Raw genomic sequence first — 72,089 nt, 5'->3', positions numbered from 1 at the left:
TGCACTTTGCTACTCTGCTGCTGAATACGCATGCACCAGTATGGAATACATCTCACAACGTTAAAACAGTGGCTGTGGCTCTTAATGAAACATACATACATAGAAAGTAAAACTCTATATTCAGAGTTTGTGAGTCCAATGCCCACCAGAGATCATGTTCCACATGGAGGACTGTATAAGTCACTAATTGTGAGTCCAAATTTAAACGTCCAAGTAAGTGAATCCTTTTATGAAATCCAATGTTTTAAACAAGTCCAAGGTTAGTCACCATCCACGACCGGTTTTGACTGTGTAGTCTTCCTCAGGTGGTGGTTATGCAGGTATGGAGAACCTAAAGTAGTCAATTCCGTTCTTCAAGTATTTAATTTCAATGTGTCATTATCAATGACGGAGCGGACCTACAGGGAATACATACGAGTGGGTAGAAACACTTGTACAGGATAAAAATACAAATTACAAAGTATAGTAAAATTGACTACTTTAGATTCTCCATACCTGCTTAACCACCACCTGAGGAAGACTACACAGTCGAAACCGGTCGTGGATGGTGGCTAACCTTGGACTTGTTTAAAACATTGGATTTCATAAAAGGATTCACTTACTTGGACGTTTAAATCTGGACTCACAATTAGTGACTTATACAGTCCTCCATGTGGAACATGAACTCTGGTGGGCATTGGACTCACAAACTCTGAATATAGAGTTTTACTTTCTTAATGAAACATGCCACATTATCACAGGATGTCTACACCCAATATCACTGGATAAATTATACAGAGATACTCACAAGAACACCTCAGCAAGCGAGAGTCCAAAAGTGGCAGGTTAAAATCCGGTCAATCAATGGCTGATGAGAAACTCCCTCCTGGGCACACAGAAGACTGGGCGACTTAGAAGGCACTGAACAGACTGCGCTGTGGCACCACGAGATGCAGAGCCAACCTTAAGAGATGGGGCTACAAAGTGGAGTCCTCGACAGGTGAGTGTGGAGAAGAGCAAACCACAAACCATTTACTACAATGCAGCCTGAGCCCTGGCATATTCACAATGGAGGACTTTCTTCCAGCGACACCAGAGACACTCCAAGTGGCCAGCTTCTGGCCAAAGGAAAGCTGGGCTCGGGCTGTGGCTCAGGCTGGAGAGCAGCTGCAATGAATCACTGCAATGAATCACTCTGACCAGGAGGTCATGAGTTCGAGGCCCGCTCGGAGCCTATGTTTGTTTGTCTTTGTTCTATGTTAAAAGGCATTGAATGTTTGCCTATATGTGTGATGTGATCCGCCCTGAGTCCCCTTCGGGGTGAGAAGGGCGAAATATAAATGCTGTAAATAAATAAATAAATAAATAGTATAATGTCAACTTTGTTTGTGGTTTTCTAAATATATTATAACTGTATTCTCAATTTGATTCTGATGCAATAAATAAATACATTACAATTACAATGTTATTTAGTCACACTTTAGTTATTGAAACAAAATATCATTCTTTTTTGATGATGCCTTACTACCAAGTTCTGCTTTTTTTCTCCCTTTTTGCTACTTTTTAAAACAACTAATCCAGTTACTATTGAATCGTGAATATTCCAAATAAGGTTACTTTAAAAATGTGGCTGGGATAGTAACCACTTACTTTGTCACTGCTGTAAAGAATACAGTACTTGTAAAACTAATTTTTGAGAAGCAAGGTGCCAAGCTTTAAAAAGTACATTTTGGACAAAATACCCAGAGTTCTACTTTGAAAGCTAACAAAAATAAAAGCAAAGTAGTTGAATACCAGAGGAGTAAAATGTTTTGTTTCTGTGTGTTTTCTTCCCACCCCCATATACAAGTTCACCTTCAGTGGGCTAGGAGTTTGTTCAGCTGTTTTAAATCAGGCACTTTTCAGTTTTTTCTCTCCTACCAAGGGCTTTTACCTTCCTGAGCATTTCCAGATGGAGGCTTCTGTGAGTGACAAACATCCCCTGCCCCCTTCACCCCCAGCACTCTTTCCTTGCGTTCCTTCTCTTTCAAACAACTAGAATTGGTCTGCCACAGACCACTTTGAACATTACAGCATTACCAACTTCCCTTTGTATTAATTTTTCCAGTGTGAGGTAGGTCATGGTTAATATCATACTACAAATGCAAAGCTGGGGCTGGAAATCTTTGTTGTGGTTGTTGTTATTATGAGCCTTCAGGTCAACTCCAACTTATTGCAATTCCATCATAAGGTATTCTATTAGACAACATTGCTTCAGAGGGGGAGGTTTGCATCCAAGAGTATTAAAAGAACTGGCAGAAGTAATTTCAGAACCACTGGCAATAATCTTTTAAGAATTCCTGGAGAGTAGAAGTCCCAGAAGAGACTATGAAAACGCAAATGCCGCAGCTCAAAAAGCTGCATCAAAAGGGCTGCATCAAGAGGAATCTTTATTTATTTTTCAAACTTATATGCCGCCACTCCCCTAGGGCTCAGGGCGGCTTACAAAAACTGGCTAAAATCAACAATTTAAAAACATCTTAAAAACATCTTTAAATATGTTTAAATATAGTGTCCAGATTAGGGAAGTCATAGTGCCCCTCTCTCACAGCCGGCTCTAGGTATTTTTCAAGTGTAGGCAAACAGAATTTTGGCACACACACCCCCCCAAACCAATCACTAAAAAATAAAAGCATTGGATAAGCAAAAATGTTGGATAATAAGGAGGGATTAAGAAAAAGCCTATTAAACATCAAATTACATTAAGATTTTACAAATTAAGCACCAAAACATCATGTTTTACAACAAATCAACAGAAAAAGTAGTCTCGACTGCGCCCCTGTATGTTTTGCGCCCGAAGCGACTGCTTAATTCGCCTCATTGTTGGACCGGCTCTGCCCTTTCTTCTGCTTTGGTCAGACCTCTTTACCTGAAATACTGTGTCCAATTCTGGGCATCACAACCAGGGTTGGCCCAAGATAATTTTCAAGTGTAGGCAAACAGAATTTTGGCGCCCGCCCCCGCCCCCCCAAACCAATCACTGAAAAATAAAAGTGTTGGATAAGCGAAAATGTTGGATAATAAGGAGGGATTAAGGAAAAGCCTAAATAAAGAACAACACTAAAAATCAGGGGAATTTCAGACAGGAAACAATCAGGGCCAGCTAACACCTCCTAACAGAGGATTCCCTCAGGCAGGAAGCAGCCAGGCTTTGAAACTGCAGGACTTTTCAAAGCACCCACCCTGGCTTCCTTCAAAAAGCTGCTTAAAACCTGGCTCTTCCGCTGTGCCTTTGGATAACCGAGCCCATAGCTATAGTAGTTGCACAGGCCATCTCTTTGACTTGAAACACTGCACTTTATTCCTCTGCCCCAAAGCATCTTAGAATATAACATTGTATTTTAGTTCTAGTGGCCCCTCCAGGCCATCCTCTCCTCCATCCCAGTGGTCTTTTCTTCTTCTTCTTCTTCTTCTTCTTCTTCTTCTTCTTCTTCTTCTTCTTCTTCTTCTTCTTCTTCTTCTTCTTCTTCTTCTTCTCTGATTCATATGTTATTTGAGTGATTATATTGCTTCTGTTTATGTAATTGTTTTAGTCAATTGTTATGTTTTTTAAAAAAATTCTTATAGCGTTTTATAGTGTTTTCAGTGTTTTATTGTACAATGTTTTATGCTGATTTTATATTGGAAACCGCCCTGAGTCCCTTTCGGGAGAGAGGGCGGTATACAAATAAACTTTTACTTACTTACTTACTTACTTACTAATCAAGGTGACCAATTGCAACATTCACACTAGCCTCAAACAGCTCTTTCTCCCACCCTGGACTTTCCACAGTTATATAAACCCCATTTACATAGTTTCCAACAGACCTCAGAACCTCTGAGGATGCCAGCCATAGATGTGAGTGAAATGTCAGGAGAGAATGCTTCTGGAACATGGCCAGGCAGCCCGGAGACCTGGCCTCAAGGAAGGGGCGAAAAAGAAGGGCTTTGCCACTTTGGGGAGCAGAGAAGCAGTGTTTCTCTACTCCCCAAAGTGGCAACCTCCTTCCTTGCGGAGGCAGGCGCAGCGGCAGAGGCAGGACACAGACAACTGCCTAATTTGCCTCACGGTTGAACCGCCCCTTGACCACAACATAAGATGGATATTGAATCCAAAATGGAATGTGTCCGGAAGAGGGCAACTAAAGTGAACAAAGGCCTGGAGACCATCAATCCCTCTGAGGAGTGGCTAATATATATATTGTATGTATATATACTTGTAAACTGCCCTGAGTCCCCTTCAGGGTGAGAAGGGTGGGATATAAATGTCGCAAATAAATAAATAATAAATAAGGCTGGATCTACACTGCCCTATATTCCAAGATCTGATCCTAAATCTGCTTTGAACTGGGTTCTAATAGTTTATACTGGCAGGTAATCTGGGATCAGATCTTGGGAAATAAGACAGTGAAGGTCCAGTCGTAAAGAATTGGGTCTGTTTAGTCCAGGGGTCCCCAAACTAAGGCCCGGGGGCCGGATGCGGCCCATCGAAGCCATTTATCCAGCCCCCATGGCACAAGGGCAGAAGGGGGTTGGCCTAAATGGCCCAAGGGGTCTCTTCTTCTCTTACAACCCTTATTATTATTATTATTATTATTATTATTATTATTATTATTATTATTAACATTGAGGCTGGGTGGCCATCTGTCAGGGATGCTTTGCTTGTGCTTTTGGTGCACAATGGCAGAAGGAGTTGGATTCAATGGCCCAAGGGGTCTCTTCCAGCCCTCTTTTTTATTATTATTATTATTATTATTATTAAAATTGAGGCTGGGAGGCCATCTGTCAGGGTTGCTTTGTTTGTGCTTTGGGTGCACAAAGGCAGAAGGGGGTTGGACTCAATGGCCCAAGGGGTCTCTTCCAACCCTCATTATTATTATTATTATTATTATTATTATTATTATTATTATTATTAACATTGAGGCTGGGAGGCCATCGGTCAGGGTTGCTTTGCTTGTGCTTTGGGTGCACAAAGGCAGAAGGGGCTGGACTCAGTGGCCCAGGGGCTCTCTTCCAACCCTCTTTGTTGTTGTTGTTGTTGTTGTTGTTGTTGTTGTTATCATCAAGGCTCTATTTGTTCCCTTTTTTTGTTTTGTTTTTTACTTCAAAATGAGGCATGTGCAGAGTGCATAGGAATTTGTTCATAGTTTTTTTTAAAACTCTAGTCCGGCCCTCCAACGGTCTGAGGGACCGTGGACTGGCCCCCTGTTTAAAAAATTTGGGGACCCCTGGTTTAGTCTGCAGAAGAGAATGTTGAGAGAAGACCAGATTGCCATGTTTAAATATTTGAAAGCTATCATAAGGAAGAGGGAGCAGAACACTACTACTTTGCACTTTATGGACTACTTTGGCTGAGAAACTACCTCTCCCATTTTGATATATTCTGCACCTTGGCCCAGATCCTTGTTTTAGTCTCCTGTTTTTAACATTTCATGCTGTATGTTGCTTTTTATGATGGTTTTATTGATATTGATGTTTTACTGTTGGAATAATTGTTTTATCGTTTTATTGCTGTATGTTTCGGGCTCGGTCCCCATGTAAGCCGCTCCGAGTCCCCTTCGGGGAGACGGGGCGGGGTATAAAAATAAAGTTGTTGTTGTTGTTGTTGTTATTATTATTATTATTATTAAATTTATATTATTATTATTATTATTATTATTATTATTATTATTATTATTATTATTTGTTTTCTGATACCCTGGAAACTAGGACTTGGAGCCAGTTCAAATGACAGGGAAGGAGATTCTACCTGAACATCAGGAAGAACTTTCTTGGAGGCTTTTAAACAGAGGCTGAATGGCCATCTGTCGGGGGTGTTTTGATTGTGCTTTTCCTGCATGGTAGGGGGTTGGACCAGATGGCCCATGTGGTCTCTTCCATCTCTATTATCCTATCATTCTAGGAGGGAGAGGACCCAAATAATCACAGCGTCATGAGCTGACTATCAATTCCAGGAAAGATTCTAGCTTGGAGAAGAGAAGATTGAACAGGTACATGTTTAAATATTTGAAAAAATGACATACTGAGGAGTGGGCAAGCTCATTTTCTGTTGATCCAGAGACTAGGATATGAAACAATGGTTTCAAATTATGGGAAAAGAGATTAAACCTAAACTATAGGAAGAATTTCCTGATGGTAGAGAATGGAGTCTCCTTCTTTAGAGCTTTTTAAGTGGTGGCTGGATGACCATCTGCCAGGGGTGCTTTGATTGTGTTTTACTGCACGACAAGTTGTTGAAGTGGATGGCCAACTCCATGATTCTATGCTCAAGACAGCTATCCTTGAATGTTCTCAACCAAAAGCAGCCTCTTTCTTTAAAGAAAACACCGAGCACATGTTGTCCATACAGCTTCATTTTTTCCTCTCCTGTTTTTATAATTCAGCCCAGCAAGAAAACCTTGTGACACCCTCCAGACACTTCAGGGCTTGGTTATAAAAATCGACATTCTTCAACAGAGAACAACTCTGTTTCCAACCACACCCTCTTTGCGCCATGGCAGCACTGATGGATTTCCCTTTTTTTCACGTAGGCTCAGATTCAACAGCACATAGTTGGCAAATTCTGGGAGGTATTTATAGAAACAGAGCATTTCTATTCCAGTTACTAAAGAGGTGGAGGTGGGCAACGTGTGCAAATTCGTATTTGCACAGTCAGTCTTTCCACCTGGAATGTAAAGCCATCAGCATAAGACTTTTCCTGAAACTTAATAATGCCAGACCTTTATTCTTTGGTACTTCAAAATCAGACCTTTTAATCAGTTCCAACAATCAACAATTCCCAATATTGTTGCAAGATACAATAAAACAAGGACTTTCGTGTAAATAGGGTATTGATTAAGAATATGTGGAATGAACCATGGCCACTTCTATGAAAAATGAACACGTTCTTCTTTTACACATCATTGCTCACTATATTTGGGCAACCACAACGGAAGAAGGATATTGACATGCGAGAATGCATGTCCATCCAGACACGGATGATCCAAATGATCAAAGTATTGGAAACCAAGCCCTATGAGGAGCAGCTTAAGGAATTGGGTATGTTCACCTTGGCGAAAAGTATTGGAGTTCAGTTCCACATTCCCACTGATTTTGATGTCTTATTGATGTGTAAAATTGTTTTTACTGTTTTATCGCTGTTATTGTATTTTTATGTCGGACATGGCCCCATGTAAGCCGCTCCGAGTCCCTCCGGGGTATAAAAATAAAGTTGTTGTTGTTGTTGTTGTTGTTGTTGTTGTTGTTGTTGTTGTTATTATTATTATTATTATTATTATTTTATTATGACACAGCAAACAAGATAGATATGCTGGATTTCATATCACAAAATCACAAGTCGAACACTTCCCAAGTGTTTAGGAGTGTGTGATGTATTTTCGGATGATGCGCTCAGATCCCAGTCGGGTGGCCTTTTGCAGTTGGCAGATCGTAATTTTGTCAATGTCTATTGTTTCCAAATGCCAGCTGAGATCTTTTGGCACAGCACCCAATGTGCCGATCACCACTGGGACCACCTGCACTGGTTTCTGCCAGAGTCTTTGAAGTTCAATCTTGAGGTCCTGATAGCGGCTGAGTTTTTCCTGTCGTTTTTCGTCAATGCGTCTGTCACCTGGGATGGCAACATCAATGATCCAAACCTTTTTCTTTTCCACAACTGTGATGTCTGGTGTGTTGTGTTCCAGAACTTTGTCAGTCTGGATTCAAAGTCCCACAGTATCTTTGCGTGCTCATTTTCCAATACTTTTGCAGGTTTGTGATCCCACTAGTTCTTTACTGCTGGAAGGTGGTACTTGAGGCATAAGTTCCAATGAATCATTTGGGCCACATGGTTGTGCCTCTATTTGTAGTCTGTCTGTGCAATTTTCTTACAGCAGCTGAGGATATGATCCATGGTTTCGTCGGTTTCCTTGCACAGTCTGCATTTTGGGTCACTGGCTGATTTTTCGATCTTGGCCTTAATTGCCTTTGTTCTGATGGCTTGCTCCTGGGCTGCAAGGATCAGGTCTTCTGTCTCCTTCTTCAGGGTCCCATTCGTGAGCCAGAACCAGGTCTTCTCCTTATCAGCTTTTCCTTCAATTTTGTCAAGGAACTTTCCATTATTATTATTATTATTATTATTATTATTATTATTATTATTATTATTATCGTGTTGGCAACGCTACCACGCCAGTTCACCCACTGAGCCGCACTGGAAGCCAGCCTACATCATGTGATGAGTGGCATGGGGCTACTTGAGTGAACTGGGGGAGAAGCACCCTAGGACGCTTATGTTTTCACATGTGATGAAGTCATAGGAGATAATGGAGCAATGGCTTCAAATTGTAGGAAGAAATATTCAATGTAAACACTAGGAAGAACTTCCTGTCCATAAGAGCTGCCTTAGAGTGTGGTAGAGACTCCTTCTTTGGAGATTTTTAAGCAGAGACTGGATGGCCATCTGTTGGAAGTGCTTTGATTCTGCTTTTCCCACATGGCAGGGTGTTGGACATAAAACCTCTTCCAACTCTATGATTCTATGATTTCTAGCAATCACTCCAGTAACTGTGGAAACTAGACACACTCATGTATCCTCAATAACATAGATATGCATGAATTGTAGTTTTCTGCATAATACACAACAGGCTTGGAACCCCGGTGACAAAGTGTGTTAAAGCACTGAGCTGCAGACCAAAAGGTCCCAGGTTCAAGCCCCGGGAGCGGAGTGAGCGGCCGCTGTTAGCTCCAGCTCCTGCCAACCTAGCAGTTCGAAAACATGCCAATGTGAGTAGATCAATAGGTACCGTTCTGGCGGGAAGGTAACGGCACTCCATGCAGTCATGCCGGCCACATGACCTTGGAGGTGTCTACGGACAGTGCTGGCTCTTCAGCTTAGAAATGGAGATGAGCACCACACCGCAGAGTCAGACATGACTGGACTTAACATCAGGGAAAAACCTTTACCTTTACACAACAGGCTGGTTGTAACAGAGGAGATCTCTCAACCAAGCAATAGTTCCAGGAGTTTGCAGGAGGAGCTATTGCCATAAAATGAGTGTGACTGTGCTGTTGACCCTTTGCTTTCCATAACATAAACCTTTCAAAGCCCAAATTGAATAAGGACACATCTCTTCTTGTATGTAAACAACATTGGCTTGGTTTACTGTTATGATACTTTCAGAGTCTGCAAAACGTACGGCATTTGGAGGATCTGGATTTGATGTTGCAGATGTGAATGGATTTGAAATACAGAGCAAAAGAGCTAAAGGTGCAACAGAAGAGATAACGGTACAACCACGTTGGTTTTCCTGTGATAAATGTTATTCTTTACAGTGTCATACAACTGTTAAGAATTTTAATGGGAGGGGGAAAGAAGGGTAAGCTATTCGGGCTATTTTGGCGTTACCTTCTGCGATTGAGTTACCCAATTGCCTACACACCGTAAACAAAAAAAGCTTTCAGTCCAATTCAGATCTTTACATAATGTGTAGTGTTTCTGAAACTAAACAGCTCACACTGTAGTGTTGTGTAAGAAGCGTAATGTTTGGCATACATCAATTTTGCCTGCTGGAGTTGGACTTTGGGGTGGGAAGGGGAGGGAGAACTCTGTCTGTGTGTGTGTGATGAATGAATGCTTTGTTCGGGGAAAAAATAATTGCTTGCAGGGGACGGTGAAGCACATTGTGAACATGCTGCTATACAGTGCGAATGGCCATTCCTCATGCCCTCGCTATTGCCTTTTTACAGAAAGTGAGCTCTTTTTTTGTATTCTGTCGACTTTTCTTGCAATAGATTTATGCAAAATGTGTGCCGGAGGCTTCCACTTTCACAAATACATACATGGAGATGGAATTCTGTCATCTTGGAATATAAAATAAAGCAGAGAACAAGGAGGCTTCTTCTCATAATTCACAACAGTTTGGGAGAAGGTGTTTGATAAAAGAGCTTTTTGAAAAAAGAAAATGGTACGCAGATAAGTGTCATTGCTCTTCTGGAAAGCTGAAATCTGATAAATACAATTTTTGACTTTTGCAGGGATTCTAGGCCACAGTTAAGCAGACTTCAGACAAAATTCAAAGAGATGACCTTTTGCCTCTTTTATACTCAAGATAAAGGCATATATATATATATATATATAAGTGATGGAATCCTGGCGATCGCCAAAACAACAAAACTAAACACCCCACAACCTCGAAAATTGACAACACAACCCACCATCCACGCCTCTAGGTTGATACAACAAAAAGAAAAGAAAAATAAAGTCCTAATTAGAGGACAGGAATAATTGTTTTTATCCAATTGCTGCCAGTTAGAAGGCTAAGCTCCGCCCACTTGGTCTCCTAGCAACCCACTCACCCAGGGGACAGGCAGAGTTAGGCCTCACTTAGGCCTCTTCCACACTGCCTATAAAATACAAATTATCAGATTTTAACTGGATTAGATGGCAGTGTAGACTCAAGGCCCTTCCACACAGCTATATAACCCATTTATAATCTTATATTATCTGCTTTGCACTGGATTATCTGGACTCCACACCTTTACCCTTTACCTTAACTACCACCCATTCCTCAATACTTTATTTCCCTTACCACCATACTTCACCACAGCAACGTGTGGCCGGGCACAGCTAGTATGTGTGTGTGTGTGTGTGTGTGTGTGTGTGTGTGTGTGTGTATCTTTGCTGATGTTACTGCTAATCACCCAGAGTCAGACTAGTTTATTTCAATCTACATTATGTCCATTCTTGTTCTGGAACCGTGTGGGTGTTTTGTGGGGATGTTTATCAGAAAGTTTAGCCCTAATTCTTGATAATTATCTTCAATTTCACTGGAATGACAGCGATCCAATGAATGTGATATCTCCATGGCCATCAGCATGGGCCATGGCTTCTTTGGCCCCTTTTACATTGCTAGATAATATCCAGATTTTCTGTTATATGGCACTATGTAGACTCATATAATCCAGTTCAAAGCAGATACTGAGGATTATCTGCTTTGATAATCTGGATTATATGGGAGTGTAGTTAACAGTAAAGGTTTCCCCTGATGTTGAGTCTAGTTGTGTCCGACTCTTGGGGTTGGTGGTCATCTCCATTTCTAAGCCAAAGAGCCAGCGTTGTCCGTAGATGCCTCCAAGGTCATGTGGCTGGCATGACCGCATAGAACATCGTTACCTTCCCGCCGGAGTGGTATCTATTGATCTACTCACATTTGAACTGCTAGGTTGGCAGAAGCTGGAGCTAACAGTGGGAGCTCACCCTGCTCCCCAGATTCAAACCTCCTACCTTTCAGTCAGGAGGTTCAGCAGTTCAGTAGTTTAACCCGCTGTGGCAGTGTAGAAGGGGCCTTTGATTGAGGCTAGTTCTACACTTCCCTATATCCCAGGATCGGATCCCAGATTATCTTCTTATCCTAGATCATCTGATAGTGTAGACTCTGGCTCCTTGTACACTGCCATATAAAATCCAGATTATCCACTTTGGACTGGATTATTTTAACAGTGTAGACTCATATAATCCAGCTCAAAGCAAATAATGTGGATTATCTGATTTGATAACCTGTATTATATGGCAGTGTACAAGGGGCTAACTGACAAGTACCCACTAATGGAATAATAACAATATATTAGATATCATTAAACATCGCATTATGTACAATAAATGAATATACATGTCAGGTAAGTGATTACAAAGGGCCCCCCCGGTGGCGCAGTGTGTTAAACCGCTGAGCTGCTGAACTTGCTGACCAAAAGGTCAGCAGTTCGAATCCGGGGAGTGGGGTGAGCTCCCACTGCCAGCTCCAGCTTCTGCTAAAATAGCAGTTCGAAAAGATGCAAATGTGAGTAGATCAATAGGTACTGCTCCGGCGGGAAGGTAACAGCACACCATGCAGTCATGCCAGCCACATGACCTTGGAGGTGTCTATGGACAATGCCGGCTCTTTGGCTTAGAAATGGAGATGACACAACTGGACTTAACGTCAGGTGAAACCTTTACCTTTACCTTAAGTGATTACAAATCACAATCAAACCGTTGCATTCACAATGTAGTAAGCTTCATATAATCAAGTTCAAAGCAGATAATCTGGGATCAGATCCTGGGATTATAGGGCAGTGTAGATCCATCCTGAAGTCCCTTCTACACTGTCCTTATATCCCAGGATCTGATCCTAGGTTAGTTAGCTACAAAGAATCATGAAGCCACTTTCATGTTCTGACTCCTGCTCTCTGGTTCTAGTTGTTTATTTTTTACTATTATAACAAAATAATTTGTTTTAAACCAAAGTTATGTTGCTTCCTGGAATTCAGCATTTTGTATTCTTGTCTCCTCCGATGGCGGTTTCGGTCGGTCAAACATGGTGGTTGCATTACTGCTAGGATTTCCAGTCACGATTACCCAGTGATTCATGTCTTTTTCGGCTTTGTGGGTGTCCAGATAGGTGTGACAGTTGACTTCATACTCCTTTCCAAAGTTTGTCCTTTAAATGGAAGGAACAAAAAGGCTTACAAGCATTCCACACTCTTTTCACCTCCTAAATGGGAGTTATCCAGGGAAATAAAAGTATGCCATAGGCTGGATTTACACTGCCATATAATCTAGTTTCTGAATTCAGATTATTTGATTTATATGAGTCTAAACTGCCGTATAATACAGTTCAACACTGATAATTTGGATTCAGAAACTGGATTATATGGCAGTGTAGATGGGGCCCCCAATTGCGCACTGGGTTAAACCGCTAAGCAACTGAATTTGCTGCGACAGGTTGGCGGTTCAAATCCAGGGAGCGAGGTGAGCTCCTGCTGTTAGCCCCAGCTTCTGTCAACCTATTAGATTGAAAACATCTAAATGTGGGTAGATCTATAGGTACTGCTCCAGTGGGAACGGAACGGCTCTATTCAGTCATGCCAGCCACGTTACGTTGGAGGTGTCTACGGACAATGCTTGCTCTTCGACTTAGAAATGGAGATGAGCACCAAACCCCCCAGAGTTTTCCAATACTGTGTAGTACCCTCTCACAATGTACAACACATTAGATCATTTTTGAGACTGTAATATATTGGTCTACATTGACCATATAATGCAACTTAAACTGCATTGTTTGGCAGTGTAGATCCATTCTATATTTTTTGGAGAGAGGTTTTAATCAGTCTATGCTGGCAATGTCAATATTCCATAGGCACAAACGTTACTTACCTTATATAAAAGTCTCTATGAATCGCCAAACCTTGGTTTGTATAGCTGTGGACAATGAGCATCTTGGTGTTTGCCTAGGAAAAGAAAGAAAAAACAGGAAATATTTGCAGGTTTTTATTTGAACGTGCCCCCGGTAGCACAGAGGGCTAAACCACTAAGCTGCTGAACTTGTTGACAGAAAGATTGGCAGTTTGAATCTGGGGAGCGGAGTGAGCTCCTGCTGTTAGCCCCAGCTTCTGCCAACCTAGCAGTTCGAAAACATGCAAATGTGAGTAGATCAATAGGTACTGCTCCGGTGGTGGCGTTCCATGCAGTCATGCAGGCTACATGACCTTGGAGGCATCTACGGACAACGCCAGTTCTTTGGCTTAGAAATGGAGATGAGCTCCAACTGAAATGGCAGACAAAGGTTTTGAGGTAATGAGACAAAGAGAGTTCCGGTGGCTGTAGAAAAAGAGATGTTTATTCTCAGTGGCCAGATAGAATATAGACCCTCCTGTCTCCAGAAAAAAAGGGTACAGAACAAAGAAACACACATCCTTATATACTATTTTTGCCTTCATCTATTTATGTCATCTAGGCATTATCCATCACCAATTAGTGTCAAAAAAGTCTTACTTTGCACTTTCCTAAAAGCTACTTTTGCATTTTCCTAAAATATAGACTACTTTCAAGACCTCTGTCCCTCCATTAGGCCTTATCTAAGGAATTCCTATCTAGGCTCTCAGGGATCCATTAATTAAGGAATTCCCCCTATCTTAGCTTGTCAGGGAGTCATTAGCACTCCTACATGGCACCAGGTCTTATCTTGACATCCCAAAAGCCTTAATTTGTCTTTTGTCCATTAGCTTATCTATTCTTGTTGACACTTGGCATATGTCTCTGGCACTTAGGGTGAACTTTGGTCTCTACTTATGGGGAGACGGTTATTTGCTAGGCAGAGTGTATTTTGGGGCTATATGCACACAATCTGCTTGTGATTACATTTTTCCTATTCCTATTTCTAATATGATTACATTCAATATATAGTTTCCAATACAAGTACTATATTTTCCCAATACACCTTCATCACAACGTCTCGATGATGCTCAACTTCGGCCATGGGAATGTGCTCTTGTTCCAAGCCAAGGAGCCTGATGTCAATAGACTTTCTCCAATAGTTGCCGGCATGTCTGCATGTCTGTATGGGGCGCCCTTTTACCTCACCGCCTAAGTGGTACCTATAGATCTATTTGCATTACAGTATTTCTCAACCTGGGGGTCAGGACCAGGAGGGGGTCGTGAAGGAGATGTTGGGGGTCACCAAAGACCAATTTTTCTGTTGGCCATAGAGGCTCTCTGTGCCAAGTTTGGTTCAGTTCAATGTGTTGTCAAAGGCTTTCATGGCCGGGATCACAGGGTTGTTGTATGTCTTTCTGGCTGTGTGGCCATGTTCCAGAAGCATTCTCTCCTGATGTTTCGCCCACATCTATGGCAGGCATCCTCAGAGGTTGTGAGGTATGGATAAACTAAGTAAGGAAAGGAAAGAATATATATCTGTGGAGAGTCCAGGGTGTGGCAAGAGGGTGTGGCAAGAGTTCCCAGTAACAAAGGACTCTTGCCACACCCTGGACTCTACACAGATATATATTCTTTCCTTTCCTTACTTAGTTTATCCATACCTCACAACCTCTGAGGATGCCTGCCATAGATGTGGGCGAAACGTCAGGAGAGAATGCTTCTGGAACATAGCCACACAGCCCGAAAGACATATAACAACCCTTGGTTCAGTTCCATCATTGGTGGAGTTCAGAATGCTCTTTGATTGTAGGTGAACTATAAATCCCACCCAAATGCCAAGGTCTATTTTCCTCAAATTTCACCAGTGTTCAAATTTGAGCATATTGAGTTTTTGTGCCAAGTTTGGTTCAGATCCATCACTGTTTGAGTCCATAGTGCACTCTGGATGTAAGTGAACTACAACTCCAAAACTCAAGGTCAGTGGTCACCAAACCCTTCCAGTGTTTTCTGTTGCGGGTTGCCACTGGGAACTGGTATTAAGGGGTCATGGCATTAGGAAGGTTGAGAACCACTATTTGAGATGGAAAGGAGGAGAAGAAAAGAGAAGGGAAGAGGAGTAAACCTTGTAAGAATGAGTCTGTTTACAAGATGCTGGATTCAGCCCAAGGGCTGGCAGGGACGACATAAGAAATTGTATGAGCCAAGTCTTGGAGAAACAAAGAAATTCCGGAAACGAAATGCTGGATTAATAAGATCCTAGAAATAATGAATATGGACAAATTGGCGTATCTGCTAGCGAACAATCAAGGTCACCCAAGAAAACAAACGGACTGGGAAATGATTAAAAAATACTTAAAAGAGGAAAAAATGAAGATTTTAATTTGAGATCTAAGAAAATCAGAATATGTACAAAACCTCATAATAGGAGAAAAGGAATGATCTGGGTTATCAGGAAGAATTCAAGAACTCAGGAAAGGGGAGAAAGATGAGACCCAAAGACACCATGCAATAGTTGGAAGTTTATTTTATATTATACATGGGGTTTTTTTTGGGTTTTTTTGGTTTACAGTAGAGTCTCACTTATCCAATCTAAACGGGCCAGCGGAAGCTCTTGGACAGGGGTCCCCAAACTTTTTAAGTGGAGGGCCAATTCACAGTCCCTCAGACTGTTAGGGGGCCGGACTAGGATGAAATAGTTCAAAATTAAGATTGTTGTTGTTGTGTGCCTTCAAGTCATTTCAGACTTAGGTCAACCCTAAGTCTAAAGTTTAGGACAGAGGCCAGGTCAATCACCTTGGAAGCCCATGGGCCTTAGTTTGGGGACCCCTGATCTAGATGATCATAAGACCATAGGTAAGTAAAGGGGCCCCCAAAGGCCATCTAGATAATCTCATAAAACCATAGGTAAGGAAAAGGACCCTCAAAGGCCATCTAGATGGTCTCATAGGACCATAGGTAAGGAAAGTGGCCTCTAAAAGCCATCTAGATGGTTTCATAAGGCCATAGCTAAGCAAAGAGACCTCCAAAAACCATCTAGACCATCTCATAAGACCATAGGTAAGCAAAAAGACCTCCAAAGACCAGGTAGACTTAGGTCAACCCTAAGTCTAAGGTTTAGGGCAGGGGCCAGGTCAATGACCTTGGAGGGCCGCATCCGGCCCCCGGGCCTTAGTTTGGGGACCCCTGCTCTTGGATAATAAGGAGAGATTAAGGAAAGGCCTATTAAACATCAAATTAGATTATGATTTTACAAATTAAGCACCAAAACTTCATGTTATACAACAAATTTGACAGAAAAAGTAGTTCAATAAGCAGTAATGCTATATTGTAATTACTGTATTTACGAATTTAGCACCAAAATATCATGATATATTGAAAACATTGACTACAAAAATGGCTTGGATTATCCAGAGGCTTGGATAAGCGAGGCTTGGATAAGTGAGACTCTACTGTATTCAATTTTTACTCCCCTCTCCTTCTTTTTTATTTTCTTCCCTTTCTAATTCTTTTCTCTTCCCTTTTTTCTTTTCTCTCAATTCTGTAATTTATTTTATTGCATGTTTTTGTCTGTGTTTATGTTGAAAAGAACACTAATAAAAAATTATTTATGAAAAAAAGAGAAATTGTATGGGACAAACACAGCAAAAGGGGAAAACAGCATGCAAAGGAGCTTGAAACTTACAGGAACTGGGAACCCTTCGTATTCCAGGCGAAACTGTGGATCCAAAAAGATAGCTTGCCAAGAAGCCAGGTACGTTAGTTCATCTGTCATGAACGCAGACTGGGTGTGGGATTTCTTCGTCATATTCATAAACGTCTTGTGGTCGCTCATTAGATATAGCTGGAAATGGGAACGCAAGGGAGAAATTTGTCCGGAAATTAGACAAGAAGCAATTAAGATTATATATTATATTTTACATGTAATATTACTAATAATATTACAATATATTGATAAAGTACAATATAGTAATTTTATTACCATTATTGTACTATGCTAATATAAAATTGTATGTACAGTAGAGTCTCACTTATCCAACATAAACGGGCCGGCAGAACGTTGGATAAGCGAATATGTTGGATAATAAGGAGGCATTAAGGAAAAGCCTATTAAACATCAAATTAGGTTATGATTTTACAAATACATCATGTTATACATGAAACTGGACAGAAAAAGTAGTTCAATATGCAGTAATGCTATGTAGTAATTAATGAATTTACGAATTTAGCACCAAAATATCACGATATATTGAAAACATTGACTACAAAAATGCATTGGATAATCCAGAACGTTGGATAAGCGAGTGTTGGATAAGTGAGACTCTACTGTACTAGTAGAATTAGAGACTAGAGCAGGGGTCCCCAAAACTTTTTAAACAGGGGGCCAGTTCACAATCCTTTGGACTGTTGGAGGGCTGGACTATAGTTGGCCACCGAGCAATAATTAATAATTAATAATAATAATAATAATTAATAATAATAACAGCAATAATAATAAAAAAGGGTTGGAAGAGACCCTTTGGGCCATTGAGTCCAATCCCCTTCTGCCTTTGTGCACCGAAAGCACAAGCAAAGCACCCCTGACAGATGGCCACCCAGCCTCAATGTTAATAATAATAATAATAATAATAATAATAATAATAATAATAATAGCAATAATAAAAAAAGGGTTGGAAGAGACCCTTTGGGCCATTGAGTCCAATCTCCTTCTGCCTTTGTGCACTGAAAACACAAGCAAAGCACCCCTGACAGATGGCCACCCAGCCTCAATGTTAATAATAATAATAATAATAATAATAATAATAATAATAATAATAATAATGAGGGTTGGAAGAGATCCCTTGGGCCATTAAGTCCAACCCCCGTCTGCCTCTGTGCACCAAAAGCACAAGCAAAGCACCCCTGACAGATGGCCACCCAGCCTCAATGTTAATAATAATAATAATAATAATAATAATAATAATAATAATAATAATAATAAGGGTTGTAAGAGAAAAAGAGACCCCTTGGGTCATTTAGTCCAACCCCCTTATGCGCTTGTGCCATGGGGGCCGGATAAATGGCTTCGATGGGCCGCATCCAGCCCCCTAGCCTTAGTTTGGGGACCCCTGGACTAGAGTCTGGATTTGGGGGGGGGGGATATTGCATTGATCTGGACGCTCGACATCTACATAAGACATCAAAATTTAAGGCATTCAAAATTTGGTTTATAAGAATGTGTCAGAAATAGGTAGCTTGGATGGACAGAAGAACTGTAAATGACGAGTTTTGAACCCTGGAGAGACGGATGGGAAGTCAAACCACCTTTTTTTTTTTTCCACCCTCCCCGTCCCCCGCTCTTTCTTTCTCCTTTCTGCTATGTTTTATTCTTTTCTTTTGCAACATATTATGTTCCCCCACTTTCACTGTATTTAACGTTGAAAACTCAATAAAATAATAATAATTTAAAAAAATTAAGGCACAAGTAGAAACCTCTCTCCTTTAGCAGGTCGACTCAATCAACTTTAAACTACAGTAGAGTCTCACTTATCCAAGGCTCGCTTATCCAAACTTCTGGATTATCCAAGCCATTTTTGTAGTCAATGTTTTCAATATATCGTGATATTTTGGTGCTAAATTCGTAAATACAGTAATTACTACATAGCATTACAGCGTATTGAACTACTTTTTCTCTCAAATTTGTTGTATAACATGATGTTTTGGTGCTTAATTTGTAAAATCATAACCTAATTTGATGTTGAATAGGCTTTTCCTTAATCCCTCCTTATTATCCAAGATACTCACTTATCCAAGCTTCTGCCGGCCCGTTTAGCTTGGATAAGTGAGACTCTGCTGTATGTATTTTTAATTTACATTTTGTTACTGATGTTTTAATCTTTGTTCTATGCTTTTTTAATACCATATATGTATTTTGTCCATGTATTTTAACTGTGTTGTACCCCACCTCGAAATGTGAGGAAAGGCAAGTAAAAAATATTTATCCAACATACTCACTTATCCAACGTTCTGCCAGCCCGTTTATGTTGGATAAGTGAGACTCTACTGTATTGTTAGTAGAAGTAGTGGAGCTGCGGTGGCGCAATGGGTTAAACCTTTGTGCCGACAGGACTGTTGATCTGAAGGTTGAGTTGTTAACTTGAAGGTTGCTGGTTCAAATCTGCGAGATGGGGTGAGCTCCCATCTGTCAGCACTAGCTTGTGGGAACATGAGAGAAGCCTCCCAGGAGGGTGATAGCACATTGGGCGTCCCCTGAGCAACGTCTCTGTAGATGGCCAATTCTCTTACACCAGAAGCGACTTGCAGTATGTTCTCAAGTCGCTTCTGACACAATAAAGTACAGTAGAGTCTCACTTATCCAACATAAACGGGCCGGCAGAACATTGGATAAGCAAATATGTTGGATAATAAGGAGGGATTAAGGAAATGCCTATTAAACATCAAATTAGGTTATGATTTTACAAATTAAGCACCCAAACATCATGTTATACAACAAATTTGACAGAAAAAGTAGTTCAATACAAAATAATGCTATGTAGTAATTACTATATTTACGAATTTAGCACCAAAATATCATGATTTATTGAAAATATCGACTACAAAAATGTGTTGGATAATCTAGAATGTTGGATAAGCGAGTGTTGGATAAGTGAGACTCTACTGTAGTAGTAGTAATGGTAGTATTCATAGTTGCAGCAATAGTAGGATAAAAGACTTTTAAAAATTCTCTTGCATGTTTTCTCTCTAATAGCCATATCTCCCTATGTTGCAGCTTTCATGCAAACGCCAAAAGGCATAGAGTCAGGGCTAACTTCCGTGGCGCCTGATAATCATGGAAACCTAAAACTATAGTCATTTTGATATTTTTATGATATTAATATGATTCTTATTCGTATTTACTTACCATTTGATCTGGAAACCCTCCCATTGCTCCAAGGCCAAAGTTCTGCCCAAATCGAACAGGATCTCCCATTTCTTCTCCTTCGATGCTTTAATAATGAGACAAAATCAAAACCATTTATGTGTGGGTAAAATTGAATTGAGTAGTTTTGCAAAATCCATATTAACTGACCGTGCTTTATAACATACTAGCTTGGGTACCCACTGATGCCCGGGTTGTTTGTTTTTGGATGTTAGGTAATATGAGTTTCACTATATGTTACGCTATGTCTTAGAAAAAAAACTTCTGTCTTTGCTTTGGATTTTCATGAATGCTCCCCTTAGAAAATGCATAAGGATGTGGGTGAACTACAATTCCCAAAAATCTTGGGTCAACCCTCCCAAAACTCCCAGTATTCACAGTTGGCCATGTTGGGTCTGTCTGTGTACCAAATTTGGTCCAGATTCGCCACCTGCTGGGTTCAGTGTTCTCTGAATACGGGTGAACTATAATTCTCTGATGCCAAGGTCGATCACTCCAAAGTTGGCCATGTTGAATTTGTGTGCCGAGTTTGAACTATAACTCTCTGATGCCAAGGTCGATCACTCCAAAGTTGGCCATGTTGAATTTGTGTGCCGAGTTTGAACTATAACTCTCTGATGCCAAGGTCGATCACTCCAAAGTTGGCCATGTTGAATTTGTGTGCCGAGTTTGAACTATAACTCTCTGATGCCAAGGTCGATCACTCCAACTTGACCATGTTGAATTTGTGTGCCGAGTTTGAACTATAACTCTCTGATGCCAAGGTCGATCACTCCAAAGTTGGCCATGTTGAATTTGTGTGCCGAGTTTGAACTATAACTCTCTGATGCCAAGGTCGATCACTCCAACTTGACCATGTTGAATTTGTGTGCCGAGTTTGAACTATAACTCTCTGATGCCAAGGTCGATCACTCCAAAGTTGGCCATGTTGAATTTGTGTGCCGAGTTTGAACTATAACTCTCTGATGCCAAGGTCGATCACTCCAACTTGACCATGTTGAATTTGTGTGCCGAGTTTGAACTATAACTCTCTGATGCCAAGGTCGATCACTCCAAAGTTGGCCATGTTGAATTTGTGTGCCGAGTTTGAACTATAACTCTCTGATGCCAAGGTCGATCACTCCAAGTTGACCATGTTGAATTTGTGTGCCGAGTTTGAACTATAACTCTCTGATGCCAAGGTCGATCACTCCAAGTTGACCATGTTGAATTTGTGTGCCGAGTTTGAACTATAACTCTCTGATGCCAAGGTCGATCACCCCAAGTTGGCCATGTTGAATTTGTGTGCCGAGTTTGGTCCAGATCCCTCACCAGATGGGTTCAGTATTCTCTGAATATGGGTGAACTATAACTCCAGGGTGTCAAGGTCAATCACCCACAAACCCTGCCAATATGCAAATGTGGCCATGTTGGGTGTGAGTGCCAAGTTAGTTCCAGGTTCATCATTGGTGGGGTTCAGGTGAACTATACATCCCAGTCCCTACAACTCAGTCCGTACAATTCTCCCCAAACATCTCTAGTATGTTTACAAGTTTCACTCAGTGCACTTTGCCCAGTCCATTGTATGATTTTATTGCTATGTTTATCATGTGTTTTATAATGACTGTGATTTTATTTTATGCCTTTTAATCTTATTTGTGTGTTTTTTGTATTTGATACTTTGTATGCTGGTTTTATATTTGTGAACAGCCCCGAGTCCCTCTGGGGAGATGGTGGCGGGGTATGAAATAAAATTATTATTATTATTATTGTTATTATTATTATTATTATTATTATTTTATTATGACACAGCAAACAAGATAGATATGCTGGATTTCATATCACAAAATCACAAGTCGAACACTTCCCAAGTGTCTAGGACTGTGTGATGTATTATTATTATTATTATTATTATTATTATTATTATTATTATTATTATTATTATTATGTTCAGTTGCTGATCAATTCCTCTGTTTGCTGTGTGCCATAGAAAAGAATAGAGAAGGATTATGGGAGAGGCAGTGGGCGGGATCATGCAAATGGAGAGAGAAAGGAATATTGGGATGTGCTCACTGTAATCTGCAATGTCCTGGAAGGGAGTGACTTGTTGGCTCCTCAGCACTGGGAACTATAGCCTGTTTGCGGAGGCTGCCTGTGTGAGTAGACACCCATGCCACGTACACACACACAGATTTTCACTTTTATTATGTGTATAGATAAGATAAATTCTTTTTCAAACAACCCTTTGAGATGGAAAGCTACATTTCCAAGAATCGACTAGATCTTTCAGTTTCTCTTACCTTAAAATCTTAAACGTATTGCGCCCAATTGGCATCACGCTTCTGATCGCACTCACTCCACAGGGAGCCACCAGTTTTTGAGATCTATGTACTTCTTCCTCTTCGGGATTCACGGCTAAGGAGAGATCCCCACGTGCCGTAGGGTCTTTCTCCGTTGATGATATGCTGTTGTCATCCGGATTCACAAGGAGAACGGTGTCTCCAAAGTGAACAAATCCATCTTTTGAAATGGAGAGCTGCTCCTGTTTTAAAGAGGAAGACTGGATTATAACAAACTTTGCCCAAACTGATGTTCTTTAGCTGTTTTGGGAGCTGGAATCCAACAACATCAAAAGGGTTACATTTTGAAGACTGATTATAGCATAGAATCAGAGTTGGAAGAGACCTCATGGGCCATCCAATCCGACCATCTACCAAGAAGCAGGAAAATCGGATTCAAAGCACCCCAACAGATGGCCATTAAGCCTCTGTTTAAAAGCCTCCAAAAAAGGAGCCCCCACAACACTCTGGGGCAGAGAGTCCCACAGCTGAACAGCTCTCGTGATTAGGAAGTTCTTCCTAATGTTCAGGTGGAATCTTCTCTTCAGACTAAACCTGCCCAGCTCTTTAAGCCACTCATCATAGGGCTTTCTACAACTGTTTCCTTCTATCTATCTATCTATCTATCTATCTATCTATCTATCTATCTATCTATCTATCTATCTATCTTTCCTTCCATCCATCCATCCATCCATCCATCCATCCTTCTATCTATCATCTATCTATCTATCTATCTATCTATCTATCTATCTATCTATCTATCTATCTATCTATCTATCCATCCATCCATCTATCTATTTATCTATCTTTCTATCCATCAATCCATCTATCTATCTATCTATCTATCTATCTATCTATCTATCTATCTATCCATCCATCTATCTATTTATCTATCTTTCTATCTATCTATCTATCTATCTATCTATCTATCTATCTATCTATCTATCTATCTATCTATCTATAGCTATCTATCTATCTTTCTATCCATCCATCCATCCATCCATCCATCCATCTATTTATCTATCTTTCTATCCATCCATCCATTCATCTATCTATCTTTCTATCCATCCATCCATCCATCTATTTATCTTTCTATCCATCCATCCATCCATTCATCTATCTATCTTTCTATCCATCTATCTATCTATCTATCTATCTATCTATCTATCTATCTATCCATCCATCCATCCATCCATCTATTTATCTATCTTTCTATCCATCCATCCATCCATCCATCTATCTATCTTTCTATCCATCCATCCATCTATTTATCTATCTTTCTATCCATCCATCCATCCATTTATCTATCTATCTATCTATCTATCTATCTATCTATCTATCTCTCTCTCTCTCTCTCTCTCTCTCTCTCTCTATCTATCTATCTATCTATCTATCTATCTTTCTATCCATCCATCTATCTTTCTATCTGTCTATCTATCTATCTATCTATCTATCTATCTATCTATCTATCTATCATCTATCTTTTTATTTATCTTTCTATCCATCTATCTATTTATCTTTCTATCCATCCATCCATCCATCCATCCATCTATTTATCTATCTTTCTATCCATCCATTCATCTATCTATCTTTCTATCCATCCATCCATCTACCATCTGTCTGTCTATCTATCTATCTATCTATCTATCTATCTATCTATCTATCATCTATCTATCTATTAAAGCACACAAGTGGGTTACATTCCCACCCATCATGTAAATATAGCTTGGATGATGGAACTCTTAGGAAGTTCAGAAGCAGTCACATCAATTTATGGAAGGGCTATCACTCAAGGACAGCATATGTTTGTTTACAAATCTTTATTTACTGTTCACATCCAATGTTTTAAAGTGGTGTTTATCAATAAATAAGTGGCTGAGGGGAAAAAGGAAAAGGTCTGAGGCTGTTAGGAATTGTGGGAGTTGAAGTCCAAAACACCTGGAGGGCCCAAGTTTGCCCATGCCTGAGCTAACTGATAGGGAGCCATTGCAATTCTTTATTTTGTGCCTTACTCAGAAACCGAACTCAGGTCCAGTTGTAAACTAGACTCAGTTGCCAGACCAAATACCCAGGAGGTCTTTCCAAGGGACATATTTGAGATCCATTGGGAACACTATGTACATCATACAAAGCTCTGTCTTAGAAGTCAGGCAGACTATAAATATGGAAAGCTGTAGTAACGATGATACCTTCTTGTAAAGATTTTCTTTAAGTCTTTGTGATTTCTGGATGAGAAGTTCCCCCCTTTCTCTTTTATGTAAGAAGTCTTTCAGTAGTTCCTGTTTAAAAGGAGGAAAAACACATGGTATTTAACATGCATCCCACATACTATTGCTGCTTAGATCCAAGTGGTACAATCTTCACACTGTCAAAGGCTTTCATGGCCAGAATCACTGGGTTGCTGTGAGTAAACAATGTGAAGATTAGGTTGCTGTGAGTCTTTAGGGCTGTATGACCATGTTCCAGAAGCTTTTTCTCCTGACGTTTCACCCACATCTGTGGCAGGCATCCTCAGAACACCTGAGGTTCTATGACAGGCATCCCCACAACTTCTTTTTTTTATTGAATAGTTTTTATTGATTTTCCAGAAATTTAGGGAATTACATTACAAAAATTGTGGGGAGGGGAAAGGAGAAAGAAAGGGAAAAAAATAAAAAAAATAAAAAAATTACTACACACAGCCAGCAGACAGCAAAAAAAGAAAAAAAAGGGGGGGGGAGCCAAAAAAACAAAAAGCACACTAATAACTTCCCGTCGATTCCACAGGGTTAGTAATTCATTTACATTATGCTATGAATTTTCTCTGAAACTTCTGAGGATGCCTGCCACAGATGTGGGCAAAACAACAGGAGAGATAACTTCTGAAACATGGCCAATAAAAAATAGGGCCATCCATAAAATATGTTGAATATAAAACATGCATGCTGTTGTGTTGTCGAAGGCTGTCATGGCTGGACTCACTGGGTTGTTGTGAGTTTTCCAGGCTGTATGGCCATATTCCAGAAGCATTCTCTCCTGATGTTTTGCCCACATCTATCACAGGCATGGAGCCCCGGTGGCAAAGTGCGTTAAAGCACTGAGCTGCAGACCGAAAGGTCCCAGGTTCAAGCCCTGGGAGCGGTGTGAGCGGCCGCTGTTAGCTCCAGCTCTTGCCAACCTAGCAGTTCGAAAACATGTCAATGTGAGTAAATCAATAAGTACCGCTCCGGCGGGAAGGTAATGGCGCTCCATGCAGTCATGCCGGCCACATGACCTTGGAGGTGTCTACGGACAACTCCGGCTCTTCGGCTTAGAAATGGAGATGAGCACCAACCCCCAGAGTCAGACATGACTGGACTTAACGTCAGGGGAAACCTTTACCTATCACAGGCATTGAGAGGTTTGTTGGATACCGCTGAGGATGCCGGCCATATTTATTTATTTATTTCCAACATTTATATCCCGCCCTTCTCGCCCAAAGGGACTCAGGGCGGCGTACAAAATTGGCAACAATTCGATGCCTACACATAATTAAAACAGCAATGAAAATCCAATAAAACAATTAAAACAATATAAAAATATAAAACATATGATTAAAAATCCATTCCTCCAAAATCCTCGCGCTGTAGCCGTAAATCAGTCCAGGTCGTCTTTGTCATTTATTCGTTAAAAGCCTGGGCACATAGCCATGTTTTCAGGCTATAGATGTGGGTGAAACATCAGGAGAGAATGCTTCTGGAACATGGCCATACAGCCCGGAAAATTCACAACAACCTATGCATGTTGTTAATTGACATAACAATTGAGACAACTCCTGTATCCCAGACTGTGCAAAGTAGTACCCTCCTATTAACAGATTTTATTTTGCCAGTTGAGAATTCTGGTTGCTTGAGTTTCAGTTAACGGTGAGTCTACTGTGCAATGGGCATCAGCTGCTGCTATTAAGATAATAGCATACAGTAGAGTCTCACTTATCCAACATAAACGGGCCGGCAGAATGTTGGATAAGCGAATATGTTGGATAATAAGGAGGGATTAAGGAAAAGCCTATTAAACATCAAATTGGGTTATGATTTTACAAATGAAGCATCAAAACACCATGTTAGACAACAAATTTGGCAGAAAAAGTAGTTCAATACGCAGTAATGCTATGTAGTAATTATTGTATTTACGAATTTAGCACCAAAATATCACGATATATTGAAAACATTGACCACAAAAATGCGTTGGATAATCCAGAACGTTGGATAAGTGAGTGTTGGATAAGTGAGACTCTACTGTAATAGTAGCAACAATAATAGAGAAAAATAATACAGTAGAGTCTCACTTATCCAAGCCTTGCTTATCCAAGCTTCTGGATAATCCAAGCCATTTTTGTAGTCAATGTTTTCAATATATCATGATATTTTGGTGCTAAATTCATAAATACAGTAATTACTACTTAGCATTACTACCTATTGAACTACTTTTTCTGTCAAATTTGTTGTATAACATGATGTTTTGGTGCTTCATTTGTAAAATCATAACCTAATTTGATGTTGAATAGGCTTTTCCTTAATCTCTCCTTATTATCCAAGATATTCGCTTATCCAACATTCTGCCGGCCCGTTTATGTTGGATAAGTGAGACTCTACTGTAGTAGCAACAATAATAGAGAAAAATAATAAATTTAATAATACTAATAATAATAGAGAAAAATAATAAATGTACCATATATTCTCGAGTATAAGCTGACCCAAATATAAGCCAACCAGGACCCTCACCCGAGTATAAGCCAATGGGGGCTTTTTCAGTCTTAAAAAAAGGGCTGAAAATCTAGGCTTATACTTGAGGATATACAGTATTTTGCCAGTTGAGAATTCTGGTTGCTTGAGTTTCAGTTAACGGTGAGTCTACTGTGCAATGGGTATCAGCTGCTGCTATGAAGATACAAAATCGATTTATTTATTTTTTTGAAATTCATGATTTAATAAGTATAAGCCAATGGGGGCTTTTTCAGTCTTAAAAAAAGGGCTGAAAAACTAGGCTTATACTTGAGGATATACAGTATTTTGCCAGTTGAGAATTCTGGTTGCTTGAGTTTCAGTTAACGGTGAGTCTACTGTGCAATGGGTATCAGCTGCTGCTATGAAGATACAAAATCGATTTATTTATTTTTTTGAAATTCATGATTTAATAAGTATAAGCCAATGGGGGCTTTTTCAGTCTTAAAAAAAGGGCTGAAAAACTAGGCTTATACTTGAGGATATACAGTATTTTGCCAGTTGAGAATTCTGGTTGCTTGAGTTTCAGTTAACGGTGAGTCTACTGTGCAATGGGTATCAGCTGCTGCTATGAAGATACAAAATCGATTTATTTATTTTTTTGAAATTCATGATTTAATAAGTATAAGCCAATGGGGGCTTTTTCAGTCTTAAAAAAAGGGCTGAAAAACTAGGCTTATACTTGAGGATATACAGTATTTTGCCAGTTGAGAATTCTGGTTGCTTGAGTTTCAATTAACAGTGAATCTACTGTGCAATGGGTATCAGCTGCTGCTATGAAGATACAAAATTGATTTATTTATTTTTTTGAAATTCATGATTTAATAAGTATAAGCCAGTGGGGGCTTTTTCAGTCTTAAAAAAGGGCTGAAAAACTAGGCTTATACTTGAGGATATACAGTATTTTGCCAGTTGAGAATTCTGGTTGCTTGAGTTTCAGTTAACGGTGAGTCTACTGTGCAATGGGTATCAGCTGCTGCTATGAAGATACAAAATTGATTTATTTATTTTTTTGAAATTCATGATTTAATAAGTATAAGCCAGTGGGGGCTTTTTCAGTCTTAAAAAAAGGGCTGAAAAACTAGGCTTATACTTGAGGATATACAGTATTTTGCCAGTTGAGAATTCTGGTTGCTTGAGTTTCAATTAACAGTGAATCTACTGTGCAATGGGTATCAGCTGCTGCTATGAAGATACAAAATCGATTTATTTATTTTTTTGAAATTCATGATTTAATAAGTATAAGCCAGTGGGGGCTTTTTCAGTCTTAAAAAAAGGGCTGAAAAACTAGGCTTATACTTGAGGATATACAGTATTTTGCCAGTTGAGAATTCTGGTTGCTTGAGTTTCAGTTAACGGTGAGTCTACTGTGCAATGGGTATCAGCTGCTGCTATGAAGATACAAAATCGATTTATTTATTTTTTTGAAATTCATGATTTAATAAGTATAAGCCAGTGGGGGCTTTTTCAGTCTTAAAAAAAGGGCTGAAAAACTAGGCTTATACTTGAGGATATACAGTATTTTGCCAGTTGAGAATTCTGGTTGCTTGAGTTTCAATTAACAGTGAATCTACTGTGCAATGGGTATCAGCTGCTGCTATGAAGATACAAAATCGATTTATTTATTTTTTTGAAATTCATGATTTAATAAGTATAAGCCAGTGGGGGCTTTTTCAGTCTTAAAAAAAGGGCTGAAAAACTAGGCTTATACTTGAGGATATACAGTATTTTGCCAGTTGAGAATTCTGGTTGCTTGAGTTTCAGTTAACGGTGAGTCTACTGTGCAATGGGTATCAGCTGCTGCTATGAAGATACAAAATCGATTTATTTATTTTTTTGAAATTCATGATTTAATGCTGCACAGTTGTGATGACAAAATTGGTACGGATTACCTCTTCAAGGTAGACATCCTCGTTCCAGTTTCCGATCAGCACCCCAGGGCTGTAGTTCCGGCCGCTCATGCTCTTTCTGACATTGAACATATTGCCGTGCTCAAACAAACAACTTGGTTTTGTGTTCCCGTCTGTAAGCAAGATGGGTGATCTGTGTTGAGTTTACAGGTTGTCAGGGGAACCCTCCTGGCCAGGGATTGGATCCGTTGGAAGAGAACAGGGAGCCAATCAGAACGGATCAGAATGCATAAGATGGGAAGGTGCTCTTTTGCATCACTGTCACTCTACAGAAGGCATGGGCAAACTTGGGCCCTCCGGGAGTTTTGGACTTCAACTCCCACTATTCCTAACAGCCTCAGGCCCTTTCCTTTCCCCCTCCCAGAGCTTAGGACCTATCTCCATGGCCATGTAATGCAGGTTTTTAAAGGTTTTTTTTCAGCCTTTTTAAATAATGTTTTTATTTATTTATTTATTTATTTCCAACATTTATATCCCGCCCTTCTCACCCGAAGGGACTCAGGGCGGCGTACAAAATTGGCAACAATTCGATGCCTACACATAATTAAAACAGCAATGAAAATCCAATAAAACAATTAAAACAATATGAAAATATAAAACATATGAGTTAAAATCCATTCCTCCAAAATCCTCGTGCTGCAGCCGTAAATCAGTCCGGGTCGTCTTTATCATTTAATCTTCGAAAGCCCGGGCACATAGCCATGTTTTCAGGGCTTTTCTAAGTGTTTCTGTACATAGAAAGAGTGAGAACAATGGTGGGTATAGGAAAGATAGAATGAGGAAAAAAAAAGGAGAAAGGGGGAAAAAAATAAAAAAATTAAGGAGAGGCAAAAAAAATATTTTTTAAGAAAGTATTTGCCTTCCAATTCATTCCAATAATAATAATAACAATAATAAAGATCGGAAAAACAGTAGCTAAATAAAACAAATAAATAACAATAATAATAATAATAACAACAACAACAACAACATATAGAGATAGGTTCATATAAGGTAATAGAATAAATAACCAAAAGTAGGGAAAGAGAAGGGAAATTATCACCAGAACAGGAAAAAGAGAAAGAAGACCATGTAAGAGTGCATGCCTCATAGTACAGTCTCATATTTGGCCATATAATGCAGTTTGAACTGCATTATACAAGGGTTGAATGAAAAGTAATGCCTCCACCTTCGTAACTCCTCAACAATGGCAGTCCTGTTTTGCAGCAGGTCCTGGCTTGTTCAGTAGACTCTCCTCTACAGTTCCATTTGGTGGAAATCCTTAGCATTGAACAATTGTGTTGTTAAAGTGCAAAGTATGGAACCCTGCGCAGACGGTCAGTCAATGCGACTTAAGCAACGTGCAGTCATTGAATTCTTGACCGCAGAAGGTGTCACCCCAAAGGAGATTGATCAGAGAATGCTAGCTTTTTATTGTGATTGTGTTGTTGTGAGTATTTATTTATTTTTTTATTTACAGTACAGTAGAGTCTCACTTATCCAACACTCGCTTATCCAACGTTCTGGATTATCCAACGCATTTTTGTAGTCAATGTTTTCAATACATCATGATATTTTGGTGCTAAATTCATAAATACAGTAATTACTACATAGCATTACTATTATCTATCTGATGAGGCTCTGGCAACAGTAATCCGTGCCACGGTCACGTCTAGGCTGGACTATTGCAACGCCCTGTATGTTGGGCTTCCGATGTCCACGACCCGAAAGCTCCGTATTGTTCAGAATGCGGCAGCCAGGCTACTCACAAGGACACCCATGAAATGCCATATAACACCAGTCCTGCAGCATCTGCATTGGCTTCCAACTGATTACCGTGGTCTATATAAGATGCTAGTCCTGACTTTTAAAACTCTTTACGGCCAGGGCCCATCGTATCTTAGGGACCGTCTCTCCTTCTCCCATCATCAGAGGTCGCAACGACCATCCCAACGAGACTTACTCTATGTACCGGGTCCTAGAGAAGTGCACTTGGAAAGGACCAGGCGCAGAGCTTTTTCTGTTTCTGCCCCTGCCTTATGGAATGCCTTGCCGCCCTATATGAGAGCCATGCGTGAGTTGGGGCCTTTTACCCTAGCACTCAAGACATGGCTCTTTACTAGAGCTTTTAATCTATTTTAATATTTTTAATCAATATTTGTATGTATGTATTTTTATCCTTTACAATTTTATCTTGTAAATCGCCTAGAGCATCGTGGATGGAGGGCGATTAATAAGTAATTAAATGATGATGATGATGATGATGATTACTGTGTACTGAACTACTTTTTCTACCAAATTTGTTGTTTAACATGATGTTTTGGTGCTTCATTTGTAAAATCATAACCTAATTTGATGTTTAATAGGCTTTTCCTTAATGCCTCCTTATTATCCAACATATTCGCTTATCCAACGTCCTGCCGGCCCGTTTATGTTGGATAAGTGAGACTCTACTGTATTTATATTCCGCCCTTCTCACCCCGAAGGGGACTCAGGGCAGATCACATTACACATATAGGCAAACATTCAATGCCTTTTAACATAGAACAAAGACAAACAAACATAGGCTCCGAGCGGGCCTCGAACTCATGACCTCCTGGTCAGAGTGATTCATTGCAGTGATTGATTGCAGCTGCTTTCCAGCCTGCGCCACAGCCCGAGCCCGAGTACTGTGTCATTGGGCAAGTAAGTTTAAAGATGTTGAGGTGGGAACCCCTGACTTGCGTGACAAACAGAGTTCTTCTGTGACGGCTTCAGTAAACTTGTTCATCATTGGCAAAAATTGATCCAATTGTCTGGTGATAATGTGGAAAAGTGAATAGTGGTAGTTAAAGAGCACATTCAAAGGATTATTTCTGCATTTAATTTATTAAAATACAGTAGAGTCTCACTTATCCAACACTCGCTTATCCAACGTTCTGGATTATCCAACGCATTTTTTAGTCAATGTTTCCAATACATCGTGATATTTTGGTGCTAAATTCATAAATACAGTAATTACTACATAGCATTACAGCATATTGAACTACTTTTTCTGTCAAATTTGTTGTATAACATGATGTTTTGGTGCTTCATTTATAAAATCATGTTTAATAGGCTTTTCCTTAATGCCTCCTTATTATTCAACATATTTGCTTATCCAACATTCTGCCGGCCCGTTTATGTTGGATAAGTGAGACTCTACTGTATTCCCATCCAAACCCAAGAAACGAAGGTGGAGGCATTACTTTTCATCCAACCCTCATATGGTCAGTATAGATCACCAGTATAGATCACCACTATGCAGCATCAATGACAATGGGGAAAAGGCAGGGTCAAACCAGCCTTTTTTTTTGTCAATGTAGACAAGTCCTCATAATAATAATAATAATTTATTTGTTTGACCAGTCATATGACCATTTCAAAGTGCAACATAAATAAAAACAAGGCAAAAAGGATGGGAGGACAGGCAGCTGACCATCTGTTTGCCGACAAAATCTTATTTTCCTGATTCTTCTTTCAGGAAATGTGCCCTTTTCTTGATAGCTTTCAGGATAAAAAGGCTTACTCTGATTATGGTGGATCTTTCTTGTCCTTGCAAGAGGACTGTCAGAAGATCATTTCTGTTGGGGGACCTAAAATTAGATAGTCATGGATGTAAATAACTGTGTCGAAGTTCGGCATATGCTGGGCAGTCAATCAAAAAATGTTCGATATCTTCCACTATTTGATCTCCCCAGACACAAAATCTCTCATTTCTTGGGATGTTACAGTAGCGACCAGTTTGCATCATAATATCGAGTTGTTCAAACCTGGCCCTGGTATATATTCTTCTTAAGGGTAACGGAACTGGAATAGTCAAATAGTGTTCTAAATGAGTATTTATTTTGTGGGAGGCTAAAAACTTTGTGGCAGAAGACCTACCTATACTTGCTAGGTCCAATTGAGACAAGTCCTCATCACATCTTGCTGGACATTTGGAATCATTTAAATGTGGAAAGCCCACTTTGAATATTGCGTCTCAACACAGCTTTCAAGTCCACCGGATCTGGCTTACCGGCCCCATTGCCTGCTTTTCATATGAAGAGTTTTTAGAGAATTTGGAAGCTTGTACATGCCAATGTGAGTAGATCAATAGGTACCGCTCCGGCGGGAAGGTAATAGCGCTCCATGCAGTCATGCCGGCCACATGACCTTGGAGGTGTCTACGGACAACGCTGGCTCTTCATCTTAGAAATGGAGATGAGCACCAACCCCCAGAGTTGGACAACTGGACGTATTGTCAGGGGAAAACCTTTACCTTTACCTTTTACTTTTTTCTGAAATTTTTGTTTATTGCACATTGGGGGTTTGGGAATTTAATACAATAGCTCCATCTTGTGGTATATTTGGTTTGATCCGTTGCCTGCCTTTGCACACTATGTTCATCTGAAAGTTGGTTCAGAAACTCATAAGCATTTGTTTTGAATCAAGTGATTGGAGTTGCCAAATTAGGGCCCATTCCGCACAGCTGAATGAAATCCCACGTTTTCTGGTTTGAACTGGAATATATGGCAGTGTGGACTCCAATAACCAAGTAAATATTGTGGGATTTTCTGCCATGATATTCTGGGTTATACGGCTGTGTGGAAGGGCCCTTGAATGGATGTGTTTACACTGTGAAATGAATGCAGTTTGACATCACTTAAACTGCTGTGAATCATTGCTATGGAATCCTGGGAGTTGCAGTTTGACAATTTCTTTAGCCTTGTGATCACGTTGACTTTCAAAGCAATACATTTTGACTGAGGCTCAAGATAGATCCCTGGCTGAATCTGAAATGCAAAATGCAGTAGAGTCTCACTTATCCAACACTCACTTATCCAACGTTTTGGATTATCCAACACATTTTTGTAGTCAATATTTTCAATATAACGTGATATTTCGGTGCTAATTTTGTAAATACAGTAATTACAACATAAAATTACTGCGTATTGAACTACTTTTTTCTGTCAAATTTGTTGTATAACATGATGTTTTGGTGCTTAATTTGCAAAATCATAACCTATTTTGATGTTTAATAGGCTTTTTCTTAATCTCTCATTATCCAACATATTTGCTTATCCAACGTTCTGCCGGCCCGTTTATGTTGGATAAGTGAGACTCTACTTTAATGATGATACGAATGAAGGCACATCCTGTTCAAAGCATACTGAACCTGTGTTGTCGAAGGTTTCAAGGCCGGAATCACTGAGTTGCTGTGAGTTTTCCCGGCTGTGTGGCCAAGTTCCAGAAGCATTCTCTCCTGACGTTTCACCCATATATCTGGTGGGCATCTTCAGGGGTTGTGAGGTCTGTTGGAAACTAGGCAAGTGAGGTGTATATATCAGGGTGGGAAAAAGAACTCTTGTTTGCTTGAGGCTAGTGTAAATATTGCAATTGGGCACCTTGGTTAGTATTGAATGGCCTTGCAGCTTCAAAGTCTCGCTGCTTCCTGCCTGGGGGGAACTTTATTTATTTATTTATTTTTCAAACGTATATGCCGCCACTCCCCTAGGGCTCGGGGCGGCTTACAAGAACCGGCTAAAAACAACAATTTAAAAACATCTTAAAAACATCTTTTAAAAAATCTTAAAAACATCCTAACATGGCCATACAGTCCGGAAAACTCACAGCAACAAGCTTGGCTGCTTCTTGCCTGGGGGTATCCTTTGTTGGGAGCTGTTAGCTGACCCTGATATATAAACCCTACTTGCCTAGTTTCCAACAGAGCTCACAACCTCTGAGGATGCCTGCCATCGATGTAGGTAAAACGTCAGGAGAGAATGCTTCCAGAACATGGCCATACATCCCAGAAACTCATAGCCATCCATAATGAAGCTTCTTCCAGTCATTTTAGGGTGCATCTAAACTGCAGAATTAATGTACAGTAGAGTCTCACTTATCCAACATAAACGGGCCAGCAGAATGTTGGATAAGCGAATATGTTGAATAATAAGGAGGCATTAAGGAAAAGCCTATTAAACATCAAATTAGGTTATGATTTTATAAATGAAGCACCAAAACATCATGTTATACAACAAATTTAACAGAAAAAGTAGTTCAATACGCAGTGATGCTATGTAGTAATTACGAATTTAGCACCAAAATATCACGATGTATTGGAAACATTGACTACAAAAATGTGTTGGATAATCCAGAACATTGGATAAGCGAGTGTTGGATAAGTGAGACTGTACTATAGTTTGACACCAGTTTAATTGCCATTATGTGAAGCTCTTTTGCACACCCTGCTGGTGTTTGCTGGGTTCTGTTTTGAATCTTTGTGACCGGCAAAGCCAATGCTGGTTGCCTTTCATCCAAACAGAGTCAGCTAAATCTGTCTTTACTCGCCCACTTTGGCTGTCAGTTTCCTCTTTTGCAGGAAGCCTCCCATCAGAGGGGATTTTAAAGAAGTTTTCCATCTATTCATAGCAGGAGGAAAGGACACACCAAGCCTGCCCAAACCTCTTAGATACGAGCCATTTTTTTTACTCCCCAGGGAAGATCATTTTGCAAAAACACAATGGGAACCAGGAATGACTTTCTACCATTTCCATTGCTGATTCCTGTTTTGCCCATTTCCATCCCTTCCAAATTGCCAAGCGTTGAACAAGGGCAATAACTACAGATTGGGATGGCAAATAAATATTCCCAATATATCTACATTGTAGAATTAGTGCACTTTGACACCACATCAAGTGCCATGGCTCGTTAATATGGAATCATGGGAGTTGTAATTTTACAAAGCCTTTTGCCTTCTCTGCCAAAGTGTCTCGACAAATTATAAATCAGAGCTTTTCAAACTGTGTCAGGACATACTAGTATGTCTCCTGTAGCCCCTTGGTGTGTCATCTGAAAAATTATATATATGGGTTGTTGTGAGTTTTCCGGTTGTATAGCCATGTTCCAGAAGCATTCTCTCTTGACATTTCACCCACATCTATGGCAGGCATCCTCAGAGGTTGTGAGGTCTGTTGGAAACTGAGTTTTATATATCTGTAAAATGTCCAGGGTGGGAGAAAGAACATGGCCATACAGCCCGGAAAACTCAAAGCAACCCAGTGATATATATGTACAGTAGAGTCTCACTTATCCAACATAAACGGGGCGGCAGAATGTTGGATAAGCGAATGTGTTGGATAATAAGGAGGCATTAAGGAAAAGCCTATTAAACATCAAATTAGGTTATGATTTTACAAATTAAGCACCAAAACATCATGTTAGACAACAAATTTGGCAGAAAAAGTAGTTCAATATGCAGTAATGCTATGTAGTAATTACTGTATTTATGAATTTAGCACCAAAATATCACGATATATTGAAAACATTGACTACAAAAATGCGTTGGATAATCCAGAATGTTGGATAAGCGAGGCTTGGATAAGTGAGACTCTACTGTATATATATTGTACTAGCTGTGCCCGGTCACATGTTGCTGTAGCGTTGTCTGGTGGTGTTGGTGAGAAATTGTTGAGGTAGTGGTGGTATTGGATGTCTGTTGTATGGTTGTCTTTATGTTTAGTATGCATTTGGTTGTTTGTGTACTGTGAAAGTGGTGAGGGTAGAGGGGGGTCTATGTCCCTGTGTGGTATTGTATAGTATTTATACGTCGTCCATGTGTTGTGAATGCTTGGATTGTGTCCTGCTGCATAGTAGAAAGGGTTGGGCTGGATGGCCCTTAGGGGTCTCTCCAAACTCTTGTGCCTGTCCCCTGGGCTGAGTAGGTTGCTAGAAGACCAAGTGGGTGGAACTTAGTCTTGTAACTGGCAGCAATTGGATAAAACAATTACTCCTCTCCCTCTAATTAGGACTTTATTTTACTTTTCTTTTTGTTGTATCAACCTAGAGCCGTGGATGATGGGTTGTGTTGTCAAATTTTGAGGTTGGGGGGCCTGTAGTTTTGTTGTTTTGTCCGCTGCCCTGATGCCATCACTCTTTTATATATATACAGTAGAGTCTCACTTATCCAACACTCGCTTATCCAACGTTCTGGATTATCCAACGCATTTTTGTAGTCAATGTTTTCAATATATCGTGATATTTTGGTGCTAAATTCATAAATACAGTAATTACTACATAGCAGTACTGCATATTGAACTAGTTTTTCTGCAAAATTTGTTGTCTAACGTGATGTTTTGGTGCTTCATTTATAAAATCATAACCTAATTTGATGTTTAATAGGCTTTTTCTTAATGCCTCCTTATTATCCAACATATTCGCTTATCCAACATTCTGCCGGCCCGTTTATGTTGGTTAAGTGTGACTCTACTGTACTAGCTTTGCCCGGCCACGCGTTGCTGTGGCTTATGGGAATCCTTTGTTGGCCAGATGGAATAGCAGTGAATAGCCTTGCAGTCTCAAAGCCTGGCCGTTTTCTGGAGTAGCTGGAGCTTTTTGTTGTATGAACGTAGAGGCATGGATGAGGAGTTGTGCTGCCAAGTTTGGTGTTTCTGGGATGTGTAGTTTTGTTGTTTTGTCCTAGGCCGAAATTTCATTATTCTTTTATATACAGTAGAGTCTCACTTATCCAACACTCGCTTATCCAACGTTCTGGATTATCCAACGCATTTTTGTAGTCAATGTTTTCAATATATTGTGATATTTTGGTGCTAAATTCATACAGTAATGACTACATAGTATTGAACTACTTTTTCTGCCAAATTTGTTGTATAACATGATGTTTTGGTGTTTCATTTGTAAAATCATAACCTAATTTGATATTTAATAAGCTTTTCCTCAATGCCTCCTTATTATCCAACATATTCGCTTATCCAACATTCTGCCGGCCCATTTATGTTGGATAAGTGAGACTCTACTGTATATAGATAGAAGAAGATGAAATTCTTATAAGGTGTTGCTTTAACCTCTGGCTTGCTAGTAAAACTGAATTACCGTGTCGCGAAAGGCTGCTTGTCTAAAAAGTGTGGCCGCAACATGACAAGTTTGGAAAGCTCTGCTATAAATCCTATGACTATTGGAAAAGTCAAATTGGGAGGAAAGCCTTTGTGTAAGAGAGCATCTTTACTGAAAGCAGGATACAGAGCAGACGGCAGCCCTGGTCTCCATCTGTTGAGGAAGTGAGCTCCACCCCGGATAAAAGGAGCAAAGAGATCCTAGCCGGTAAACAGCCTGCGCAGCGGCATTTTTGCATGCCCTCAAAACTGTCCTGGTTTGTCGGGGACGCTTCCCATTCATTCCCTTAGCTTACTTCCATGGTTCAAACTGAGTTCGACATTCAAAAATGGGGAAAGAGAGGAGGGAGTGGAATCGTGCCCTTTTGGGTAGGCTCCCGCAAAAGCAAACCTTTGCAACCTCTCCTCCCTTTGGTACTTTCCCTCATTCATAACTTTTGCCATTTTGACTACACTCTGATATAGCTTGACCATAAAGTAATTAAGTTATTAATTCCTGAATTCAGAGCTAGGTCATTCACTAGCTCAGGAATGGGCAGTCTTCGGCCCTTCAGATGCTTTGGACTTCAACTCTGGGTGACTTGTTTTTATCCAATTGCTGCCAGTTATTTATTTATTTTTATTTATTTACAGCATTTATATTCCGCCCTTCTTTCTCACCCCAAAGGGGACTCAGGGCAGATCACATTACACATATAGGCAAACATTCAATGCCTTTTAACATAGAACAAAGACAAACAAACATAAGCTCCGAGCGGGGCTCGAACTCATGACCTCCTGGTCAGAGTGATTCATTGCAGTTAATTGCACTGGCTTGCTCTCCCGCCTGCGCCACAGCCCACAGCCCAGTTAGAAGGCTAAGCTCCGCCCACTTGGTCTCCTAGCAACCCACTCAGCCCAGGGAACAGGCAGAGTTAGGCCTCACTTAGGCCTCTTCCACACTGCCTATAAAATACAGATTATCAGATTTTAACTGGATTATATGGCAGTGTAGACTCAAGGCCCTTCCACACAGCTATATAACCCATTTATAATCTTATATTATCTGCTTTGAACTGGATTATCTTGACTCCACACTGCCAGTGTGCATTTTATGCAGCTGTGTAGAAGAGGCCTCATATAATCCAGTTCTAAGCAGATAATATAAGATTATAAATATACAATACAGTCTCACTTATCCAACATAAACACCCCGGCAGAACATTGGATAAATGAATATGTTGGATAATAAGAAGGGATTCAGGAAAAGCCGATTAAACATCAAATTAGGTAATCATTATACAAATTAAGCACCAAAACATCATGTTATACAACAGATTTGACAGAAAAGGGGGCCGGGCTGTGGCGCAGGCTGGTGAGCAGCTGCTGCAATAAATCACTCTGACCATGAGGTCATGAATTCGAGGCCAGCCCGTGGCAGGGTGAGCACCCATCAATTAAAAATAAAATATAGCCCCTGCTCGTTGCTGACCTAGCAACCCAAAAGATAGTTGCATCTATCAAGTAGGAAATAAGGTACCACTAATAAAAGTGGGGAGGCAAGTTTAACTAATTTACAACGTTGGAATGAGGAAGTGTCATCAGAATGGATGATGAAGCGGCTGCTCCCCCCTGTGGCCAGAATCGAACATCCCCTCAGGAGAAGGTTAAATTGCCTCTGCGTCTGTCTGTCTGTCTGTCTCTGTCTCGGTTCGATGTGTTTATGGGCATTGAATGTTTGCCCTGTATGTGTATAATGTGATCCACCCTGAGTCGCCTTCGGGGTGAGAAGGGCGGAATATAAATACTGTAAATAAATAATAAAAGTAGTTCCATGCACAGTAATGCTATGTAGTAATTACTGTATTTACAAATTTACCACCAAAATATCACAATGAATTTAAAACACTGACTACAAAAACATTGACTACTAAAAGGCAGACTGCGTTGGATAATCCAGAACATTGGATAAGCGAATGTTGGATAAGTGAAATTCTACTGTAATATATACCACCATACTTCGCCACAGCAATGCGTGGCTGGGCACAGCTAATATCATAATGTTTCAAGTCAGTTTACAATTACCTCTATGTGTTGGCCGCATTCATAGGCATCTGACCAGCAGGCCACAGGTTGGATGCGCCTAATTTATGGGATTTCAGTCTTAAGGGACTTTGCGCCATCCTTCTGCTTATATGTTCTGCCTTCCTCGCTGCCTGTTTATTTCCCGCTCTTGACTACGTGAATGAGTGCTTTGAATGAGATTTCCTGCTTAAATGCACCCATTTAAGGTGGAATCAGGTGTCACGCAGGGATGTGTTATTGCCCCTACCTTATTTTCCATCTTCATCGCTATGATACTTCACCTTGTTGATGGGAAGCTTCCCACCGGAGTGGAAATCATCTATCGGACAGATGGCAAGCTATTTAACCTCAGCAGACTGAGAGCCAAAACCAAGGTCACCACAACATCTGTTATAGAACTCCAATATGCTGATGACAACGTAGTCTGTGCGCATTCAGAAGAAGACCTACAAGCCACTCTAAACACCTTCGCAGAAGCAGACGAGAAGCTCAGCCTCTCACTGAACATCGAGAAAACCAAAGTGCTCTTCCAACAGGCACCAGCTAATCCCTCTGCAAAGCCAGGAATACAACTTAACGGTGTCACATTAGAAAACGTTGACCATTTCCGCTACCTTGGCAGCCACCTCTCCACAAAAGTCAACATCGACACTGAAATACCGCTTGAGCTCTGCGAGTGCAGCATTTTTCCATATGAAGCAGAGAGTGTTTGATGTCTGGGACATCCGCAGAGGTACCAAGGTGCTTGTTTACAAAGCCATTGTCCTCACAACCTTGCTCTACGCCTGCGAAACGTGGACTGTGTACAAACGTCACACCAAACTCCTGGAGCATTTCCATCAGAGTTGCCTCAGGAAAATCCTGCAAATCTCTTGGGAAGACAGTCAGACAAATGTCAGTGTGCTGGAAGAAGCAAAGACCACCAGCATTGAAGCGATGCTCCTATGCTCCAACTCCGCTGGACTGGCCACATTGTCCGAATGCCTGATCACCGTCTCCCAAAGCAGTTACTCTACTCCGAATTTAAGAACGGGAAACGGAATGTTGGTGGGCAAGAAAAGAGATTTAAAGATGGGCTCAAAGCCAACCTTAAAAACTGTGGCATAGACACTGAGAACTGGGAAGCCCTGGCCCTTGAGCACTCTAATTGGAGGTCAGCTGTGACCAGCAGTGCTGCGGAGTTCGAAGAGGCACGAACGGAGGGCTTAAGGGAGAAATGTGCCAAGAGGAAGGAGCGTCAAGCCAACCCTGACCGGGACCGCCTTCCACCTGGAAACCGATGTCCTCACTGTGGGAGAAGAGCCCCCCAGATGGCGTAGTGGACTGACTTGAAGGTTGGGTTGCTGACCTGAAAGCTGCCAGGTTCGAATCCCACCTGGGGAGAGTGTGGATGAGCTCCCTCTATCAGCTCCAGCTCCATGCGGGGACATGAAAGAAGCCTCCCATAAGGATGGTAAAAACATCAAAACATCCGGGCGTCCCCTGGGCAACGTCCTTGCAGACGGCCAGTTCTCTCACTCCAGAAGCAACTCCGGTTGCTCCTGACACGAAAAAAAAACAAAACTGTGGGAGAATATGCGGGTCAAGAATAGGTCTCTTCAGCCACCTAAGAACCCACATCCAAGATGGAAGACAATCGTCCTCGAGCTACGAGGGATCGCCTAATAGATAAATATCCTGCTTCTTAGTGTGGGGTTGGACTAGATGGCCCATGAGGTCTCTTCCAACTCTACTATTCTATGATTCTATGATTCTAAGTGTCTGTACAAGGAACCTAATGCAAACCAGCAGGATGCTTTGCTGCACTGTGTGCACTCCCTCCCAATGATGTCATCCTCATTGCTGACCTGCGACAGATACTATGCGATGGTTGTTCTGGATACCCTCTGCTTGCAATCCACTTTGGTGGTAAGTCGGTCCTCTGAATGTCCTCCGTCATGTATGACAGGCAACAGACACGCCCTCAAGTTGAATCCAGCCGGCCACGTCACCTTTCCATCAACACCAAGAAAGAATAGGCTTGTAATAAAACTGACGATGCACTGTAAATGAGAGCAAAATATGGACAGTAGCCAAAGTTTTGAAAAATGCAGCTATACTTGGTCTGTAGTTTTCGGGGCTCATCTCCAGGCAGGAAGGAAGGGTGCAAATTCTTCAGGGCAAGAGGAAACAGCTGTGTGCACCTCTCCACCTCTGATAGCAGAACACCCGGCAGCTTGCAAACTCTCTCCAAGGGATCTACATAGTTTCCCTTTGGGGCACCAGGGCTCACCCTCTGCTCTGCATTGACCTTCTGGCTAGAACCAAGTAAGATGGATTGGGTAAAGGTTTTTCCCCTGACATTAAGTCTAGTCGTGTCCGACTCTGGGGGTTGGTGCTCATCTCCTTCTAAGCCAAAGAGCCGGCATTGTCCGTAGACACCTCCAAGGTCACGTGGCCGGCATGACTGCATGGAACGCTGTTACCTTCCCTATTGATCTACTCACATTTGCATGTTTTCTTTTTTTTTGTAATATATTTTTTATTGAAAGTTTTGTATTTAAAATTAGAAAAAGAGAGGGAAAAAATGACAACTAATAAAGTTTTCACAACAAAAGTGGGAGAACATTTATTGTTTATAGAAAAGTAGGAAAATTAGAGATACAAAAAACAAGAAAAAAGAAAAAGAAAAAAATATAAAAGTTTGTTGACTTCCATCTAACTTTAACTGGTTCGTCATTTTATATATATATATATATATATATATATATATATATATATATATATATATATAATACATATATATATATTTTTAAAATACTGGTAGCCAGATTATGTTCATTTTTGTGATTTCCTCCTTTCTGTTGAAATTATCCACACGCCTGTGGATTTCTAGTAAAATATTAGGTGGACTTGCATTTGCTCGACTGACTGAATCCAAAAGCTGCTCTTCCTGTCTCCAGGAAGAAGTGACAAATGTAGGGAGATATGACACTACCAAGTTCCCACGTTTCCTGAAATGTGCAAACTGGGTCTTGTGGTGTTCTGTATGCATTATGTATAAGCAGACTTTCTTTACTGTTTGGATTTTTAATTTAAAAAAAACCCATAAAATTTGGAGTAAAGTCCTGCAGTTCGAAAAAGGCCTTCTTGATTGAACTGACAGAACTGCACAGCTCCAATTAATCAGCTTCCTGTTGTTTTCCCATTCCCATTGTCCAGTATGCGTTTGTGGTTCATATGCCGGAAGAGATGCTGAATATGACGGACTGCTCCCCATTCTGCAATAATGCATGCTTTTTTGAATCGGCTTTCTCTTGATTTGAACAATGCGATTCTGAGATTGTGCCCTCTCCAGACGTAGCCATCATGCTTGGAAAACTTACAGTTCCTATTATCCCATCCCGTGTGATAAAACACAGCCAGGATGTCTTTGGTGAGATTTATAGTTGTCATTCACCTACATCCAGAGCGCACTATGAACCCAAACAATGATGGATCTGGGCCAAACTCGGCATGCATACCCGGTATGCCCAGATTTGAATACTGGTTGGTTTTGAGGGTAATCGGCTCTGGCATTTTGGAATTGTAGATACTGGGATTTTATTTATTTATTTATTTATTTATTTATTTACAGTATTTATATTCGGCCCTTCTCACCCTGAAGGGGACTCAGGGCGGATTACAATGAACACATATATGGCAAACATTCAGTGCCAACAGACAAACAACATATATAGACAGACACAGAGGCATTTACCATTTCTTTCCAGCTTCATGATTCCGGCCACAGGGGGAGCTGTTGCTTCACTGTCCACTAGTGGCTGTACTTCCTCATTCCTTTCCTCGTGTTTTGCTGGCAGTTTTTATGATGTTGTAAATTAGTTAAATTAGCCTCCCGCATAAAGCGTACCTAAATTTCCCTAATTTCCCTAATAAGCGTACCTAAATTTATAGTTCAGTGCAATCAGTAAGCACTCTGAACTCCACCAAAGATGGAATTGAACCAAACTTGGCACACAGAGCCCCCCTCCCCATGACCAAGAAAAAATACTGGAGGTATTTGGGAGAAATTCACCTTGTTTTGGAGGAGTTGTAGTTCACCTATATCCAGAGAGTACTGTGAACCCAAACACCGGACCAAACTTGGCATACAGAACCCCCCATGACTAACTCAACCAGAGGCGGTTCTACCACCAGGCAAACTAGGCATTTGCCTGTGGCGCCATGTTTTTGGAGGCACCATCGAGGCACCTCCTTTGTCCTGTGGCAGAAAGGAAGACAATATGGTTTTTGGGAAGCCTGTGAAGTAAGTATTGCTTATCTTACCTAACTTGGGTGAATTAATTTGATGCATACACACTTATTTAATTGAATGTTCAATTTCTACTGTTACTTTTTAATTTATGGAGCTTGTTTTAATTCATAGGTGAGCCACTTTTGGCCCCATTTATGAGAAAGAAGGATAATTGTTAAATAAGTCCTAGTACCTTCATTTATAAGTAGATTTTCCCGAGGATTAAAGTTTTAACACCTGTATGCAACTATTTAGTTTAGCAGAGATATAGAATCTACACTTTCTAATGGATGTGCAAGGCAGAGATGGGAGTGATGGATGTCCATCACTCTGGAAAATGTCAGTTTGAGAAAATTAAGGGCTTTTCCTTAATCCCTCCTTATTATCAAACATTTTTGCTTATCCAACACTTTTATTTTTCAGTGATTGGGTTTTTTTTTTTTTTGAGGGGGTGGGGGCGCCAAAATTTCTGTTCGCTTACACTTGAAAATTACCTTGGACCGGCTCTGAACTCAACCTACTGGAGGGGTTTGAGGAGATTGACTCACCATAGTGGGAGTTGTAGTTTACCCTACAGCCAAAGAGCACACTGAACCCCACCGATGATGCATCCAGAGCAAACTTGCCCAACATAACAAACTTTAAGTATTGATGGAGTTTCTTAGGGTTAACCTGGCATGATATCAGTTGTAGTTTACCCACAACCTTATGCATATTGTACAATTAAAAATGACTTTTCAGATAACCCAAGAGTACCCAAGGTAGTATAATAATATATAATAACTAGCTGTGCCCGGCCACGCGTTGCTGTGGTATTGTCTGGTGGTGTCTGTATTTTATAGGCAGTGTGGAAGAGGCCTAAGTGAGGCCTAACTTTGCCTGTCCCCTGGGCTGAGTGGGTTGCTAGGAGACCAAGTGGGCGGAGCAGTTATCCAGGCAGCAATTGGATAAAAACAATTATTCCTCTCCCTCTAATTAGGACTTTATTTTTCTTTTCTTTTTGTTGTATCAACCTAGAGGCGTGGATGAGGGGTTGTGCTGTCAATTTTTGAGGTTGTGGGGTGTTTAGTTTTGTTGTTTTGTCGGTCGCCAGGATTCCATCACTCTTTTATATATATAGACTACTGTGCCCAGCCACACGTTGCTGTGGCTTGTCTGGTGGTGTTGGTGAGAACCTATTGAGGTAGTGATGGTATTGAATGTCTGTTGTATGGTTGTCTTTATGTTTAGTATGCATTTGGTTGTTTGTGTATTGTGAAAGTGGTGAGGGTAGAGGGGGTTTATGCCCCTGTGTAGTATTGTATAGTATTTATACATTGTGTGGAAGGGCCTTGAGTCTACACTGCCATATAATTCAGTTAAAATCTGATAATCTGTATCTAATAGGCAGTGTGGAAGAGGCCTAAGTGAGACCTAACTCTGCCTGTTCCCTGGGCTGAGTAGGAGACCAAGTGGGCAGAGCTTAGCCTTCTAACTGGCAGCAATTGGATAAAAAACAATTATTCCTCTCCCTCTAATTAGGACTTTATTTTTCTTTTCTTTTTGTTGTATGAACGTAGAGGCATGGATGAGGGGTTGTGTTGCCAAGTTTAGTGTTTCTGGGATGTGTAGTTTTGTTGGGTTGTTGTATGTCTTTCGGGCTGTGTGGCCATGTTCCAGAAGTATTCTCTCATGATGTTTCGCCCACATCTATGGCAGGCATCCTCAGAGGTTGTGAGGTATGGAACTCTGAGGATGCCTACCATAGATGTGGGCAAAACGTCAGGAGAGAATACTTCTGGAACATGGCCACACAGCCCGAAAGACATACAACAACCCTGTGATCCCGGCCATGAAAGCCTTCGACAACACATTGTAGTTTTGTTGTTTTGTCCTAGGCTGAAATTTGCCCTTTTATATATATAGATATGATAACTGTATATTATATATTGCATATAATATTAGTCATACCCAGTCTCCAACATTCTGTATTATCCAACGCAATCTGCCTTTTAGTAGTCAGTGTTTTTGTAGTCAATGTTTTCAATATATTACAATGTTTTGGTGCTAAATTTGTAAATACAGTAATTACTACATAACGTTGCCGTGTATTAAACTGCTTTCTCTGTCGATTTGTTGTAAAACATGATGTTTTGGTGCTTAATTTGTAAAATCGTAACGTAATTTAACATTTAATAGGCTTTTCCTTAATCCCTCCTTATTATCCAACATTTTTGCTTATCCAACATTCTGCCAGCCTGTTTATGTTGAATAAGTGAGACTTTACTGTAGATAGATAGATAGCTTATTATGGATTTAAAGTAATAAAAGTGAAGTACATTAGAGACTCACTTATCCAATCCTCGCTTATCCAAGTTTCTGGATTATCCAAGCCATTTTTTGCAGTCAATGTTTTCAATATATCATGATATTTTGATGCTAAATTCGTAAATACGGTAATTACAAAATAACATTACTGCACATTGAGCTACTTTTTGTGTCAAATTTGTTGTATAACATGATGTTTTGGTGCTTCGTTTGTAAAATCATAACCTAATTTGATGTTTAATAGGCTTTTCCTTAATCTCTCCTTATTATCCAACATATTCGCTTATCCAAGCTTCTGCCGGCCCTTTTAGCTTGAATAAGTGAGACTCTACTGTATTACACAATGCCATGAGTAGCAATTTGCAAACTACACGTTAACAGTGATTAAAATGAAAGGAAATGGAGTAAATAAAAAATAAATAAAAGAAAAACAAGACATCAACATCCCTGGACCTGTGTATATAAACTGTTTGCTGTTGGGTGCTTTGAAATGGTCTCTTCATATATAATATTTGGGGTTACCTGATGATACAGATGACCCAGTGCCTGCTGAATTCTCCAGTCTGGGTTAACAGCAACTGTTTTCTCTTTGCTCCACACCCACTCTCTGTTTTCATTTAATAGTGAAGTTATTTATAGAATGCTTCTTCATGGCCTTGTCACGTGAATGGGCTGTCATGACATCAGAGCGAAAGGCTAAGGGAAAATATAGAAATCGGCCACCTTTTAAACATTTGAACTTGACAACAACAAGCTGGGTGTGGATCCTCTCTAAAATTACAACTTGTCCAAAGGGAAGAAGGGAAGGGTGGGAAAATATTTTTTATCCCTTTAGTCCCATAATCTGCTTGATTAATGGCAAATCTGATATTGTTTTGGCTTGCAACCAAATAAAGATATCTGATGTTGTGAAATATATGTTTAATAATAATAATAATAATAATAATAATAATAATAATAATAATAATAATACAGTAGAGTCTCACTTATCCAACACTCGCTTATCCAATGTTCTGGATTATCTAACGCATTTTTGTAGTCAATGTTTTCAATATATCGTGATATTTTGGTGCTAAATTCATAAATATAGTAATTACTACATAGCAGTACTGCAAATTGAACTAGTTTTTCTGCAAAATTTGTTGTCTAACATGATGTTTTGGTGCTTCATTTATAAAATCATAACCTAATTTGATGTTTAATAGGCTTTTTCTTAATGCCTCCTTATTATCCAACATATTCGCTTATCCAACATTCTGCCGGCTCGTTTATGTTGGATAAGTGAGACTCTAATGTAATAATAAAAACAACAGGAAAAACTCAGCCGCTATCAGGACTTCAAGATTGAACTTCAAAGACTCTGGCAGAAACCAGTGCAGGTGGTCCCGGTGGTGATCGGCACACTGGGTGCCGTGCCAAAAGATCTCAGCCAGTATTTGGAAACAATAGACATTGACAAAATTACAATCTGCCAACTGCAAAAGGCCACCCTACTGGGATCTGCACGCATCATCCAAAAATACATCACACAATCCTAGACACTTGGGAAGTGTTCGACTTGTGATTTTGTGATATGAAATCCAGCATGTCTATCTTGTTTGCTGTGTCATAATAAAAAAATAAAAAATAATAGTAATAATAATAATGAGCCCCCGGTGGCGCAGTGGATTAAATCACTGAACTGCTGAATTTGCTGACCAAAAGGTCAGCAGTTCGAATCCGGGGAGCGGGGTGAGCTCCCGCTGTTAGCCCCAGCTTCTGCCAACCTAGCAGTTTGAAAACAGGCAAATGTGAGTAGACCAATAGGTACTGCTCCAGCGGGAAGGTAACGGTGATCCACACAGTCATGCCGGCCACATATCCTTGGAGATGTCTACGGACAACGCGGGCTCTTTGGCTTAGAAATGGAGATGAGCACCAATCCCAGAGTTGGAAACAACTAGACCTTGATGTCAGGGGAAAACCTTAACCTTAAGAATAATAATAAACATTTTCTTATCCCTGGCTTAGATTTATTCAATTCTTGAGGGACTGTAAGTGAATTCTGCAGAATGTGTAAAAATATAAGGCTTTTTGATTATTATTTTTTTATCGTGTCAGAAGCGACTTGAGAACATACTGCAAGTCACTTCTGATGTGAGAGAATTGGCTGTTTACAGAGACGTTGCCCAGGGGATGCCCGGATGTGTTGCCATCCTGCTGGGAGGCTTCTCTCATGTCCCCGCAAGTTAGAGCTGACAGATGGGAGCTCACCCCATATTGTGGATTTGAACCGCCAACCTTCAGGTTCGCAACCCAACCTTTAGGTCAGCAGTCCAGCTGGCACAAGGATTTTAACCCTAGGGCATACTTTCTGATATCTTAAAGAAACGTTACTGAGAAACGTTATCATATGGTCTAAAGATGATCCTGATATTAATATGCTTTGTATTCATGTTTATTGTTGTGAAGTGCAATGTTAGATCAGTCTTTATGAATGCATCATGCAGACTGTTGATTACTGTTCCTCTGATCCTATATAGCAGGGTTTGGTGAATGAAATTCTCTGACATTCGGACATAGAAGAAATAAAAAAATAAATAAACACTAAATCAAAACCCAGAAAAGGTTTTTTCGAGTCTCCCTACTGTCCAATTTCAGGAAGTCATACCTGTATTTCCAATGTTTTAGAAACTAGATTATATTATTGCATAGAATCATAGAGTTTTAAGAGACCCCCAAAGGCAATCCAGTCCAACCTCATTCTGCCATGCAGGAAAAGTACAATCAATCTAAAACAGGCATGGGCAAATTTCGGCCCTCCAGGTGTTTTGGACTACAAGGTTGAGTCCAGTTGTTGGTGCTCATCTCCATTTCTAAGCCGAAGAGCCGGCGTTGTCCATAGACACCTCCAAGATCATGTAGCCAGCATGACTGCATGGACTGCTGTTACCTTCCCACCGGAGCGGTACCTATTGATCTACTCACGCTTGCATGTTTTCGAACTGCTAGGTTGGCAGGAGCTGGGGCTAACAGAAGGAGCTCACTCCATTCCCCGGATTCAAACCACCGACCTTTTGGTCAGCAAGCTCAGCAGCTCAGCGGTTTAACCTGCGGCACCACCGGGCGTTCCTGCTGGATCTACACTTGTATAATCCATTTCCAGAATGCATTGAAGTGCATTATATAGCAGTGTAGGCTCCTATAATTCATTTCAGTTCAGCCAATTTGCATTCTGAAACTGTTTTACATGGCAATGTAGATCTAGCCTATGTTTGCGTGAATAATACACCTTAGCAATAGCTGCACAAGAAGAATTATCTCTAAAAGCTGCACTGATGAAAGAAGCATAGGGAAATGAGAATGGCAAAGACTCTTCCCATTTAGTAAGTATTGTCCAGGGGTCCCCAAACTAAGGCCCGGGGGCCGGATGCGGCCCATTGAAGCCATTTATCCGGCCCCCACAGCACAAGGGGGTTGGGCTAAATGGCCCAAGGGGTCTCTTCTTCTCTTACAACCACTATTATTATTATTATTATTATTATTATTATTATTATTATTATTATTAAAATTGAGGCTGGGTGGCCATCTGTCAGGGGTGCTTTGCTTGTGCTTTTGTGCACAAAGGCAGAAGGGGGCTGGACTCAATAGCCCAAGGGCTCTCTTCCAACCCTCTTTTTATTATTATTATTATTATTATTATTATTATTATTATTATTAAAATTGAGGCTGGGTGGCCATCTGTCAGGGGCGCTTTGCTTGTGCTTTTGGTGCACAAAGGCAGAAGGGGGTTGGATTCAATGGACATAAGGCCTCTTTCAACCCTCTTTATTTTTATTATTATTATTATTATTATTATCATTGAGTCTGGGTGGCCATCTGTCAGGGGTGCTTTGCTTGTGCTTTGGGTGCACAAAGGCAGAAGGGGGCTGGACTCAATAGCCCAAGGGCTCTCTTCCAACCCTCTTTATTATTATTATTATTATTATTATTATTATTATTATTATTATTATTATTATTATTATTAACATTGAGGCTGGGAGGCCATCTGTCAGGGTTGCTTTGCTTGTCCTTTGGGTGCACAAAGGCAGAAGGGGGCTGGACTCAGTGGCCCAAGGGCTCTCTTCCAACCCTCTTTGTTAATGTTGTTATTATTATTATTAACATCAAGGCTGTATTTGTTCCCGTTTTGTTATTTTTTTAATACAAAATGAGGCATGTGCAGAGTGCATAGCAATTTGTTCATAGTTTTTTTAAAAAACTCTAGTCCAGCTCTCCAACGGTCTGAGGGACCGTGGACTGGCCCCCTGTTTAAAAAGTTTGGGGACCCCTGGTATAGTCTGAAGGCTGACTTTCATGCATTGAAAAAGAAAACTTGACTCACGGACCCTTGTTGTGAGCACGTGGGGCAAAGGGGGAGGATAAGGAATGGCTTTAGAAAACTTCAAACCATGACTTCAGCAGGAAATTAGCGGGAAGAGGAAGGGTGTGGTCTGACCGGCCCACAAAGACTCCGACTTCTAGGAAAAAGCCCTTTGCAACTTGGAGTGAGAGGCAGCATTTTTCAAAGGCCTCCTCTTCATTTTATTGAGGACAGTGATTCTCAACCTTCCTAATGCCGTGACCTCTGAATACTGTTCCTTATGTCGTGGTGACCCCCCAACCATAACATTATTTTTATTGCTCCTTCATAACTGTCATGAATCGTAATGTCAATATCTGATATGCAGGATGTTTTTATTCACTGGACCAAGTTTGGTACAAATACCCACTATGTCCAAATTTGACTACTGGTGGTTGATTTGGGAGTTGTAGTTGCTGGGATTTATAGTTCACCTACAATCACAGAACATTCTGAAATCCAGCAACGATGGCATTGAACCAAACTTGGCACACAGAACTCCCATGACCAACAGAAAATATTGGAAGGGTTTGGTGGGCATTGACCTTGAGTTCACCTACATCCAGAGAGCACTGAGGACTCAAACAATGATGGATCTCGACCAAACTTGGCACAAATACTCAATGTGCCCAAATGTGAACACTGATGGAGTTTGGGGGAAATGACTATGACATTTGGGAATTGCTGGGATTCACAGTTCATCTACAAAGTGGCCCTTGAACCCCACCAGTGATAGAATTGGGCCAAAGGACAGGCAGAGAGAGCTTCAGCCTTCTCAGCCTTCGTCTAAGACCATCATAAATATGGGAGAGAGAAATCTGTCCCTCGGAAGGGAAATTCACCCCTCAAAGAGTTATGATTATAGATAAATATAAAATAGGTATAAAATCCAAAGATTTACTGAAAATAAATCAGCATTTGCAAGGCTTGCTAAACAGGCAGACAGGCTCTGGCAAAATGAATGTGTGGTTTTGGAAGCTTAGCATCAACAGCTGTCAATTTCAAAAAACATCGTTCTGGGTGTTAGCTGCAGGAGACCTCCAATGCGGGAGACCTCCAACATAGAAGATCTCAAATGCAGGAGATCTCCAACGCGGGAGACCTCCAACGCGGGAGACCTCCAACACGGGAGACCTCCAACGCGGGAGACCTCCAACATAGAAGATCTAAAATGTGGGAGATCTCCAATGCAGGAGATCTCCAACGCGGGAGACCTCCAACATAGAAGATCTCAAATGCAGGAGATCTCCAACACGGGAGACCTCCAATGCGGGAGACCTCCAACATAGAAGATCTCAAATGCAGGAGATCTCCAACGTGGGAGACCTCCAACATAGAAGATCTCAAATGCAGGAGATCTCCAATGCGGGAGACCTCCAACATAGAAGACCTCCAACGCAGGAGACCTCCAACGCAGGAGACCTCCAACATAGAAGACCACAAATGCAGGAGACCTCCAACGCAGGAGACCTCCAACGCAGGAGACCTCCAACATAGAAGATCTCAAATGCAGGAGATCTCCAACACGGGAGACCTCCAATGCGGGAGACCTCCAACATAGAAGATCTCAAATGCAGGAGATCTCCAACGTGGGAGACCTCCAACATAGAAGATCTCAAATGCAGGAGATCTCCAATGTGGGAGACCTCCAACATAGAAGACCTCCAACGCAGGAGACCTCCAACATAGAAGACCACAAATGCAGGAGATCTCCAACGCAGGAGACCTCCAACATAGAAGTCCTCAAATGCAGGAGACCTCTAACGCAGGAGACCTCAAATGCAGGAGACCTCCAACATAGGAGACCTCAAATGCAGATCTTCAACTTCCAAAGCGGGAGATCTCCAATTCATGAGACCTCTCATGCAGGAGACCTCCACCTCTAATGCAGGAAACCTCCAAAGCAGGAGACCTCCAACATAGGAGATCTCCAACGCGGGAGACTTCCAACGCGGGAGACCTCCAATGCAGGAGATCTCCAATTCATGAGACCTCTCATGCAGGAGACCTCCACCTCCAATGCAGGAAACCTCCAAAGCGGGAAACCTCTAATTCAGGAGACCTCCAACGCAGACCTCCATTTATGGAAAACAAGAAGATCGGTCTTCCTCAACATTCTACCTTTTATATCCACCCACTGAGCTAAGGAACATTTTGGGAATGCCCACCTACTAGGCATCCTTGGTAGCCATTTCCGCCCACAGCCAGGAATGGAGGAATCTTCTGCCCAAGTCCCTCCTTTAGTCATGTTCAGTGGCTCCCAATGCAGTGGAAGGACTTATGCTAAAAATGGCTGTACTGCTAAACAACTTCTACAGTATTGGGTTGCTGGTCAGTGAGGGGCCCAAAGCAAATAGACAAATTGAGCAAAACGAAATTAAAACTTGGGCACTGCTCCCTGCTGTTAGGACACCCTTTTTGCCAACTGCAGTCTGAATGGCCTCCGAGTGAGGAATCAAAGTGTCTTTGCAAAAATCACCTTTTGTCTTTGCAATACTTGTGGCCTAGAAAAAGCAAGGTGGGCCAGAAAACCGCCTCTCAGATTATCTGAAGAGGGAACAGATAAGTGAGAAATGAGGGCTCAGTGGCCTTCTGGGAATTCTCTCATTTTAGCATCCTATGATACAGGAAATTAAAAATTTCAATAACTTTCTCAATTTCATTATCATTAAATCCCTGGAGCTGGCATGACCCAATATGCAAGTATCAGCAGCTACTTGGGATGGCCAAATTATCAAGGCTCATGGAGACTTAATTCTTTGAGGAAGAACACAACTCACTACTCCACTTATTCACCTTACAAGTAGTTCTGTTCACTCAAAACACTCAAAACAGGGTGTCATAAACTATACCTCCTTTTGTGCCACTCATTCCCTGTGAAGGAAGGTATATATTTCCAAAGAGTGGGTGCTCTTACTTAGATATGAAGAAATTCAGAGAAAGAGATCTGAGAAACAATATTTTAATAGATGAAATAAATACTCCAGTACATGCAAGATTAAAAACAAACTGACACCAAAACAAATAATAATAATAAGAAAAACCCAAATCACGTTCCTGTTAATAGTGTAATATCACCCGCCCCGTTCGAAACACGCTCACAGTAGCTTTTCCCTTCGTTCGGAAATCAGATCCAACCTTCACTCCTTTTCACACGGCACTTCTAAGCTAAGACTTGATTCAAAAGAAACCAGACAAAACCACAAACAAAAAAAGGAAGCTACATCCATCATTAAATTGGTGCTTCTTTCAGGCTATAGGAAAATTGAGGTAACTTTTTATTTCTTCCTGCACAAGTTAACAGTAAAATTTAGAAGGGATATTCTGGAAGACTAAAAGAAAAAAAAAATTAGAAAAAATACCTCACTCATAAGTGTTCAACCGCAACCAGTGCAATTAAGGCATCCCTCACCCTCATTTATAAAGACCTTTAAACTGTTGTTTTGTTTGTAAAACTGGACTAAATTGCTTATTTGTAGGCCACAGCTATATAAGGTTATTTAATTAGGTTTACAAATCAGGCTGCCAAAGTTGCTAGCCTCAAAACAAATTTACTAGCTTTCTGAGTCCCGTCAGCAGTAAGAAAGATAGCTACATTTCGACACGATGGGACTTTTCTTCTCTAGAAGCCCATCAAACTCTACATCAGTGGTTCCCAACCTTTTTTTGACCAGGGACCAGCCTCCAACGTTAGTACCAAAAGAATTATGATTCAGTTTTTGGTCAACTTTAGATTCAGTTTGGTTATTCAGAAAATTGCATTGGATAGACCACATCAATTCTAGTTTCTCATACAGAACATACTAGCTGTGCCTGGCCACGCGTTGCTGTGGCGAAGTCTGGTGGTATGGGAAATAAAGTATTGAGGAATTGGTGGTAGTTAAGGTCAAGGGTAAAGGTTTTCCCCTAACATTAAGTCCATTATAAATGGGTTATATAGCTGCGTGGAAGAGCCTTGAGTCTACACTGCCATATAATCCAGTTAAAATCAGATAATCTGTATTTTATAGGCAGTGTAGAAGAGGCCTAAGTGAGGCCTAACTCTGCCTGTCCCCTGGGCTGAGTGGGTTGCTAGGAGACCAAGTGGGCGAAGCTTAGCCTTCTAACTGGCAGCAATTAGATAAAAACAATTATTCCTCTCCCTCTAATTAGGATTTTATTTTTGTTTTCTTTTTGTTGTATGAACGTAGAGGCATGGATGAGGGGTTGCGCTGCCAAGTTTAGTGTTTCTGGGATGTGTAGTTTTGTTGTTTTGTCCTAGGCCGAAATTTCATTACCCTTTTATATATATATAGATGCCATCCGGTAGTCGCCATCTGCTCGCCCACAGAAAACCATATTTAATAATCTAGAGCTGATGTGGTCTATCCAATGCAATTTTCTGAATCAGCCCCCCAAATAACCCCAGGAACAGGCCTAAAAACAAAGACACCAAGGCGCCCCACGCTTCCAGGCGCTACGTGCTCAGGGGGAGGGATGAGGAGGAGAAGCAGCAGTCAGGAGGCTTGTTGCTACCCCTTTCATGGGTAGTCAGTCTCTCCCCTCCCAACATCCCAATTGCCTCGACAATATAAGAGGGTTTCACGAGACCAGTCGCTCTCTTTGAAATGGTGTAGTAACAGTGAGGCCGTGGACCATATTTTAGTTTTTGGGGACCACTGGTGGTCCAGAGACCACAGGTTGGGAACCACTGCTCTACATAGAATGTAAAACAGGAGTGTCAAACTCATTTTTATTGAGGGCCACATCAGGCTTATGGTTGCCTCCAAAGGGCCATTGAATCTATGAAGGGAAAATTCAAGGACACAGAGGGCTAACTATAATTTTATTACATAGTGGTAGGTGCTTTTTAGTTTTTACCCAGTTTGGGACCCCGGCTGTTATTAAAAGACAACTCCCATTACTTTTGATGATCCATCATGCAGACTGGGGATAATGGAGATTGCAAACCAACAGCACATGTAGCTCTGAGGTTGGGGACATTTTAAAGTCATGCATCACACGGCGAAATTTTTCAGGTTAAAAAAAAAACCTGGTTTACTCATGAATTTTAACTGGTTAACCAAATCCCCATGCTAAGTCTATGAGACACAAAAAATTAAGAGTCCCTCCAGAACTGCAAGCACTATCTCAAGCAAATATTGACAGTCCTGTAGCCGGGGGGAGGGGGGGGGGGTAGGGGTTCAACCCCCCCCCCCAAATTTTCAACCCTCCCCTCAAAAAAATTTTCTGGCTACGACCCTGATCACACCCACAAGCCTTGTTCTCTAAATTCAGACCCCATTCTCCTGACTAAACAGAACAAGGCCACATAAAATGACATGGCGAGCTGGATTCGGCCCATGGGCCATAACTTTGACCCACATAGTCTAAAGGAAGGAGCAGAATATTATGAACTCAAACTCAGAAGCCTAGATCCTATAATTTTGTCCCTATTACGCTCATATCAGTGGGTTTCATCTATGTAAGAAGTTGACTAAGTGTGGCATTTGGGCCACATAAAACCCCCTAAGAGATCAAAAAAATGAGGAAATCAAAAACGCTCTGAAACGTGGAGAATATTTCCACCACGTTGAGAGCCCACCCCCCTTTGAACCTCCAAGGGCCAAATCATTTGCAAAATGTTTCAGAAACATATATTTTTGTCCTCCAAAGGCCCAGGAAGCACCAAATATATAGTGAGAATGCTCCAAAGACTGCTGCTGAGCCTGGGGGGGGGGGGGGGCAAAAACAATGTGAGTTTGACCCCCAGTGCTTCTGGGGAACTAATGTGCTCCCCTTAGCCTTCCACAGTTATCCACCCCGAACTATTGATTCATCATTTTAACAATTGATTCAATGGTACTACTGTAGCTGGTAGGCATGTCCGATCAATGAAAAAAATGTTTTAATTCTCGTTTCTAAAGTAGGGGGCGCTGGCGCTTCGATATAGAAAGTATTTTCGATTTTTTCATCCAAAAATTTCGGATATTTCCAAAAATTTGTAATGATTCTAAATGTTTCTAAAATGGCGGACGCGCATGCGCAATCGCCCCCCCCAAAAAAGGAACCCGGGGTGGGGGGTCTTTTACAGGGCTCTCCCGCCCTCATTTCTTGAGTTATCCTCATCAACCCTAGCCCCCCCCTTTGCGTCCGTCGTGGAAGCTTCTGATTGGCCTGGGAGCGGCAGCCATGTTAGGCTGCGCTAAGCTCCCATTCTAGGTAGGTTGCAGAAACAAAAAAAATTAAAAAAAAATTAAAAAATATATTAAAAAAAATTGGGGGGAAAAAATTAACGAAACATTAAGAGACAATTAGAGAATGGGCCGACAATGGTTCGAATTACATTGCTGGTTGCGCTGTGAGACAATGTCTCGGAATGCGTATCAAAAAGCGAGAACAATCCGAAATAATTCCGATATACGATTCAAAATGATTTTTCGGACATGTCTAGTAGCTGGGACTAAAAATCCCTCAACAGCATGGCCAATGGCTGCAGTAACTTGATAAACTTCTGTTACAGTCCCAAAAGTGGATTTACCCACCGAATCCCTGGGAATCATAGAGCTCTCATCTCGTCTTCCTACAAGCTTCTCTCTTGCCTACTTTGGCTCTTGAATTTGCTCAATATCTTCCTGACTTTCCCCCCTCCCACCACCCAAAAATCAACTATTTGATGAAAAACTGGAGCTTTGCTACCTCATCATGCCAAATAATAGTAAACAATGATGATGACAATAATAATAATCCTTGCATTCAAAGGACTGGGCTCATATGCACAACTTCTTTGGTATACACAAAACAGAGGGCCAGGGAGGGGATCTAGTTACATTTCTGTTAAGCAGTGACCATGCTTTCTAAGGGCCCTTTGACATATAAAATCCAGGTCATCTGCTTTGGGCTGGATTATATGGCAGTGCAGACACATATAATGCAGTCCAAAGCAGACCATGTGGATTATATAACAGTGTAGAAGGGGCCTAAATGGACAAAAAGTTTAATTCACAGAATTGGAGTTTGCCGGCGGTAAAGTCCGAGGCGACGATCTTTCTCGGAGTGCCTGAGATAGCAGGTTGCAGCCATCGGAGACGGCGCAAGCCGAGTTCCTCAACCGTTCCCTGCATTCGGTCACCTTGGAGCCACTCTCGGTATGTTGGGCGATATCCCTGAGGCATTGAGTGAGAAGGACGCACGCAGAGACTACGCTCATGGCGCCTCCCAAAATGGCCGTCTGCACCACTTTGCCCTCCGGATTGATGGCGGCCGCTTTGCCCAAGAACGGAGGCTCGGTGGCGAAGCCGACGAGGGCACAGACCGACTGCACCAAGGGCCCGCTAAACAGGACGCACCGACTGCGGGTCAACTCACTGGGCGAAGTCTTGACCTCCTTGACGCAGGCCAAGAGGGCCGAAGCGCTGGTGCTCATGCACTTGACGCTGAGCTTGAACTGCTCCTTGGCGAACCTATCCTTGGATTTCTCGCTGGCCGCGACACAGGAGTCCGTCAGGAACTTCAAGTTCTTGGACATGTTCTGAGAAACCTCCAGCAGTAGCTGCGGGCTCAGGTCTGCCAAGGGGGTGGTCTTCAAGACGCTGCATGCATGCTCCACCTCGTGCTTGCACCTGGTCACTTTGTAGCGGTCCACCAGCCCAGGCAGAGCCGGCTGGGCACCTGGCGTCTCTATGGCTGCCAAGTAAGCGGCGTGGGCCGAGCACTCGGTCAAGGAGACCACCAAATCGGCAATCTCTGTTAGGATCTCCCCCACTTCGGTGAAGCGGCCCATGTTCAGGTGGCTCTGGACATCGTGGGTCAGGATCGAGAGGCCCTTCGTCCGGGCGATGATGGTGTCCCGGCATTTCTCAAAGGACTCCCCAAATACAGACAGGCTCTCTGTGTTGACCGGCCGGCTCTCGCTGGACAAGAGGAGCAAATCGGCCACCAGTTGCATCTTGACCTTGCAGTGGTCACAGATGGACGTCAGCTTCTTCCTCTGCAACGCGCTGCCACTGGGAGCTGATACCTCGCTGGTAGACTTGCCAGAGCCACTGCTAGCCATAGTGCCTGGGGAGCAGGAACATGCCTCGTGGGACCCCGCTTCCACCACCGCTCCCCCTCCGGTTGCCTCCCAAGGAGTCCCTGCTGAGCCCGGCAAGACCTCTCTGCCTTTTCCGCACCATCATTCCATTAATGTCCCCGAGTTAAAATTAAAGGCTTGGAAGACTACGATACCGAGAAAGGAGCCGGCAGAAGGGCAATCCCAGACAAATCAAGCAAGGTGGCACCTTAGTTATCCACTGCCACAAGCTAGGCTTCTTCATCCAAGATGCTGAATTCCCGGCGCATCGGTGTGAGTCGTTTCTGCCACATGGAAACACCAAATCCCCCCTTGATGCCTCAACAACATGATCTAATTCCTTTCTTCTTTGCCTTGAGTGGATGGATCTTCACTTGGAGAAACATGAAAAAGAAACCAAAATTATTATTTAGCCCTTGCAGGAGTAGTAGCAATAATAATAATAATAATAATAATAATAATAATAATAATAATAATAATAATAATGACTCTGGCAGAAACCAGTGCAGGTGGTCCCGGTGGTGATCGGCACACTGGGTGCCGTGCCAAAAGATCTCAGCCGGCATTTGGAAACAATAGACATTGACAAAATTACGATCTGCCAACTGCAAAAGGCCACCCTGCTGGGATCTGCACGCATCATCCGAAAATACATCACACAGTCCTAGACGCTTGGGAAGTGTTCAACTTGCGATTTTGTGATGTGAAGTCCAGCATGTCTATCTTGTTTGCTGTGTCATAATAAAATAAAATAAAATAATAATAATAATTCTGGACATCCATCGACAAGTGGGCTACGGAATCATCAAAACTCAACTGAACAGTCACAGAAGTGGCAGAAATATACAATGCCAGAAAACCGCACAGTTATGAAATGCTATTACAGCTCTGAACCTGAAACAGTCCTAGACACTTGGGAAGTGTTCGACTTGTGATTTTGTGATATGAAATCCAGCATATCTATCTTGTTTGCTGTGTCATAATAAAATAATAATAATAATAATAATAATAATAATAATTGTGCGGTTTTCTGGCATTGTATATTTCTGCCGCTTCTGTGACTGTTCAAAGACTCTGGCAGAAACCAGTGCAGGTGGTCCCGGTGGTGATCGGCACACTGGGTGCCATGCCAAAAGATCTCAGCCAGCATTTGGAAACAATAGATATTGACAAAATTACGATCTGCCAACTGCAAAAGGCCACCCTGCTGGGATCTGCGCGCATCATCTGAAAATACATCACACAGTCCTAGACACTTGGGAAGTGTTCAACTTGTGATTTTGTGATATGAAATCCAGCATATCTATCTTGTTTGCTGTGTCATAAAATAATAATAATAATAATAATAATAATAATAATAATAATAATAATAATAATAATAATAATATATTGGTAGTGATAAAAGTTTCTGACTCATTGGGTTGTTGTGAGTTTTCCTGGCTGTGTGGTCATGTTCCAGAAGCACTCTCTCCTGAGGTTTAGCCCACATCTGTGACAGGCATCTTCAGAGGTTGTGATGTCTCTTGGAAACTAGGCAAGTGAGGTTTATATATCTGTGGAATAATGTTCAGGGTGGGAGAAAGAACTCTCGTCTGCTTGAGGTAAGTATGACTGTTGCAGTTGGCTACCTTGGTTAGCATTAAAAAGCTTTGCAGCTTCAAAGTCTGGCTGCTAGAGAGACTGTTAGGAGAGCTTGCTTCTGAAACATGACCATACAGCCCAGAAAGCTCACAGCAACCCATGATTCCGGCCACAAAAGCCTTCGATAACACATTGAACATTTCTGACTCAATTAACAGAACCTGACACATCAATGCACAAGCAAGGACAAAAACAATTATTCCTCTCCCTCTAATTAGGACTTTATTTTTCTTTTCTTTTTGTTGTATGAACGTAGAGGCATGGATGAGGGGTTGTGCTGCCAAGTTTAGTGTTTCTGGGATGTGTAGTTTTGTTGTTTTGTCCTAGGCTGAAATTTCATTACCCTTTTATATATATATAGATATATATACACACACATATATATTTGTATACTTATACACACACATGTATGTGTGTATGTGTATATAGATAGAAAGATAGTTGGGCTATATACAATCGAACACTATCTATAGCATCAGTGTATCTGTAGTTCAACAATACATATATTGAGCTATAGATATAATCTAGCACTGCAACACTAAGTTAGAAAAACCTTTTAAAATCATGCCTGCTCTCTCTCTATATCTATTGTTGAGCTAGAGACAATCTAGCTCCCTGTCTATCTATCCATACACATTGTATCTCTAGTTCAACAATACACACACACCCCTGAGAGCCAGAGATTCAATCTAGTTCTATACGCGGTAATGTTATGTTGTAATTACTGTATTTACAAATTTAGCACCAAAATATCACGATATATTGAAAACATTGACTACAAAATGCATTGGATAATCTTGGATAAGCGAGTCTTGGATAAGTGAGACTCTACTGTATATGCATACATTCATATATATAGCTGAACTGCAGATACAATCTAGTTCTATATCAATCTATTTATATACATACATATAGTTGAACTACAGATACAATCTAGCTCTATCAATCTACCTATATATGCTCTAGTCATAGCTCAACACTATGTAAGAGAGCTACGGATACAAACTAGATCTATATTGCTCTCTATATACCGTATTTATATGCATACATTGAACTGTCCCTGCTCCCCGTGGTCTCCATTCCCTTTATCTTTCTCACCCGAGTTTTTATCTTTGTACTCATGCGGCCGGCCCTGTTTTTACTGTTTCTTTGATTTGTGTTGTAGTGTATATTGGATATTATTACTTACTAGCTGTGCCCGGCCACGCGTTGCTGTGGCGAAGTCTGGTGGTATGGGAAATAAAGTATTGAGGAATTGGTGGTAGTTAAGGTCAAGGGTAAAGGTTTTCCCCAGACATTAAGTCCAGTCGTGTCCAATGACTCTGGAGGTTGGTGCTCATCTCCATTTCTAAGCCGAAGAGCCGGCGTTGTCCGTAGACTCCTCCAAGGTCATGTGGGATGACTGCATGGAGCGGCGTTCCCTTCCCGCCGGAGCAGTACCTATTGATGCACTCACATTTGCATGTTTTTGAAGTTCTGGGTTGGCAGAAGCTGGGGCTAACAGTGGGGGCTCTCTCCGCTCCCCCAATTCAAACCTGTGGCCTTTCGGTCCAGAAGTTCAGCAGCTCAGCACTTTAACACGCTGCGCCATCAGGGGATATTATTTCCTAAAGGTTGTGAATATACAATATTTCTGATTGGTTTTTTTTGTTTGTTGGAGGCAAGTATGAATGCTGCAATTAGGAAAAATGATTAGGATGTAATGGCCTTGCAGCTTTAAAGCCTGGCTGTTTCCTCCCTGAGTGAATTTTTTGTTGGGAGGTGTTAGCTGGCCCTGATTGTTTCCTGTCTGGAATTCCCTTGTTTTCAGAGTGGTGTTGTTTGCAATATTTTATGTGCTTCTACTGTCTGTGGCCTGAGAAAACAGGATTTGCCAGACTTTGATGATGGGAATACTTTGTTGGGAGGTGTTAGCTGGCCCTGATTGTTTCCTGTCTGGAATACCCTTGTTTTCAGAGTGGTGTTGTTTGCGATATTTTATGTGCTTCTACTGTCTGTGGCCCTGAGAAAACAGGATTTGCCAGACTTTGATGATGGGAATACTTTGTTGGGAGGTGTTAGCTGGCCCTGATTGTTTCCTGTGTGGAATTCCCCTGTTTATTTACTGTCCTGGTTTTAGAGATTATATTGTTCTGCATTATTCTATCCCAGTAATTATTTCATATTAAAGAAGAATCTCACTTATCCAACATTCGCTTATACAATGATCTGGATTATCCAACGCAGTCTGCCTTTTCATAATCAATGTTTTTGTAGTCAGTGTTTTAAATTAATTGTGATATTTTAGTGGTAAATTTGTAAATACAGTACAGTAGAGTACAGTACTCATCCAACATAAACGGGCCGGCAGAATATTGAATAAGCAAATATGTTGGATAATAAGGAGGCATTGAGAAAAAGCCTATTAAACATCAAATTAGGTTATGATTTTACAAATGAAGCACCAAAATATCATGTTAGACAACAAATTTGGCAGAAAAAGTAGTTCAATACACAGTAATGCTATGTAGTAATTACTGTATTTATGAATTTAGCACCAAAATATCACGATATATTGAAAACATTGACTACAAAAATGCATTGGATAATCCAGAACATTGGATAAGCGAGTGTTGGATAAGTGAGACTCTACTGTAAATACTACATAGCACTACTGCGCATGGAACTACTTTTTCTGTCAAATTTGTTGTATAATATGATGTTTTGGTGCTTAATTTGTATAACGATTACCTAATTTGATGTTTAATAGGCTTTTCCTGAATCCCTTCTTATTATCCAACATATTCACTTATCCTGCCGGCCTGTTTACGTTGGATAAGTGAGACTCTACTGTATATTTCTCATCTTATATTATCTGCTCAGAACTGGATTATCTGAGGCCCCTTCTTCACAGCTGTATAAAATGCACACTGAAGTGGATTATATGGTAGTGCGGAGTCAAGATAATCCAGTGCAAAGCAGATAATATAAGATTATAAATGGGTTATATAGCTGTGTGGAAGGGCCTTGAGTCTACACTGCCATATAATCCAGTGCAAATTAGATAATCTGTGGAAGAAGCCTAAGTGAGGCCTAAATCTGCCTGTCCCCTAACTGAAACCTGGCTGTCCCTTGGTTGCTAGGCAACCAAGTGGGCAGAGATTAGCCCTCTAAACTGGCAGCAATTGGATAAAAAAAATTATTGCTCTCCCTCTAATTAGGACTTTATTTTTCTTTTCTTTTTGTTGTATCAACCTTGAGGCGTGGATGATGGGTTGTGTTGTCAAATTTTGAGGTTGGGGGGCCTGTACTTTTGATGTTTTGTGAATCGCCGTGATGCCATCACTCTTTTATATATATAGATTGTATTGTTTAATTGCTCTATGTTATGTTGTATTTATACTTGTTATATTGTTTGCTCTGGGCATGGCCCCATGTAAGCCGCCCCGAGTCCCCGTTGAGGAGATGGTGGCGGGGTATAAATAAAGTTTTATTATTATTTATTATTAACTGCGGATACAATCTAGTTCTATATTAATCTGTCTATAATGTATTTATATACATACATACATATATCTATATATATAAATGAGTGATGGCATCAAGGCGACCGGCAAAACAACAAAACTACAGGCCCCCCAACCTCGAAATTTGACAACACAACCCATCATCCATGCCTCTAGGTTGATACAACCAAAAGAAAAGAAAAATAAAGTCCTAATTAAAGGGAAAGGAATAATTGCTTTTATCCAATTGCTGCCAGTTAGAGGGCTAATCTCTGCCCATTTGGTCTCCTAGCAACCAACTCAGCCCAGGGGACAGGCAGATTTAGGCCTCATTTAGGCCTCTTCCACAGATTATCTAATTTGCACTGGATTATATGGCAGTGTAGACTCAAGGCCCTTCCACACAGCTATACAACCCATTTGTAATCTTATATTATCTGCTTTGCACTGGATTATCTTTACCTTAACTACCACCAATTTCTCAATACTTTATTTCCCATACCACCATACTTTGCCACAGCAACGTGTGGCCGGGCACAGCTAGTATATATATATATTGTTGAACTACAGATACAATCTAGCTCTATCTATCTATAGAGTTGAACTACAGATACAATCTATCTATCTATATACACTCTATTCATAGCTCAGCAATGATATATGAGAGAGCTATAGACAATCTAGCTTTGCAATGCTGAGTTAGAGAAACTTTTCAAATCAGATCCAATCTCTATGTGTGTGTGTATAGATAGAGATGTGCATGCACGTATAGATTAGCAATCCCTCGCCTTCCAAGCTCCAGAGGCGGCCAAGCATCTCTCCTTTCCTTCCTTCCTTTCTTTTTCTCTTTCTCTGCGGGGCCTTTTCTGCAGAAGCCCAACCGAAGAGGGGAAGGAGGAGGAGGGTGTGGTCCGCCTTGTATGGCTTGTCTGTACCGGGATCGCCCCCAAAGTGTGGACGCCACTCACCTCCGGGTGGTAGGTTGGTCCCAATACCTTCTCTTCCTCGCTTCCTTCCTTCCTTCCTTCCTTCTTAGGGATCAGGGCCCCGGAAAAGGCGGGCTCCTCGGGAGGAGAGAAAGAGGAGGAGGAAGGGAGGGGAAGGGAAAAGCGGCCCTTGTGCCCCGATTAGGCTCCTCCGGCGTCCCCTTCTTCTCTTTCTCTCTCCCTGAACTTTATTCCTTCCTTTATTCCTTCGCAAAGGAAGGCTCTCCCGTTGCCTTGCTCGGCCCAGGCGCTGGCTGGCGGCAGTGGCCGCTTCTGCTCCTGCATGGCCGGGAAGGGCGGGCCCCGGAGGCCGAGCGCCTGCCTGGCTTCCCCCCTCCTCCCTCCCTCCCTTCCCCGCCCCGCCCTCCTCCCGCCTCCACCACCCAAGCCCTCCCGACAGATGGCCATGCCGCCTCCAGAGGGGAGGAGCCTCCACCAAACGCCAAGGCCGCATACTCCATTGATGAACAGTGCTTCCCATCAAGAATTTTTTCCTAATATTTCAATGGAATGTCATACTGAAGGACACAATCAAAGCCCTCCCGACAGATGGCCATGCAACCCCTGCATGAACAGCCTTCAGAAGCCGCATATTCCATTGCTGAATAATTCCTACCATTGAGAAGTTCTTCCTAATGTTTCAATGGCATGTCATACTGAAGGACACAATCAAAGCCCTCCTGAAAGATGGCCATGAGGGGAGGAGCCGCCACCAAACGCCAAGGCCGCATATTCCATTGCTGAACAGTGCTTCCCATCAAGAATTTTTTCCTAATATTTCAATGGAATGTCATTCTGAAGGACACAATCAAAGCCCTCCTGACAGATGGCCATGCCGCCTCCAGAGGGGAGGAGCCTCCACCAAACGCCAAGGCCGCATACTCCATTGCTGAACAGTGCTTCCTATCAAGAATTTTTTTCCTAATGTTTCAATGGAATGTCATACTGAAGGACACAATCAAAGCCCTCCCGACAGATGGCCATGCAACCCCTGCATGAATAGCCTTCAGAAGCCGCATATTCAATTGCCGAACAATTCCTACCATTGAGAAGTTCTTCCTAATGTTTCAATGGCATGTCATACTGAAGGACACAATCAAAGCCCTCCTGAAAGATGGCCATGAGGGGAGCAGCCTCCACCAAACGCCAAGGCCGCATATTCCATTGCTGAACAGTGCTTCCCACCAAGAATTTTTTCCTAATATTTCAATGGAATGTCATACTGAAGGACACAATCAAAGCCCTCCCGACAGATGGCCATGCAACCCCTGCATGAATAGCCTTCAGAAGCCGCATATTCAATTGCCGAACAATTCCTACCATTGAGAAGTTCTTCCTAATGTTTCAATGGCATGTCATACTGAAGGACACAATCAAAGCCCTCCTGAAAGATGGCCATGAGGGGAGCAGCCTCCACCAAACGCCAAGGCCGCATATTCCATTGCTGAACAGTGCTTCCCACCAAGAATTTTTTCCTAATATTTCAATGGAATGTCATACTGAAGGACACAATCAAAGCCCTCCCGACAGATGGCCATGCAACCCCTGCATGAACAGCCTTCAGAAGCCGCATATTCCATTGCTGAATAATTCCTACCATTGAGAAGTTCTTCCTAATGTTTCAATGGAATGTCATACTGAAGGACACAATCAAAGCCCTCCCGACAGATGGCCATGCAACCCCTGCATGAACAGCCTACAGAAGCCGCATATTCCATTGCTGAATAATTCCTACCATTGAGAAGTTCTTCCTAATGTTTCAATGGAATGTCATACTGAAGGACACAATCAAAGCCCTCCCGACAGATGGCCATGCAACCCCTGCATGAACAGCCTTCAGAAGCCGCATATTCCATTGCTGAATAATTCCTACCATTGAGAAGTTCTTCCTAATGTTTCAATGGAATGCCATACTGAAGGACACAATCAAAGCCCTCCCGACAGATGGCCATGCAACCCCTGCATGAACAGCCTTCAGAAGCCGCATATTCCATTGCTGAATAATTCCTACCATTGAGAAGTTCTTCCTAATGTTTCAATGGAATGTCATACTGAAGGACACAATCAAAGCCCTCCCGACAGATGGCCATGCAACCCCTGCATGAACAGCCTTCAGAAGCCGCATATTCCATTGCTGAATAATTCCTACCATTGAGAAGTTCTTCCTAATGTTTCAATGGAATGTCATACTGAAGGACACAATCAAAGCCCTCCCGACAGATGGCCATGCAACCCCTGCATGAACAGCCTACAGAAGCCGCATATTCCATTGCTGAATAATTCCTACCATTGAGAAGTTCTTCCTAATGTTTCAATGGAATGTCATACTGAAGGACACAATCAAAGCCCTCCCGACAGATGGCCATGCAACCCCTGCATGAACAGCCTACAGAAGCCGCATATTCCATTGCTGAATAATTCCTACCATTGAGAAGTTCTTCCTAATGTTTCAATGGAATGTCATACTGAAGGACACAATCAAAGCCCTCCCGACAGATGGCCATGCAACCCCTGCATGAACAGCTTTCAGAAGCCGCATATTCCATTGCTGAATAATTCCTACCATTGAGAAGTTCTTCCTAATGTTTCAATGGAATGTCATACTGAAGGACACAATCAAAGCCCTCCCGACAGATGGCCATGCAACCCCTACATGAACAGCCTTCAGAAGCCGCATATTCCATTGCTGAATAATTCCTACCATTGAGAAGTTCTTCCTAATGTTTCAATGGAATGTCATACTGAAGGACACAATCAAAGCCCTCCCGACAGATGGCCATGCAACCCCTGCATGAACAGCCTACAGAAGCCGCATATTCCATTGCTGAATAATTCCTACCATTGAGAAGTTCTTCCTAATGTTTCAATGGAATGTCATACTGAAGGACACAATCAAAGCCCTCCCGACAGATGGCCATGCAACCCCTGCATGAACAGCCTTCAGAAGCCGCATATTCCATTGCTGAATAATTCCTACCATTGAGAAGTTCTTCCTAATGTTTCAATGGAATGTCATACTGAAGGACACAATCAAAGCCCTCCCGACAGATGGCCATGCAACCCCTGCATGAACAGCCTTCAGAAGCCGCATATTCCATTGCTGAATAATTCCTACCATTGAGAAGTTCTTCCTAATGTTTCAATGGAATGTCATACTGAAGGACACAATCAAAGCCCTCCCGACAGATGGCCATGCAACCCCTGCATGAACAGCCTACAGAAGCCGCATATTCCATTGCTGAATAATTCCTACCATTGAGAAGTTCTTCCTAATGTTTCAATGGAATGTCATACTGAAGGACACAATCAAAGCCCTCCCGACAGATGGCCATGCAACCCCTGCATGAACAGCTTTCAGAAGCCGCATATTCCATTGCTGAATAATTCCTACCATTGAGAAGTTCTTCCTAATGTTTCAATGGAATGCCATACTGAAGGACAAAACCAAAGCCCTCCTGACAGAGGGACATGCCGAACAACCTCCATGTTTGATTGCCGAACAATTCTTACCATTGAGAAGTTTTTCCCAATGTTTCAATGGAATGTCATACTGAATGACACAATCAAAGCCCTCCTGACAGAGGGCCATGCCACCACTGCATGAACAATCTCCATATTTCACTGCCGAACAATTCTTACCATTGAGAAGTTTTTCCCAATGTTTCAATGGAATGTCATACTGAATGACACAATCAAAGCCCTCCCAAGAGATGGCCATGCCGCCTCCGGAGGGGAGGAGCCTCCACCAAAGGCCAAGGCCGCATATTCCATTGCTGAACAATTCCTACCATTGAGAAGTTCTTCCTAATGTTTCAATGGAATGTCATACTGAATGACACAATCAAAGCCCTCCCGACAGATGGCCATGCCGCCTCCGGAGGGGAGGAGCCTCCACCAAAGGCCAAAGCCGCATATTCCATTGCTGAACAATTCCTACCATTGAGACGTTCTTCCTAATGTTTCAATGGAATGCCATACTGAATGACACAATCAAAGCCCTCCTGACAGATGGCCATGGCACCTCTGCATGAACAACCTCCATGTTTCACTGCCGAACAATTCTTACCATTGAGAAGTTTTTCCCAATGTTTCAATGGAATGCGATAAAGACACAATTAAGGCCCTCTTGACAGATGGCCATGCAACCCCTGCATGAACAGCCTTCAGAAGCCGCATAGTCCACTGCCGAACAATTCCTACCATTGAGAAGTTCTTCCTAATGTTTCAATGGAATGCCATACTGAATGACACAATCAAAGTCCTCCTGACAGATGGCCATGCCACCTCTGCATGAACAACCTTCATGTTTCACTGTCAAAAAATTCTTACCATTGAGAAGTTCTTCCCAATGTTTCAATGGAATGTCATACTGAATGACACAATCAAAGCCCTCCCGACAGACGGCCATGCAACCCTGCATGAACAGCCTTCAGAAGCCGCATATTCCATTGCCGAACAATTCCTACCATTGAGAAAGACACAATCAAAGCCCTCCTGACAGACGGCCATACTGAAAACCCCCCACCAAATATGGCTGCATATTCCATTGCCAAACAGTTCTTACCATCAAGAAGTTCTTCCTAATGTTTCAATGGAATGTCATACAGAAAGACACAATCAAAACCCTCCTGACAGATGGCCATGCAACCTCTGCATGAACAACCTCCAGAAGCCACATATTCCATTGCTGATCAGCACTTGCCATCAAGAAGTTCTTCATATGTTGCAGTTGACCACCTTGATGAGCATTGAATGGCCTTGCAGCTTCAAAGCCTGGTTGCTTCCTGCCTGGGGGAATCCTTTGTTGGGAAGTGTTAGCTGGCTCTTATTGTGTCCTGTCTGGAATTCCTCAAACAGACAAGAACTCTTGTCTGTTTGAGGCAAATGTGAATGTTGCAATTGGCCACCTTGACTAGCATTGACTGGCCTTGCAGCTTCAAAGCCTGGCTGCTTCCTGCCTTGGGGAGGGGGGGAATACTTTGTTAGGCCAAAACTCCTGGAAGGCCAAAGTTTGCCTATGCCTGGTCTAACTGGAAGCAGCTCTCCAGAACTTCCATTATGGAGATAATAGGGCCAAACTGCATTCTATGGCAGCGTATTTGAATGATATGCTAAGAGTGACAATAAGAATGGCCCGCCCTCTTGGATGAGTTTTCTAAAATGGTTTGTCGCGCCCGCCCGCACCGCATTTGTCGTCCCTATTCCGCGCCTGCGCACACGAGAAGGCCCTTTTGGTTGCTTTTCGGAAGTTGTACGTCGCGCCCGCCTGCTCCTCGTTGTCCCCACCCCATATCTACGCATGCGCAGACGCGGCCGGCAGCGAGAAGCGACAAGATGGCGGCCGCCGGCCGTTTTTGGGGCTTAGTCGTGGCCTTGTGCGTTTTGGCCGCCTCTTTCGCCGCCGAGGAGCCCAAGAAACCCCCCTCCAAGCCTGCGAAGAAGAAGGACATTCGGGATTACAATGACGCCGACATGGCGCGGCTGCTGGAGCAGTGGGAGGTAGGTGTGAGGCGGACGAGGAGGCCTTTCCCCTCACTTCCATTAGAGCAGCGGTCCCCAAACTAAGGCCCCGGGGCCGGATGCGGCCCTCCAAGGTCATTGACCTGGCCCCCACCCTCAGTTTTAGACTTCGCCTCGCCCAAAGTCTAAAATGACTTGAAGGCACACAATACCAACAATCCTACTTAACTTGCCTTTCTCATTGGCCAGAAGCAGGACCACACTTCCCATTGAAATCCTGATAGGTTTATGTTGGTTAAAATTGTTTTTATTTTTAAATATTGTATTGTTCTTTCATTTACTAATATTGTGCTATGGGAATAATTGAATATATTGTGTATACATATAATATTGATACTAATATAATGTAATGCAACATAATACTAATAATTATACAATATAATAATATTAATTATACATTATATATTAAATGTAATATTACTAATATTATGGTAGTGGTACAGTAGAGTCACTAATCCAAGCTAAACGGGCTGGCAGAAGCTTGGATAAGCGAATAACTTGGATAATAAGGAGGGATTAAGGAAAAGCCTATTAAACATCAAATTAGGTTATGATTTTACAAATTAAGCACCAAAACTTCATGTTATACAACAAATTTGACAGAAAAAGTAGTTCAATACGCAGTAATGTTATGTTGTAATTACTGTATTTACGAATTTAGCAACAAAATATCACGATATATTGAAAACATTGACTACAAAAATGGCTTGGATTATCCAGAGGCTTGGATAAGCGAGGCTTGGATTAGTGAGACTCTACTGTATAGGATAATATAGTAATATATAATGCTAATATTGTGCTATGCTAATAATATAATATATTGTATGTACATGCAACTTGTAAGCCGCTCTGAGTCGCCTTCGAGGTGAGAGAGGGTGGGGTATAAATGTAGTAAATAAATAAATAAATAGTTGTTGTTGGGTTTTTTTTTTGCACTACAAATAAGACATGTGCAGTGTGCATAGGAATTTGTTTGTATTTTTTTTTCAAATGATAATTCGGCCCCTCAACAGCCTGAGGGACCATGAACCAGCCTTCCACTTTAAAAGTTTGAGGACCCCTGCATTAGAGCATGGGCAAACTTGGGCCTTCCAGGTATTTTGGACTCCAACTCTCACCATTCCTGACAGCCTCAGGCCCCTTCCTTTTCCCCTCGGATTCGAACCTGTGACCTTTCGGTCTACAAGTTCAGCAGCTCAGCGCTTTAATGCACTGCGCCATCGGGCGCTCCTAGTATAGACTCATACAATTCAGTTCATTTGAGTTCAATCTGCATTATAATAGTCTACATTGATCATATAATCCTATGCTATCCAAAACTTATATTGGAGATACATATTTGGCTGGAGTTATACTTAAAAATGTACCTGTTCTAATTTACATAATAATTCAGTTTAAGAACAAACCTACAGAACTTATTTTGTCTGTAACTTG

General features: G+C 41.5%; 3 protein-coding genes across 12 annotated transcripts in view; 1 reads left to right on the top strand and 2 right to left on the bottom strand.

Moving 5' to 3' along the window:
- Nucleotides 1–12,197: 12,197 nt before the first annotated feature.
- Nucleotides 12,198–29,201, bottom strand: cfap161 (cilia and flagella associated protein 161). The gene is made up of 7 exons (XM_062963247.1): nucleotides 29,034–29,201; nucleotides 24,589–24,678; nucleotides 22,361–22,602; nucleotides 20,064–20,148; nucleotides 16,848–17,006; nucleotides 13,166–13,239; nucleotides 12,198–12,449 (listed from the first exon to the last, which is right to left on the bottom strand). Exons 1-7 carry the CDS (start codon nucleotides 29,121–29,123, stop codon nucleotides 12,257–12,259), a joined length of 933 nt encoding a protein of 310 aa, XP_062819317.1. The 5' UTR covers nucleotides 29,124–29,201; the 3' UTR covers nucleotides 12,198–12,256.
- A 24,715-nt stretch (nucleotides 29,202–53,916) lies between these two features.
- Nucleotides 53,917–65,483, bottom strand: tlnrd1 (talin rod domain containing 1). 2 transcript variants are annotated; one of them, XM_062963058.1, is made up of 2 exons: nucleotides 65,118–65,483; nucleotides 53,917–59,396 (listed from the first exon to the last, which is right to left on the bottom strand). In XM_062963058.1, exon 2 carries the CDS (start codon nucleotides 59,003–59,005, stop codon nucleotides 57,947–57,949), a length of 1,059 nt encoding a protein of 352 aa, XP_062819128.1. In that variant the 5' UTR covers nucleotides 59,006–59,396; nucleotides 65,118–65,483; the 3' UTR covers nucleotides 53,917–57,946. The 2 variants fall into 2 exon arrangements, with proteins under 2 accessions (XP_062819128.1, XP_062819127.1); XM_062963057.1 differs by having other exon boundaries at nucleotides 53,917–59,391.
- A 4,945-nt stretch (nucleotides 65,484–70,428) lies between these two features.
- mesd (mesoderm development LRP chaperone) overlaps nucleotides 70,429–72,089 on the top strand; it is a 40,173-nt gene continuing 38,512 nt past the window's right edge. For all 9 annotated transcript variants that reach the window (XR_010001000.1, XR_010000999.1, XR_010000997.1 and 6 more), the window contains exon 1: nucleotides 70,429–70,634. Coding sequence is in view for 1 of the 9 variants with exons in the window: in XM_003225904.4 (XP_003225952.1) it covers nucleotides 70,470–70,634 (165 nt within the window). In the remaining 8 variants the exon portion in view is untranslated. The remainder of the gene's footprint in view (nucleotides 70,635–72,089) is intronic.

The sequence above is a fragment of the Anolis carolinensis genome, unplaced genomic scaffold, assembly GCF_035594765.1.
Source record: "Anolis carolinensis isolate JA03-04 unplaced genomic scaffold, rAnoCar3.1.pri scaffold_11, whole genome shotgun sequence".
Taxonomy (NCBI): domain Eukaryota; kingdom Metazoa; phylum Chordata; class Lepidosauria; order Squamata; family Dactyloidae; genus Anolis; species Anolis carolinensis.
The sequence above is the reverse complement of the archived record's forward strand: the minus strand, read 5'-3'. Positions and strand labels throughout refer to the sequence as shown.

Bases quoted from the DNA above. Each gene is read 5' to 3' on its own strand.
- tlnrd1 (XM_062963058.1), bottom strand. From the start codon at position 59,005: ATGGCTAGCAGTGGCTCTGGCAAGTCTACCAGCGAGGTATCAGCTCCC.
- cfap161 (XM_062963247.1), bottom strand. From the start codon at position 29,123: ATGTTCAATGTCAGAAAGAGCATGAGCGGCCGGAACTACAGCCCTGGG. The intron at 24,679-29,033 runs GTAATCCGTACC...CCTTTTAAACAG, and splicing joins AGGATGTCTACCTTGAAGAG to GAACTACTGAAAGACTTCTT. The intron at 17,007-20,063 runs GTAAGTAAATAC...TCCCATTTCCAG, and splicing joins GAGGGTTTCCAGATCAAATG to CTATATCTAATGAGCGACCA.